This window comes from Arachis hypogaea, chromosome 5, assembly GCF_003086295.3.
Source record: "Arachis hypogaea cultivar Tifrunner chromosome 5, arahy.Tifrunner.gnm2.J5K5, whole genome shotgun sequence".
NCBI lineage: Eukaryota > Viridiplantae > Streptophyta > Magnoliopsida > Fabales > Fabaceae > Arachis > Arachis hypogaea.
In genome coordinates, this window is record NC_092040.1 from 94,253,078 (window position 1) to 94,325,166 (window position 72,089).

The following is a 72,089-nucleotide window of genomic DNA, read 5'->3' on the forward strand; positions in this document are numbered from 1 at the left end:
TCAGCAAGTTGATCTTGAGATTTTACAAATTGAATATCAATAGTACCCTTTTGTACATGTTCTCTAATAAAATGATATTTGATCTCAATGTGCTTTGTTCTTGAGTGCAAAATAGGATTTTTTAAAATATTTATAGCACTCATGTTATCACAAAATAATGGTATACTATTGATCTTTAATTTGTAATCTTCCAACTGCGTTTTTAACCAAATTAATTGTGAACAACATGCAGATGCGAATATGTATTCAGTTTCAGCTGTGGATAGAGCTACTGTGGCTTGTTTTTTGCTTGACCACATGTTGAGTGAGCTTCCAAGGAAGCAACACATGTCGGAGGTGCTCCTTCTATCCACTCTATCTCCCGCATAATCTGCATCACAAAACCTTACTGCACAAAAGTCATCAGATTTTGGATACCACAAGCCATAATCACTCGTTCCCTTAATGTATCTAATGATGCGCTTAACAGGCGAAAGATGAGATTTTTTGGGTGAGATTGAAATCTTGAACATACACCCACACTTTGAACAATGTCTGGTCTAAAGGATGTAAGATACATGAGTGATTCTATCATACCTCTATACCTTGTTTCATCCACATCTTTCCCATTATCATCTTTTTCAAGCTTAGTGTTTTGATGCATTGGAGTTCCCATTGGTTTGGAATTTTCTAGGCCAAATTTCTTGATTAATTCTTTAGCATACTTTCCTTGGTGAATAAAAGTACCACTAGGAGTTTGTTTAATTTGGAGGCCAAGAAAGAAAGTTAGCTCTCCCATTAAACTCATCTCAAACTCACTAGTCATGAGTTTTCCACACTCTTCACACAAGGACTCATTGGCCGATCCAAACACAATATCATCCACATAAACTTGAACTAGAAGTATATCATCATTAGATGCTTTAACGAATAAAGTTGTGTCCGTGGTATCCCTTTGAAATTTATTTTCCAATAAGAAGGCACTAAGCCTTTCATACCAAACTCTTGGAGCTTGGCTAAGGCCATAGAGGGCCTTTGATAATTTAAAAACATGATTTGGAAAATTTTTATGTTCGAAACCAGGGGCTTGAGCTACATACACTTCTCTATCAATAAAGCCATTAAGGAAAGCACATTTAACATCCATTTGAAACATTTTGAAACCTTTATGGGCAGCATAGGCAAGAAGCAACCTAATTGCTTCCATTCTAGCTACCGGAGCAAAAGACTCATTAAAATCTATACACTCTTCTTGATCATAACCTTGGGCCACTGGTCTAGCCTTGTTACGAACAACTTGTCCATCCTCACCAAGTTTATTTTTAAACACCCACTTAGTACCCGTAACTTTCTTACCATCCAGATGAGGTACTAGTGTCCAAACCTCATTCTTGTCGAATTGAGTAAGCTCTTCTTGCATGGCTTTGACCCATGATGGATCTTCAAGAGCTTGTTTCACATTGTTGGGCTCCATTTGTGACAAGAGTGCAAAGTTGCTTGGTTCGAATTGTCTTTTGGTTGAGGATCTTGTTGTCACTCCTTGGGAGGGATCACCAATGATGAAGTCATGAGGATAACCCCTCATTGACTTCCATTCTCTAGGCTTCCTTTGTGGTGTTGAGCTTTGATGAGTTTCTGTTGGTCTCACTGTTTCAGTTTCTCGTGCTGGCTCAGGAGACAAAATGGAAATGTCTCCTCCAATCTGACGAGACAAAACTGGACTGGCAGATTCTTCAATTTGGGCAGACTTGGGATTCTCTTTACTTGTTCCAGCTTCTTCACAATCTAAATCATTATCTATCACAGTGCTGGGAATTAAATTAGAATCACAAAAAGTAACATGTATGGATTCCTCTATAGTTCTATGTTCTTTAAGGTAAATCCTATAGGCCTTGCTAGTGGTGGAGTATCCAACAAACATTCCTTCATAAGATTTTGGATCAAACTTACCAAGATTTTCTTTGTTGTTAAGCACAAAACATTTGCATCTAAAAACATGAAAATACTTAAGATTTGGAGGGGTTCCTTTACATAGTTCATAAGGAGTTCTTTTCAACCCTTTTCTAATTATTGTCCTATTCAAAATATAGCATGCTGTATTTACAGCTTCAGCCCATAGAAATTTAGGAACCTCATTCTCACATAACATAGCCCTTGTCATTTCTTGAAGGCTTTTATTCCTTCTTTCAACAAATCCATTTTGTTGAGGTGTTCTAGGACATGAAAAATTATGAGTAATTCCAAAGTCATCACAGAATTTTTCAAAGTCTTGGTTTTCAAATTCTTTTCCGTGATCACTTCTCAAATGAGCCACTTTTAAATCTTTTTTATTTTGAATTTTCTTGCAAAGGGTTGAGAAAGCATGGAAAGCATCATTTTTATGAGCAAGAAAAAGTACCCAACAAAATCTAGAGTAATCATCTACCACTACCAAACCATAGTATTTACCTCCTAGACTTTGATTTCTTGTTGGACCAAAAAGATCAATGTGTAACATCTCTAATGGATTTTTGGTTGAAATTCCATCTTTTGGTTTAAAAGAGGATTTAATTTGTTTGCCTAATTGACAAGCATCACAAGTAAGATCCTTATCAAATTTGATTTTAGGAATTCCTCTAACCAGATTTTTCTTTACTAGCTTAGAAATTTGGTACATGCTAGCATGACCTAACTTTCTATGCCATAGCCATTTTTCAGATTCAAGAGATGTAAAACATGTTACATTTTGTTCTTTCAAGTCCTTAGGAGTTAAACCTTACACATTGTTGCATCTTTTGGCTTCAAAAAGAATATCCCTAGTTTTTTCACAAACAAAAAAACACACAAACTTTATAAAAATCACTTCAAATTCTAAATCACACAATTGGCTTACACTAAGTAAATTATGTTTCAAACCATTTACAAGAAGAACATCATTTATACAAGATGAAAAGCTTTTACCAACTTTTCCAACAGCCACTATCTTTCCTTTACCATCATCACCGAAAGTGTCAAGTCCTCCATCATATTCATCAAGCTTTATGAAGAAGGTTGTCTTTCCGGTCATATGCCTAGAGCATCCGCTATCCATGTAACACATATTTTCTTTCCTCTAGGATGCTAGGCATACCTACAAAATAAACTCAAGTGACCTTAGGTATCCAAATCTTCTTGGATCCTTTCACGTTAAACCATTTCCTATGTCCCAAATCATTATAATCAAAAACAACTTTGTAAACTTTATCACCAATCATTCTTTCACCAAAAAAACACTGAATGAAAAAATGACAGTTTCGGTTGCATAGCCTACAAAACCTTGGAGTTGCTATTTTGTTAAAGTAGGTGGGATCTTGAAACCATGTCATTAGAGGAAGAAGCTCTATTTTTAAAAGAAGGTTTCTTATCAGATTTATAAAACCCCAAACCAGCTTTATCAAAGAGTGGTTTTTGATTAGCCAATATTTGATTTAAATTTTCAGAACTTTGAGTAAACTTGGCTAAGTCATTTTCAAGACTTTTAACCCTTTTTAGCAACTCTTCATTTTCCTTGAAACAGTTTACATATGCAACTACCGAATGATCACTTTCACAACTTCTAAGTTGAGCTTTCAACTGCTTATTTTCTTCCACAAGATCACAAGCAGTTTCGGCCTCCCTTAACTTTTCTTTGAGAAAATTATTTTCAACTTTAAGAATGTCAATTTGTTGTTTAAGATCTTGATTATCAAGCAGAAAACATCTTATTTTTTTAGAAAGGTGATCTATCATAAGATGAAGGTCTTCAGTGTCAGGATTTTGAAAGAATACCAGATCTATATGATTTGCCATGAGACACGGCTGTGACTTGGTTTCAGATTCTTCATCACTGTCTGAGTCATTTTCCAAGTCTTCCCATGATGCCATCAAACCCTTCTTCTTCCCCCTTTTTTGTTTCTCCTCCTTCTTTAACTTGGGACAGTCAGATTTGAAGTGTCCCATTTCCTTGCAGTTGTAACAAGTTACTTTGCTAAGGTCTTTCTTCATTTTCTTTGAGCTGCTGCCTTTGCCTTTGAACTTCACCATTTTCCTAAATTTTTTGGCAAACAACACATTTATTTTCAGAGGAGTTATCACTGGATTCATCATCCAGGGGGTTAGTTACAGAAAAAAAAAAAGCAATTTCTTTCTTTTTTGACTCTTTTTTTAAATAAGTGTTTTCAAAAGCAAAAAGGTTTCCTCTCAAATCATCAAATGTCATGGAATCAAGGCTACTGCTCTCAGAAATAATTAAAGCTTTTGTTTTCCACTCTTTAGTGAGACATCTCAGCACTCTTCTCACAAGTACATAATCGGAATGTGTTATTCCCATAGCATCCAAGCCAACAATGATGGTGTTGAACCGTTCGAACAGTTCATCAATGGATTCTCCTTCCTTCATTGCAAACATTTCATACTCCCTATTTAACATGTCTATCCGAGTCTTCTTTACAATGGTGGTTCCTTCATGAGTGATTTGCAATTTATCCCAGATTTCTTTTATCGTTGTGCATCGTGATACCCGTCAGTATTCCTCGAAGCTGATAGCACAGTTGAGTAGATTTACAGCCTTGGCATTTAGCTCTACTTTCTTTCTATCTTCTTCGGTCCAGCTTGCTTCAGGTTTAAGAGTGACTACTCCTTCAGCACTTGTGTTGCTTGGAAATTGAGGACCCTCCAGGATAATCTTCCATAGTCTGTAGTCTACTGCTTGCACAAAGATCTTCATTCTCTCCTTCCAATAGGTATAGTTTTTTCCATTGAAAAGAGGCGGTCTGTTGCTTGACTGTCCTTCTGTAAGGTTATAGGACACCAGATTTAAGCCACTGCTTTCTGCCATGAGGATCTTTTCTCCAAGCTGCAAAGCTTGATCTCTTTGAGACCAAGCTCTAATACCAATTGATGGTTTCAATGGATAAGAGAAGGGGGATTGAATCTTAGCCCCCTTTTTGCTTGATTACACTTTCTGGTCTTTGAGGAGACTTTTCTGTTTTTGTCTCGTCCCTAGCCACGAGACTTTTATTTTTGTCTCGTCACTTGGCACGAGATATTTTTGGTTTTAGCTCCTGTGCAGTAGAAATAGAAATGGAGTAGTAGAGAAAGAAAAATACACCCAGATATATCCTGGTTCAGCTGCTAAGTGCAATGCAGCCTACATCTAGTCTCCATCACAATAATGATGGAATTTCACTATAATCAACATGATTACAAACTGTAAAATGTTAACCCAACTTACAAGGGAATTTTCACAGAATCATGAAACACAACATAGATGAACAAAGGAACTCTAAGGACATCTATGGCTTTTTCTTTTAATTTTGCACTCTCTGCCTTTTTCCGCTCTATGGCTTTTTCATACAAACCTCACTATTTGCCTTTTTCCATGAGACTCAAGACATAACAAAATTAAACAGAAAAATACTAAACAGAATACATTGAAGGAGAAGAAAATCTGTAAGCTTAGGTAGCTATGAGAATCCTATGCCTTGCTCTCTCACTGCTTACTTCTAACTCCTTGAATCAAACCGTGACTGTTCACCCTTTTTATAGAAGAGGAGAAGCCTTCACAGTTGAAACAGAAACCAAGCTTAACTTCTTTTCCTTCACACAAAACCGGTTCGGCCAAAGAAAGAGAGGAGGTAACCCATGCAAAACCCAACATGCAAATACCTCTAGTTCTTCCTTGGTCATCACTCTTCATCAATCCTAGCTCTCCATCCTTGGCTTGCTCTCCAAGATGGATTTCTGGCCCTTGATGCTTCATGATGATGATGACTTCATCTGCTCTAATCTCTGCCTCTTCCATCACTTCGCCACTCTAGCTACTTCCTGTGGTAGTTGAGTAGAATCAGAGACAAGCCATGCCTCCAAAGATCTTTTCTTTGCTGGCCGAATCTCCTTCTACCTTTTTTGGTATGAAGAAGCCAAGATCTCATCACCATATCTTACCATTCATGGTTGAAGATCTCAGCCACCACATACTTTATATTTTTTATGTTTTCTTGCCATCATCATGATGGTCTTGATACTTGCTCTTCCTTTCTTTTGGTAGCTCATTTTTGCTTCTATGATTTCCTGGGTATTGACCGAAAGAAAGAAAGAAATGAGAGAGAAGATGGAGTTTGAAAGGAAAGCAATTAAATGAAATAGAATAAATTAATTGTAATGAGTTACTTTTCCTCTATACTGAGTAGCGTGCATCTTCAATGCAATCAATCATGTCAATCACACTTTCTCTCTCATATTTCCCATGTATTTCTTAGCTCTACTTAATAAAGTTTTGAATTCCACTTCCTGATGAGTAAATGAGTTCCGTTGGAAGCAATGGAACTTTGCTTTCTATGCTTAGTGGATTCGGATCATGCATTGGGTCTTGTAGCATCAATATTAATTTGGGTTTGTAACAATAATAGCTTCAATTTGGCCCAATTAACAACACATTGTTTCAGCCACTATGATCACAATAATTTAACATCAAGGCTGAAAGTTTATAAGCATATTGGGCTTGCACCAGAATTTCATTTTCGGCCCAATTATGAAATCTGCAACACAAAATTATTAATTAATATATGTTAAATAAAAATTAAATTAATAATTTTATAATTAATTATTTTAATAATATTTAGTCATCACAAATATTAATTTAGAGTTTTTCAAACTCATCATACACTAAAAATAAATCATCAAATTAATTAGTTATTTATATACATATTAAAATACAAAATACACATTAAAAAATAAATTAAATAATATATATTTATACATAAATATATAGTGGTTAATTTAGTGTATAAATAGAAATGGTGTTTGTCAATTCTAAAAAAATCAAAATTTAAGATAAATAGAAATGCTAGGAAGTAGGAAGATATTGAATGTATTTCCATTATTTATCACACATATAACTTTTTATGACTTTTGAATTTGATCTTATTTTTCTTTTTTTTAAATAATTAAAATATGTAATTAATTAATAATAACTGCATTTTTATATACAGATAGTATAATATTTAGTGTATAAATAGTAATTTTAAATTTTATATATTTATATTTTTAATAATTAATATTTTATATATGATAAATTGATCAATTCAATCGTTAAATTATATTATATTATTTTAATAATTAGGTTTATCAAATTTTATAAAATTTGAATATCAATAAATTTGTGATTTAATACTACAAGAGAAACAGAATTTAACAACAGTTTTTATGGAATTTGTTGCGATTTTAAACCGCCACGAAATGAATTATCAATGTTTTAAGAAGCTTTGCCGTATGGAAGGTGTAATAAGTAATAAGTAATAAGTAATAACCGATCAGATTTATATCAAAATAGAAGTACGCAGTCCGATAAAGTATTAATAAATTGCTTTCAAATTATAGGAGATTTTAGACAATTAATATACATGGTATATGGTGAAATATTTCAATTAACATTTAGATTGATCAAATTTATTTGGAGAATGTTAGGTAAACAATTATCATCTTGAACAACATGAACAACTACCAATTAAATAAAAATACATTATATTTTAATTTAATGTTATTAATTAAATTTAAAATTAATTTATTCTTTTAACTTTATTAATTCACATTGTTCATATATTGTTCAAAAATGTTGTTGATTACCTATACTTTTCTAATTTGAAATACACAAAAGTTGTTTGATATAGTGTAAGCATACCAAGACATACACTTATTCATCATCAAATGCATTAAAATTAATTTCTTTGTTGAAATAGAATATATATAAATTAAAAGAAATTCAATTTCTACTCGGATAAAAAATAAAAGAAAAAAATATAAATTTCCATATTATTGTTCTCCACGGAAACCATTATTATTATAAAAAAAATAGTATTTACATACTAAAATTAATAATTAATATAATATTAGATATATATAGCATTTTAATAATGTCATTTATATTTTCAATATATATATTAGATATAACTATTTATATATTTTTTATCATTTTTAAATTAAAAAATCATAATATAATATTAAAATTTTTAATATATAACTAGACACTCACAAAAATTCAAGTAGAATGTGAGTAAAATTAATACATGAAACAAAAGCACCATCAACACTTCTACAATTTTCAAAACTAATAAATTCTAACATTCTATAACCAAATTAAAACAAAAAAAATGATACCATTAACAATTTTGTAATAAAACTACTCATTCCAAAAATTTAACTTAATAAAAAGAGATAACATGAATTATTATATTTCTAACACTTCCTTTTAAATAAGAGCTTTGTATAAGACTTTTTCTTTCTTTTTTTTATTTTTTGAGATTCACCAAAAATTAAATTCTAAACCTTTCACATATAAAACTCATCATAAAATCACTCATCTAAAAAATTTAAACTAATAAAAAAAAGCATAAATCATTATATCTCTAATAATTCTTTAATACCTCTAAAAAACCTCCATTGAGGTGGTGCAAGCACAAGGACAATGATAGCAAAGGCCTAAAAGGGGAAACGCAATATGCAATGATAATAATAAGGTGGCTACTCCAATGAAGATTTTATGATTGTCATCATATGAAGATATTTCATTTTGACCATTAGATGATAGATTGTAGGGTTTGATTTTATTTAAAGTAAAAGTGTTATCTTTATTTAAAGTGTTGCTAAACAAATAAGTTACACTTTTTAAACAAAGATCATCATAAAAAGATGTTTTTGGCATCTTCATAGGAGTAGTTGCCTAATAATAATGCATGTCGCTTTCCTCTTTACGCTGCATTATGGCCCAATCATAAGTCATAAAACCGCTCATCCTCTCACCGATTGTCATATAGCAAAATGTATAGATAATATACATTAATGTAAATAGTAAAATTAAATATTTGTATATGTTTTAGTCTATAAAAAAACGTAGTTATTACCAGGCCTGACAATGAACTCAGTTAGTTAATATAATGGATTATTGGATCAGTTACTCAATCAACATATATCATACTAGTTCGTTGAACCGTACAAAGTGATGAATTTAATTAAATAAATATATAAAATAAAATTATTTAATATTTATGGACTATAATATATAAAATTAGAAAATATTAATGAAAATATACTATGTGTATGCAATATAGGTTATTTATAATTAAATCTTAATGTGAGATTTCACAATAAAATCCATAAATAAAGTTAATCCTCTTTCAAAACCCTGCTCGGGAAAGTTAGTAAGATGTTACGTTGAGTACTAATAACGAAATACGAAAGCGATGGCCAAATGATGATTAGATTATATTATCCAAAGGATCTAATGTAAAGTTAATGACCTAATTTAATATATCGAAATAAAAAATCAGTCATTAAATTAATCAACAGTATAAAATATATATTAAAAATAAATTAAATAATATATATTTATTATATATAATAATTAATTTGATAGTTAATTTTTAATATGTATCTAATATTTTTTATTTAGCTTTTATTCTGATGATCGATTATTTCAGCTTCTTAGCTTCCACATTCCTCGCCCCTCCCCAAAATTTTATTTATGAATATAATTTATATATTTATCGGATTTCGATCCTCTACATTTTTATATTTTTATTATAGATTTTGATTTAAATTCCTCTAGCCATTATTAAATAAAAAATTTGCACACCACATCAATTCTAATCCTACATTTTTTAAATTTTGTTCTATTTGTTTCAATATATCGGTAAAAAATTGAAAATAAATATTTATTTCTAATATTAAGATAAATTTATTTTCTAATAATATTTTTAATTAATTTTAAATATTAAATCATAATTAATTACATGCATGTATATATATATATATATATATATATATATATATATATATATAAGAGTAATTACATTTATTTATATAATACATATATATGTTATATATTACTTGTTCCAATATTGGTAACATTCTGCGAGATGTATAGAGTTATCATTTCACTTCGGCTTCATGTTTTACGAAAAAAATTTCAGACAATAATGACTCACATTCTCAACGAGCTATACATCAGAAAAATGCTACCAAATTAAAACACGACTATCAAAGTATATCTAGTACTAATCTTTTAAACTTCTACAAAACTGTACATATAGTTACCCATGTTAACACCTAACTAAATTTTCTTATACCTAAAACTTGTTTTCTCTAATTACCAGGTTAAATTTGCTTTTGGACATAAACATAACTAGAAGCACCATTTTGTAAGGCACATAATGATTGACTAACTTACTTTAAGCTGTTGAATCAGCTTCCCTAGGCAAAATGCCTTATCTTAGTTTTTTTTTTTAATTTAGAATTTTCTTTAATTTGATAGACTAATTAAAAACTAATTTACTGATAATCTAAATTCTGTTTAAAGATATGTCATTAATTAATAAATTATTACATATACAAAATAAAATTTAAATTTATAATATTTGCCTAAACAAACAAATAACCCAATTATTCAACCAATACAAATTAATTAAATGTTTTATATTATTTAACTAGAATTTAGAGCCATAATCTGATCTCTTGCATCTAAACATTTTATCATTTTCACATATTATAAACACTATTCCAACTCCATATCCTCCACAATGTACACATTAAATAAAAAAAATAAGATATTATTTTGATACTCAATATTTAGATCAAGTTCTAATTTAATTTATAATATTTTAAATATTTTATTTCAGTTTTAAAATATTTCAAATATCCTATTTCAATTTTAAAATGTTTTAAATATGTTAAATATTATCTCATCATTAAATTTAATACAAAATTCGCATATTAATAAAAAACCAATAACATTTAATTTCAGTTTGTAAGTAAAATCAACCCACCAACAATCATTAACACAAATCCTTTTCTTTTGATTTGGAGTGTTGATGATTGATGGCTATGATGATTTAAAGTTTTGTACGAGAAGCAAATTAAAAAAAAAAGTGTTATAAAAAATTTTGGTTATATTTATCTAATGCACAAAAGAATATATAACTTAACTAATAATATTATAATGTCCACATTATTCTCTATTAATTATTCGTGCCAAATTTAATGGTAGAACAATATTAAATTTATTTAATTTTTTTTAGAATAAAAATAGAATATTTAAAATATTATATATCAAATTAAAATTTAATTTAAATACGAGAGATTAAAATAATATTTTATCTAAAAATTACACCTTCTTTTATTATTTTTTTCCTTCTAAAATTAGACTTCTTTTATTTAAAATAAAAGAATATATATATATATATATATATATATATATATATATGTAACTGTCTAATTAATTAATGTACTTTTCAAATCAATCATATTATATATATACAAAATATTAAATATTGTATAAAATATATTTTAAAAATAAATTAAATAATATATATTTATATTTATATATATATATATATAATAATTAATTTAATAGCTGTATATAACATTTTTATTCTCTGAATACATATGTGTAATGCACTTATATGAATTTGTGAGGAAGAAAATTGATTTCTTTTTTCCCACCACATCTAGTTACCTAAAAGGGCTGCAAGTTGGAGTGTCACCTCACTCATAAAAAAAAAACATATGTGTGTGAAAATGTGTCATGATATACTGTAATGGATATATTTTGACTGTTCATTATTTATCTAGCCATATAGGTCTCTAGAATCTAGAGACTAGGTACGTATACGTAGGAAGACAATAGAGCACTTAATATTTTATTTTAATTTGGAGTTAGGTAAATGTTAGTGTTAAACTGTTGCAAATGGGGGGAGGGGGTGTCAACGCCAATTCTCCATATTGATTGGGACTTGGGATAACAATTGGGCCCTCCTAAACCCAACCGCATTTGAGTATTTTAAATTAAATAATATTTTTTTAAATTTATTTTATATGTACAATAATTGATTGACGAAGAATAAACTCTTAAATAAAATTTAATATTATAACAGAATAATATTTGATTTGTTGAATTAAAAAATACAGTAAAAAAATATGTTAATATTTTAGTAGCTACATGCACATATCATTATAATTTATAAATATATAACTTAGTGCATGTGTGCACATTTTGTGATGAGTAAACAATGTTCCCATGAAAGATGAAATTCCACTCTCTTGAGAACGTGTATGGTCCACCTAATTAATTACCAATACACCTTCCAACCCCACCTATTTATAATTTACTACTCTGTCTGCTTCTGCCGAAATTTGATCTTCTACGTGGCCGCTATTTTTCAAATTTTTTTGTTATCATTTTAGTCAGGGATTCGTAATTTTTACCTTGATTTGTTAAACTAATTTAAAATTATAATTCGTTAAATTGTAAGACAGAATGTAAATATAATTTATAAATTATAAAAATTTAAAAAAATTTAATAACAAAAATTAATTTTATAAAAAATAAAATAAATTTTAAATAAATTAAATTATCCATAAAATTATAACTAATATATATATACTATAATAAATTAAAAATAAAAATTCAACACAAATCCACAAATCAAAACACAAATTCATAATTTATAAATTCATACGATACTAAAATAAATTCAAGTAGCAAATAAACCAACCAAATTACTAGAATGAACAACTAATTAATTAAAATCTAAACAAATTATTTAATAATCATTCTATACTTCATCAGTCATAAAATTTTCACGAGTTTCACAAACTTCTGCACTACCATCTTTATCATTATCAGAAGCAGGAGGAAGAAGTCATTGAAAAAATTCTTCAAACTCATCATAATCAAGATAAGGAATTGCCAAAGAGTTCTTAGAGGCACCAACAACTCTATTACCACTTGCTTCATCATTTAAATCAAGATTTGGAATTAGAGCATCTAAATCTTCTTCTTTTTCTCTATCTTTGTCAGCAACAATTCACTCTTTGTTAGAGTCCAACTCATCAAGACTATAGTCATAATCAAGACTTCTAAGATGATGGAAATTATTATTTTCTCTGTATTGTCATTAAACACTTATTAAAAAAAACCACTCAACAAAATTAAGATTTATTTCTGAATGAGACCGAATGAATTTTATATAATAAATTAATAAAATTTTATTTTTACTATCATAGAATCAAGAGAGTGATGATGATTCTTTCGGCATTATCTTTACTTTGAACCTGTTATTACTTATATATTTATAGTTAGATACACCTAAACCCAATGAAGATCTAATTAACTTTTGGAACCAAATAACCGGCATACACATTAATATGACCCTTTACATAAAGTTACTAATAAGCCAACAGATTTATATATATAATATATGCTAAGTTTTGTATTTAGGGTTTTCTCACAATTTATTAATGATTGTCCATTATCACTCCGACATGTGATATTAGAGTATCTCTAGCTAGTTAATTGCATCCCACAATCTCATCATAATCAATATTAGAGTCAATTTAGAAATCAATATCAGTTCTAGCATTTACTTTTTCAAAACCTCTAACGGCAACGTTATATATCACATTGTCAATGGAATATGGGTTATTACTTATCATCACACAAAACTTTAACTCAATATATAAGTTTGAATATTTATAAAAAAGATCTCACTTTCTAGAGAATATGATTATCCAACTATGCAGCAACATTCAAGAAGAAAGTATAGCAGCACCAATCCAGATCAAACTACTTCAACTTTTTCAAACTAGAAAAAATCAAATTCAAAACAATAAAAGTCAAAAGTTCTAAACAAGCAGAACATAGGCAACTTATATTGATCCAAATCTCTACACATAAATACACAACCTGAATTTAATCGGTCTCTAATTATATTATAATAATGAGATAATTTTATCATTCTAGTCTTCTGCAGCATCATCAATTTTCTCATTCTCAGGCACACTACGAAGGTAGAGAACATTGTTACATCTAAAAATAAAAATAATAAAACAAAACATACTTATTTCCATTTAAGAGGTTTAGTCAAACACAAATCAAACAGGCGACAGCAATTTCATTTTCATGACAAAGTCACAACTTATAAACCTATACTTGCTAACCTCCTTTCTATTAAAGACAACACAAAAGGTTTGTAAGGCCAAATCACGAATTTATTTATGAGAGATAATTATCGATGAAGCTATGCTGGTAATCCACAACAATATGATGATGGATGAAATTGGCCTAATTAGTCTAATTAATTAGGTACATTGCTTATACTTTTAACACAAATTAGGATAAAATTTTGTCATATATTGACATAGAATCACAGAAATAGCGTTCAATTATATTACTAGAGTGAGAAAGTGACATGTTTCTTCTTAACTTACCTAATGAACTAGCAGCAAAGGGGAGGGGAAGAGCAGCGACCAGCGATCCAGATTCCAGAGCCAGAGACAAAGAGGCAGAGCCCCTGAGCCAGAGAGTCTCAATGTGTTGCAATCGCAAAATGACGCTCATGGCCTCACGCAGTCCAACCACCACTAGTCTGAGTCGATAACACCAGCGGCAAACCTCACGGAGTCACGGCGAGTGGCAATGTTACAAATTGGAATTTTCGGTCGCGCGAAATTCAAATTTCAGAAAGAAAGAGATATAGAGTTAGAGATTGAGACTCGAGAGAGGTGAAAATTTGAAATTTTGGCCATGGAGAATTGGAGATAAACTGTAAAAGTAAGGGAGATTAAGATATTAGAGACTGTTACTCTGCTAGGGCTCTTCTTCCATGGCCATCTATTTAGATTGGGCTATTGGGTTGGGTTGGGCTGCAATCAAGAGGTTCAGGGCCAAGAAAAAGAACTTCTTCAACCTGAAACGCAACCACACAGTAAAAGCTACGATTCCAGCGATTCTGCAATTTTCAACGGCGATTTCACACGAAGTAGCCTGGTTCTGGACGAGAAGCAGAAGTGCAACAGAAAGATGAAGTAGAAGCATATAATCGTGCGTTTCTACGAGTTTACACGCGATTCTAACTACCTTGTTCTAGGAACAATAAAAAAGGTTAATTGAGCTTAGGCTTATTTTTCTCAACTTTTTATCATGTGTTTAATTTCGTCCATAAATTTAAAAATTGTACAAATTGATACACTGATACATTAAGGATAATATAAATTAGCAAAATAGTTAAAATTAATACTTTTTTATCAATATTAATTATTTTTTAATATTTTATTTTTATATTATTAAAATTTAAAATTTAAAATTTAATATAAAAATACATTTATTAATAAAATATTGATCAAAAATAATAAATTTTATTAATTGTAGTATTACTTTATAAAGTATAATATTCAAATAGACGGATCAAATCAGATAAATGCTTTGGATTTTATATCCAACAAAATTTATTTTTAAAATTTTAAAGTAAATTTTTTTGTATTATTATTTCTAAACTACTTATATTGTACAAACGGAGCACTGGGTGACAAAAAGGTGAAAACAAATATAAGGGTATTAATTAATTAATATGACATAAATGATTATAATACTTAATTAAATAGATGAATAATTATATGCGAATGAGAGAATACAAATTATAACACGAGGGTTGGAATTATGAGGAGAGGACTCACTTGCAGAACATTCGAACAAGAAATTCATTAGATAATTAATTTAAGTTGGTCGAGTGGTCAGCTCATTCGTCTACTTAAATAAGTGTTGATAGTTTAAATCTCGTCTTATGTATATAACAATTTATTGGCTAATAAATCTTTAAATGGAACTTTAATTTGCGATAAATTAGTCCTTAATCTATCATATTAAAATATATAGTAGAAAAAAAATTCATTAGATGAAAAAAATAGAATAATAGTTAAAAAAAAGTTAAGAAAGATTTAAAAATATACTATATAAAATGGTCAAGTTCGAAAAATTTGAATACAAATTATAATACATGATAAAACCCATGATGTCGGGACTCAATTAATTTTGAGAAATCAACAATCAAAAGTCAAAGGAGCACAGAGAAATTAAAAGTATATGTAAGTGATATAGTTATGAAAAATGTAACAATGCTTTTTAAACGGTGGTGGAAATTCTGTTACGAAAAATGAGTTGCTGTGGAAGGTGATAGGATCATGTGATAATCATTTATTCCAATATATATGCATAGAATATATATAGAGATGACGAGTTTCATATCAAAAAAGTAGTGGGAGAAAATGGCAATAAACAAGGATAACAAGTGGATACAATGAAGGTAATGAAGATTATTGAAGATGTTATATGTGAAATTGTGAATAGTCAAAGATATTTATTAAAATTTTATAAAAATATCTTTTTTTTGAAGAAGCAAATTTCATTTTAAAATTTCAATTTATATATAAGTGTGTATCAAAAAATTATTATCATTATTATTATCATCGTTATCATCATAGCTGAGACCTATTCTAACACTAAGGCACTCTCACATACATAAAGCAATGGGGAATGGGGACACATTTATTTCCTTTAATTAATCTATTTTCACGAGTCTTCATCCAACTTGATTTAATTTATATTATATAAGTTATATATAACGAAAAAAACATATTAGCTGTCGGTTTATAATCGGTAGGAATTAAATACAATAGTGGAAAAATTACGTAGAATCTATTTGGCTAAATACATTAGTTAAACGTCGATATCAAAAGAAAGATAAACCTATCTATAAATAAGCTATCTTTTAGGATATATATATATAGTGTAAAACTGTAAATAATGTTTTTTTATATTTTTAAAATTATCTTTAATGCTTAATTTGAGTTAATTGTATTTTTAATATTTAAAAAAATTTTAATTTTATCAACACATATAATTTTTAAGCAGTCAACAATTAATTATTTTTTAATTCTAATCTTAATTACTTTTAGTTTCGTTTTCATCTACAACCTTAACTCTAACCTCATCCCATAATTCAAACCCTAACACCCCAAATCTCTTCTAAATCTGTTCTTTATTAGAGGTCGAGTAAATCAAAATTTAGTAACTGTTATTCATGTCCCTAATTTAGAATAGGTGGCTGATATCTTAATTAATCTATTATCTTTTTTATTTTTGGATAAATAATTTAAGGTCAAACTCAAGTTGGCATTAAAATCATCTTGAATTTGTAAGGGGTAGGTGTTAGGATAATGGAATATGATAAGTTGGTTAAAATAGTTAGACCAAAATAGAAAAGCTAGAATGCAGAGTTAGTTGTAACAAATTTCTATTGCTATATATATAACACTATCAAACTCAGTGTATATACTACATCATCATTCTAAACACTCAAAAACAAAAGCTCTCTTTCTTTTCTCTTCGAATTCTCATTCTTTCTCTGAATGTGTACATACACAAACAAACTCTATTGATATATATAATTATTGTGAATGATTAATTATGTAACTAAATTATATAAAAGTATAGGAAAAGGAAATTGATGATTTCTGTACTAAGTGTACTTAATTATTCTTTGTGGTAATAAATTCCCAGCTCCCTTGGCAGACTTGGTCTTGACCCTTGCATTATTTTAAGAACAATTTTACATAATCAATAAATATTATTATTTTTGACTAATTTTAGTTAATAATAATTTATAATCATATTTGTAAAAATTTTGTGCATAAAAAATATATAATTTATATTTATTAAAATTTATATACACAAATTAATATAATTTGTATTTATATTTTTTAAATTTATACACATAAATTAAATAAATTATTTATTAAAAATAATTTAATATTTATACTAATTAAATAATAACTAAAAATATTATTAAAAGCAAGAGTTTCCCTTATTTTAAATAGTTGGAATTAGGTTTTCTTTTAAACAAAAATGATACAGACGACAATGTTAATAATTTTGGTGGTGCGTGGTGACACATGCATTTAGCTATAAAATATAATATTATAATATAAGGCTGTGGTTCAATGTAATTTATATTTGTTGTTCCAGAATGGTTTTCAGCCACAAAGTCGCGGATGTTTGAATTTGATCCATAAGATTGAGATTGCCCTCAAAATAGAAAGTCATCATGGCTGATTACCCCTTTTCTGTAAACATTTTCTTCTCTTAGACGGTTCCTATCAAATTGTAATTATAAGATAAACGCTAGAGTAATCATTAGTCTCCCTGAAATGATTTCTTCGTATAAGTAGGGGTGGCAAAACGGGTCGAGCCCGCCGGGCCGATTCGCAAAACTCGCTAAAAAAGGTGGATTGGGTTAGGATTTTGAATCTGCTAAATTAAAAAAATTCGCCAAACCCACACCGTCAAATTGGCAGGTTTTGGCGGGGCAGGGCGGGTCGGTCTGCCGGGCCGAAGCTTTATATTTTTTTATTAAATAAAATAGTGGTTACTATTATAAAATTAATAATTATAGAATTTTTAAACACTTTTTTTTATTTTTTGTTTTTATTCTTCTTTTAGTTATTAACTTTATTTATTTTATTTTATAATTTCGTATATATGCTCAAATTATGTGACTTATTTTTTAAAATAAAGATGATTTTATTGACAAATATTATTTTGAACAATTTTATTAAAGTTAAAAATTAAAAAAAATAGTAAACAAATTATATTAAAATTTGACTATTTTTTATTTGTATTTTATTTTTTAATTATTATTTTTTGGTTAATTTTAATGAATTTTATTTTTCAAAAAAAAAAAGAAAAAAAAGTCAAGCGGGCTAGCCCGCCAACCCGCCAATCCGCCATAAAGCGAGACGAGCTAGCATTTTGAACCCATTTTAGTTGGCGGGACGGGCCGGTCCGCCCCGTTTATGAGGCGGGCCTAGGCGGGACGGGACGGGTTGGGGCGGACCAGCTCGCTTTGCCACCCCTGCGTATAAGTAACAAAACTAAGGAAACAGATATTTTGATTATTATAATATATATAGATAAAATATATTAAACTATATGATAGCCGCCTGATATATAGGTAGCTTTCACTAAATTATATATACATATGTCTATTTTATATTAACTCTCTACCATCACAATTCGTTGGTTATTTTTCATTTTTCTTGTTAATAAAATAACAGTAGTCCTATAACAATCCTTTAAAAGAAGGTTCATTCAGTACTGAACTTGCCACGCGTCAACTACTAGGCTCATTCAAATTTTAGCTGTGTGCCTTATTACACGAACATCCTTGCTGCATCTCATTCTCTTATCATATTATTTTTAACTTGCTGTATATTATACACACCAGTATATATTGTCTGACTTGCTATCACATATATACATCGAGACAAACAATGTTCTGACATACCCATTATAATTTACGTGTGGTCATTTCAAGTTCAAAAATCTGAGTCTTTATCATATATTACGTGAGTCTTTATCATATTATAATATATGATATATATGATATATGATATGATATGATATGATATATGATATGATAATATATGATGTTATATGATGATAAAATCTATATATTTATTTTTTCCTTTTTTAAATATCCGGTATACTTTATATAATGGATATAATAAAGTGGAATTAGAATTAGATTAGATACTATATTATATAATATTATAGGTAATAGGAAATTTATTACATATATTATATGATTACGATTATATGGTATGATATGATAGTCATAATAATAATAATAATATAATAATAATAAAAACATTAGGCTTCTGAAGAGTTAGTAGGTAATTAGGCTTTTCAAGCTTCTAATTAAAAGTTCCATTTATGCCGGTGTGTGCAATGAGAATTAAGTAAAAAGAATAATAAAAATAACAAGTTATCAGTGCTTTAAGATACAGCGTCATTAATTAATAATATTAGTTACTATTCATTTACATAAAGCATGGCCATGTAACTTTTCATTGTAGCATCAGCATCGGTACAATTCATCATGATATATATAGCATCGAACCATATCTCAAAAGAAGCAATAAGTAGCTACATATACAACATAATAGAGATCAGAGATCACTTCTAAAATATGACTCGAGAGGGCTTTGTTTCTGGATTAAGGGCCTTTCAATAAGGTTTTCTTCTTCGGTCTTCCTTCTTCAGGTAATTATTAACATTGATGACAACATAACTTTTTTTTTCGGGCATTTCTTATATTCTTTTGAGTAAATTTATATTCATTGGTTTTTTTTAATTCATAAACTCGTCTTTTATTGTGGTGACAACCAATCAATTATGCAAATTTAATTTGTTGACCATGCCATATGTTGAGTTTCAGGCAAGATGGATAGCCTTAACTCTTACTATCAAGGAAGATACTTTTATATGGAGGTCAACCCCGATTTAGTATGTAGCTAACTCACTGAATATACAAAATATTCATTTTATGTATCAACCTTAATTTGATTAGCGTTATATTATATCATACATTTAATGCTTGATACCTTCTATTTTGAAGGAGATGGGTGAAATTCCTTCGACATTCTATAGGAGATTTAAAGATGCACTACCAAAGTTGATGACATTTTATGATTCTGTTGGCAACGAAGTTGATGTGGTCATTGAGAAGTGCCATCGAACTGCTATAATTATTATCGGCTACAATAACCTTGCTGCGATTTATGGCCTCAAAGATGGAGGTTGGTTGAGTGTCTGTTACGTTGGCCGAGACAGATTTCTCATTGTTGAAGTCAAGGACCACAACATGCGGACCAAAGAGCTGTGCTACCCACCGTTAAAGCTGGGTGTGGACATCAAACCATCAATACCTCTTCCAGGAATCATAGAACTATCTGAAGATGAGTCTAATGCAACCCCACCGCTTGAAACTACTGAACCTGTCCAAGTTTCACAAATAGTGTATCAACAACCTGATGAAGCTGTGAATAATTCCAACTGGGATGATGCCACTGACGAACTCCAACATCTCCCAGAATCTGTGTTCAATCTGTTGACCTGCATTGACCCTCCCACATTTTATGGTCTTGAACCTTACTTTAATCAGCTGGAACCCAGTGTCAATAATGAGGATCAACACGACCAACTGGATCCAATAATTTCACTTTCTCCATTCCGGGCGTCTCTTTTTTTAGATGTCCCACAGACAAAAAAAAAAAAAAAACTCTGTTGTGGCCGAGGAAACAGGTGATAATTGTAACATTAGTACTGAGGTTGTTTCAACTGAGAATGCAGGGTTTCCAAATGGTCAGAGCCCTCCACCCCCGAGTCCTAACATTGGGCTTTCCCCACCGCATTCTCCAATCATGCAAGACTTTTATTCGGTTGTGAGGGTGATATCTGAGTACCAGTCAAAACACTATTCTATGGTATGTCTCTGCAATTCATAAATATTATCATTCTTCATATTGAATGAAGTTAATTTCCTTGCATCTAAGTATCTAATAGCCCACCATTTTATGCCACTTTCATTTGGTAGCTACTTCCGTCTGCTTTCTCTTCGCTTGCGTTTCCTTCGAGGCCTGATTTCGTTCGCGTTAGAGAGTTACACAAGCCACCCATCATCATGAAGCTTCGATGGAGGAGCCTCAGGTCATCAGAAGCCTTTCTTACCAGGGGTTGGAGAAAATTTTTAGTCGACCATGGCCTAAAATGTGGAAGTGTAGTTCGTTTCTGCGTCCCTATTAATGATGAAACTACTATAATTGTTTCTATATTACGTATCTAAGATGTTTATTTGGTAATGGTTTTTATTTTAGCAATGCCTCTAGAGTATGATGCAGTATTGGAGTGTCTCAACCATGTGTAATATGGTATTAATGTCATTAGTTGTACTAAGTTCCATCTATCTGTAACTTAAATGAATTAGAATGTTTCTGGTTCGACTTATCATTAGTTTATGTTTGAAGCCAATTGAGACACGGGCCGATCTACAACAATTATTATATTAATATATTATAATCGAGAACTGGACTGGGCCGCTTTGAAAGCAACGCCATCGTTTTATGTTTGTATAAGAAAAAACCAAAAAGCAATCACATTCGTTAGTCCCATGTTCCCCTAGCCCCTTTCTCTTTTTCCCTTCCGAATGGAATCAAAGCCCTAGATAGCCTTCATGACCACCACCGCCGTTTTGGTGCCCATCGTATGTGCGTTTAACCCCATTCAGTTTTATGCTTTCCCCGTATTTCTCCGTTACACAGGTGCTCAATTTTCCTTGGTTTTTTTATACTCTGTTCACAAATTCTTCAATGAGTATCGCATGTTTTGTGTTCTTATTGAATTTTCTTTTGGTTATTATTTATTAATTGATGGTAGGCAAATTTGGATTGTGAATGCTCTGCTATATTTTCTGTACTATTTTTGTCATTGTTGATTTATTATTATTATTATTATTATTATTATTATTATTATTATTATTATTATTATTATGGAAGTAGTGATGCGGTTCGATCACCGCCAACACTGCTATTATGTTATGTAGATTAAATTATTAAATTATTAATTTATTATATTCATGTACATGTAAATGTACATAGATGTAGAGGTATGTAGCTACTATTACTATATTATTAACGGATAACTACTAAAGATAATAATAATTAATATTTCAATTATTATATTATATATTATATATTATAGATTTAATTATTTTGTTGGTCTATATAATTTTGTAAAATTTTTTATTAGGTCTTTATACTTTTTTCTTTTTAATTATATTTTTATACCAATTTTTTTTCCATCTAAGTCTGTCTTGGTAGTCATTGGCTTAAATTTATAGTGATTCAACTTAAAATAAATTGGTGAGGGACATAAATAAAAAAAATTGTTGACACCCAATTAAAAAAAATTGGTACAAAGACTCAATTAAAAGAAAACAAAAGTACAGAAAGCTAACATAAAAATTTTCCGAAATTGTAAAGACCAATAGAATAATTAAACCTATATTATATTATACGATATTACTATGTGTATAATTACAATATAAATACTTGACTGTAACTACTGATATTGTATAGATTTAGATTAGCTTAGCGCAATTATATATAATGTACAATATTACAAAAAAAAATACAGTTATAATAATAATTAAAATTCTAATAATTATGTCTATAATTACAAATGAGTTAATTTACTGCAACAACAGAGATTATGTAGCTTTAGATATTAGATATAGATATAGATTTAGATTTACATTAGATTAGTTATATATACTGTATATACAATATATACAATATACATGCTATGTATTTAGTATATTTGTTTATTTGTTTATTTGTTTATAGAAATGATGATCAGCTATATATCTTACTGCAACTATTGATTTTATGTTCATAATTTTTTAAATTAATAGTTACTAACACTTTTTATAATTACCTCAACTCTGAACCATGTCATGTCTCCAATATGTTTTGGGCTATCAGATTGGTGTTCTGAAAATGTAATTGAGGAGATTGTACTGTTGTTCATGGCCTCATGTACTGTGGTGAATGTAGTTACTTTCTACAAGATTGCTACTTTGCGTGTACATGGCCAATGACCATGTCACTAGCATGTATAACATCAGGCACCTCCCACCACCACCATGGGCTACGTGTTACTATAAATTCATCACCCATATGAATACTCCAGCATCGCTCCAGTGAGACTTCAAGTAAAAACTCTTTACAGCTCCACATATATTGGTTACAAATGGCAAGCACGTACAACAACCTCAAGGATATTGAGGCATCTTCAGACCACTTAGTATTGAGGATTAAAGTGAGAGTCGTGAAAATATGGTCATTGTCTCCTGCTGAGCAAAAATACGTGAAGCCAACTTTAGAGTTGGTGGTCATGGATCACGTGGTGAGCTAACAACTACAACCTAGCACTTGATTTAACAAACTTTACTGATCACTTTGTTAGGCATATCATTTTTTTTCATGTACGAGTTTGATACCAATTTAATACCAAGCTTTGTTTTCAGGGCGATCGAATCCAGTGCACTATTAGGAATGCTCAGAGGAGGCTCTTTGAAGATGAGTTATCGGAGGGAAAAATCTATATCGTTTGTAACTTCTCAACTTCCTTGAATGACCAGAAATACAAGGCCACTAACCATGCATGTAGGATATACTTCAAGAGGGATACTCAACTTCAGATGGTCCATGATCCATCCTTTCCGGAGAATGTGTTTCGTTTTGTTCCTAACGATCTAATACTGAACCACACAAATGCTCAGTCGCATCTTATAGGTATGACGAAAATCATTCCCAGCCTTCCAATTAGCTTAATCAAACATAAAACATATATTCATTAATGTCTATTAATTAGTGATTAGCCGTTATATATTATTCTGTTTCAGATGTTATTGGTCTACTTACTGGCAAGGGTGACATAATTGAATTTACTAAGAATGGCAAGAAGTGCAGCTACATTGTTCTCGAGCTTGATGACATGCAGTTAGTGTTATATATTTTCTTAGTAAAATTGTTACTCACATCATTACCCACGCACTAAGTGCATCTCACGTGAGAGTTGTTTTATTCATGTGTGTTTTACGTTTCTTCCCGTCGGACTTTTATAACAGGGGAAAAGGCAAGATTAGGTGTACACTTTGGGAGGATTTTGCAACTATGTTGGTCAAGCACATTGAAGAGCAGCCAACATCAGAGTACATCATCATTGTACAGTTCGCTAAGTTCAACCTCTTTAAAGGTTTGCAATTATATGGCTCTTATTAATGTACCACATTTGCACTTCATGTAATTGCTTTCGAAACTAGACAATGAGCATGCTTTGATTCCGTCATTGTGTAGTTATTTCTATATACCTTAATTGACACAGGTGCAATGGGCATATCAAATACCAATCATAATTCAATTCTCTACATCAATGCGGACTTCCAAGAGGTTAAGGATTTTCGCAAGAGGTAATAAATCTAACCGTGTCGTCTGTATCAAATTGACACTCATACACTAGAACAGATTAATAAAATTCATGTACAATGTCAAAAATTTAAGCGTCGTCCTGGCGGGGGTTCCACGTGCAAACCAACTATCCCAAATTGCTGTGGAGCCAGCGTACTCTATGGAGGATGATCTCATCAATGTCTCCATTTACAAACCCATTTCTGAACTCAAGGCATCCATTGAGGTCTGTGATCAAGTTTTATTGACTAAGCAACGTAATCTCTTTGCTTCAAATTATAATCTACTATTTGCTTCTTCAATTTGTTAAAACTAAAATTTATTATAACGAGAAGTATATCTAAAATGGATGAGGTCTCCACTTATTTAAAATAAAATATTAATTCACAAACTTTCATAATAAAGACTTCATTAATTAATTATTTTGTCATTACTGTTTCGACTCAAAATAATATCTACCTGCATCGTATAATTTCATGATTTAAGTTTATGTGATAAGAGTAAAAGTTTCACTGAAAAACTCGCCTGAGAAAGAAGAACTAAACCACAATGCCGTAACAAATTTCTCCTGATAAACTACTACGCTATTTATTTTGCGAATCCAACTATGCGATGAGTTTGAATGTTGTTTATTCTTAAGAATGGTAGCTTCGTGACAATTGGAACTGTAATTGCAATTGACCCCAAGAACGGTTGGTGGTATAAAAGTTGTAAACATTGCTTTCATTCACTAAAGGAGGCTGAGGATTCCTACTATTGTGCCAAGTGTGCCACCTATCCAACGACTCACACACCCAGGTATACAAGTCAACCCTATGTTCAAGCTCTTATTCAGCAACTTCATGCAGTATCCATGTATCTTTGGTAACGCCTTATCCTTTGTAGGTATAGCATTAATATAAAGGTTGCTGATGATACCGATACGGCTTCATTCCTTCTTTATGACAAGGAAGCGGCCAAATATCTTGGAATCTCTGCCTCTGACCTCAGGCTTGCACAACTAACTAGGGTAATGTTTAAAATATGCATACAGAGTTATGTATATGTAAAGACATGCTATTCCTTTTACAAATATTGTTACACAATTATTTAATTAACCTATAAACCAAAATCAGGGTGGAGTAAATGAGGAATACCCAATAGAGCTGAATTCCTTTAGGGGTAAGAAATTCCTATTCAAGGTTTCTGTCAAGATGGAAGATCTAAATTCTTTTCAGCCTTGCAAGGTCATTGTGATGAAGATGACTGATGAGATATCGCTTATAACAAAATTTTTAGGAAAGCATGATATATACCAGGTGACTTATTTGATGACTTATTTGATTATGGTAAACCTTTGTGATATTCCTATTTATACGTCTGACTTGGTGCAGCAAAACCTTGCACTGGAACACTCAGAACTGTTGAACATGCAAACTGCTTCCACCGACACGCCAAAGGTAACTATCAAACGGTGAAAATCGTTAAGTTGAGCATTAAGTAGTGATATTTAGTTAAAAATGCAGGGCACGGGTTCTCCTTCTGTTGAGGCGTTGGTGGAAAACTCTAAGGATGCTTTCTCAACCCCCAAGAGAAACATTATTAGTGGTGGATGCTCTAAGCAACTCATTGATCTTTATCCAGACTCTGCTAATGGATCATCATCGAAGTGTAGAAAGCTCGAAGATGGCATTCTCGGAGTTGATAGAGTCTACCAAGATTAGTCTGGATAGATTCTCAAGCAAAATATATGTTGGACGAATGATCAAGCTCAAGTACCATACTATATTTCTCAGTATCAATGTTGCGTATAATCATGGTTTCGTGTTGTGTCCTTTAGTGAAGTGATGATGTTATTTTTTTTTTCCTATAGCTATGTCATCCAATAACGCATGGTCTAATGCTAGCAAACCATGCGAGTCATTGTGTGCATGTAATGCTTATTATGTATGTCGAGCAAAAGCAATATCTATGATATGCGCTTGCTTCTTATGTTTGGTTCCTTTAATCCAATCGTAGTGTGTTTGTTTAATAATTGCATCCTACTATCTAAATTGAAATTAGTATCTAACTTAATACTTATGATAGATAATTTGGATAATGATTCACTGCCTGGAAGATGTGCCCAAGCATTTTCTAATCATTTTCAGATCCATTAATAAAGGTTACCTTTTTTATCATTTTATAATATACATTCCTTATGCGGTTGTCTTTAGAATTGTATAGTTTATCCCTTTATACCAATTAGTGTAACAGTGATTATAGCATCTATATGAGACAAACTTTATGCGTGTCAACAAATGAACTAGCACTCTAGACGGGAGACCTAAGGACAGGATATGAGCTCTTATATACCCATATATACATTTTTTCATTTTCAAATTTTTAATTTCTAAATCAATATAAAAGCTATCATTTATTGTTTACTAAGATTACACATATTTACTTTTCTTACTACTGGCTTCAGGGCATGATGTGTGGCACCTCCTTTATTTGATTTATTTGATTATTTGATTTTTTTGAAATCATTACTTCCCTATATCCCTATTGAATATTTCTTCCCCATCAGAGCACAGCTGTCCTTTGTGCATGATCTCTCCTTCCTATGAGCGGTACTTTATGTACATCTGTTCACACTATTCCAATATAAAATATGTAAACTGGCTTCATGTACCTGTCTTCTTCTTTGGAAAGTTAATATATATTTACAACTATCCTATTCAAACATCAAACCTGCATTTTTTTTAGCCTGGACAGACATTGCTGGTTACTTTGTAAGGGCTAATAGAATAGTCATAAGCTATCACAACACTTCCATACATATTTCTACCTCCACTATTACAAACCATGGAGGAGAGTAGGCTCATTCCTGTGGACTTTGATGAGGATCGTATATTTTATCTTCATGTTGATCCCCAAGCTGTAAGTCTTATTTATTCACCCCTTGAGCCATAAATGGTTTCCAAAATATTCATATATATTTTCTCTTCGTTTTTTGAAAAACAAGATACTTATGATTATGTTAATCTATATTTTCAGGTTACACATGAGTTACCCTCCCTATTTTATAGGAAGTATAGGAACTTCTTCGAGATAGGATGATTGTAATAGACATGAATGACAATCAAATTGAGCTATCATTGAGCAGAGGGTTTTCTACTGGCTACATACTCCATGGATTTCATAATTTGGTCACATGTTATGGACTCAGCCATGGTGGCTGGATGAAGTTACTGTACGTTGGGGAGGACATATTTGTTGTTATGAAGGTGAAGGACAGCTTCATGATGCAGAGAGATTTCTCATATCCAACTTCTAATGTTTTGCACAAAAATAAACCACCAGCCAATCCCCTTTCTGCCCAACAAATGCCACGAGTTTCGACTCCTTCAGATTTGGTTCGTTCGAACTATGCAGATATGCCAGTTCTAGAAGTTAATTTGCAAAATAGCTTTGTACAACAAACTCTACATAATCCCATTGCCACAATACCTTCCCCTACTTCTAACGGGAACACCTCCGAGGTGAGAACTGCCTATAAGAAAGATCTTCAGCTCACAGGCTTCCAGGGACAGGATGGTTTCCTTAGTGCTTCTCCGCTGTCTAAGACTTTTCTTCACAAAGACCTGGACCGCTCCGCTGCGAGCGCGTCACATACCATGCCTAACAAATGCAACAAATTTGGCCAGGATCCAGCCCAAGTTTCCCCACAGGCATCCCCATACTGCAACGGTACCATCAATCATGTTTGTTCCATTACTAAAGTCCAAACTCACGTCCCCAAAAAAGCCGAACCGAACCAGTCCACTACACCGTTAACCACTGCTGGCCCCGACTCAAACATTCAAGGACCTCATGTCTATCGTTTCCTCAAGCTTCTCACTTCCAACCAAGTTAACAACAGTTCCGTGGTAATCATCCTAAACTTTTTTACTTTCGTGCATTGCTATACCTCATCCAACAATTTCTAACAAGTTGTTTAATTTTTTTTAATTTCCGTGGTCCTCAATTGCAAGATCATTCCCCTTAGATTTGCTGAGAGTGCATTTCCTAGCAGACACAACCATGTCAAGGTGATTATGGACAATGGCTCTTGCTACCGCATGGGGTTGAGGTGGAGCAAAAAAAAGAAAGCTGGGTTGTATCTTACGCGTGGTTGGAAGCTATTTGCTAAATACAATGGATTGAAATCCGGTACTGTTTTGCAGTTTTCCATTTTTACAAATGACGAGACGACGATGCATGTAAAGATCCTTAAGATGTGAAAAATGGTAAGATGTGAAAAATGGTAACATTAGTTTGGGTTTCAGCCAGTGAGTAGTCATCTATTTCAGTTAGCTTTAATTTTGTCATTTATATTTAATTCCAAGGCCAGTGTTATAGCCAACCTGTGATTTCAGTACTTTGTTTCATTAGAATGCAAGTTTTTTTTGGTTCATGTTCTTGGTTGTGCACACGTGTTTAATTCCATCTAATCTAATATCTAAGTCATGTTGAACTTTATTTACTTCATTGTTCCAACATAAATGTCGGCTTTTCCTTAAAGGCTAACTAATTCAATGTTGCTGATCTATGGAATGAATGTTTTGCTGCATAAATAACAACTTTGTATACCAAAAATATCAATCTGGCTCAATCTGTGACAATTCACACCTACTATGGAACAAATATGCAAATGAGTCCACAGTGTTTCGCCCTATAAACAGTCTAAATTTTATATCTGCTTCCATATTCGAAGACTGCAACTTAACGTTGTTATGCTTATCATGTGGATGAGAAATAAAAACAGGATCCTTTGTTTGATTCTCCTTATAATAATAACAGTGAATCATTACAACGAATCAACGGCTTAAGTTCTTTTAATTAAATGCTGTGGTCACAATTGCATAAGGAATTATCACATGCCCTTGCAAGGAGTGTTACTTTTCAATATATAATTCCAAAAGTTAATAACTTATAGCCCAAGAGGAAATCCATTCATATGCAGGGTAGTTAACCAATGATTCATATATATTAAAATACACTTCTCTACATACACCGTGTGGGTCCTCCCAATTACTATATGAGATCAAACCCATTGAAAAAATTTGAACCCAAAAGTATAGTACATAATAGATAATCTGCTTAAAATAATTGTGTGGCAAAATGTTAATTAATAATGGCATTGTAGTCTATGAACCTAATCGTAACACAAGATTGATTAAGTGGCTTCGTGGGGCTCTACTCAATCCCATCATAGTTATTCTGATACAATGTATTTACTCAAACCATGAAACCAATGAGAGTATGCAAGCCTTTACTCTATCATAATCCATTATTTTTATTATAATTCAGAACCCGCCGCTTGATACCTCTTAGCAGGTTGTCAACCAGTTGTCACGATTTGTCTTCGACTACACCCATCACCTGCTCTAACATCAGTTTCGTAACCACAGTAACACACTTCATTTACAAAATCAATCCTTTATAAGATCATGTTCAGACGCAGCTTGAACACTCAACCGCAAAATTAGGATTGAGTCATTACCAAGGCCTTAGGGATGGTCATTCTGGCACAAATTCCAAGTTGACTTTTATAGAGTTGCCCATACTTCACAGTTTGAGTAGTGACAACTTATCAACAGAGTAGACTAATGATGATATCTAAAACTATCTATCCCTATTTTGGCCACATGTCCCTATAATGAGTTTTTAAACAACCTAAATTCCCTTATTACTTATTACTTAATTACTTAATTAGCATATAAAATAAGTAGATAGAACTTATCCAGATTACCTAAGTTGAAATATCTCTCATCATCTGTAAATCACTTATAAAAAGTATAATAACTACATACATGGCTAAGGATAACTAAATATATATTGCACTCAATACACCTTTTTCTCATTCCTGTTGCATTCTATATTACGGTGGGGTCTCTCTATTAATTCATAGAGATGCTATTCAGTATGAAGCAAAGTATTTTTTACTCCTTCTATATACTACTTTAACTCTCCCAAAACACATGTATGAAAGTACCTCATTTACTTCTCTAGGTTCGATTCATTACTGAAGAAAGTTCTTTTTAGTTCTTACAATGAGCAACGATCACAAAGCCTCTAACATTGATGAAGAATGTCGTGTCTTTTACCTCACAGTTGATCCTTTTGCGGTATGAAATGCATCTATTATTGTTGAAATTTTTTTATGTCTCCAATGCATCTATTATTTTTTAAAACTTGCCTGAGACTTAGCTGCTGACACTAATGCCATACATCGTGCCATTCTTTTCCATTTTTTATTAATCAATCTGCATCTATGTTCATTTGCTATAGAAAATGCATTCTATCCCTAGCCTATTCTATAGAAAATACAACCATTTCTTGGAAGACAAGATGCGAGTTGTAGACACCAATCGGAACCAAATTATCCTCAGGATAGCTAAGGGATACAACACTGCCTATATTATGGAAGGCTTACACTTCTTGGTCCAACTTTATGGCCTCAAACAAGGGGGAACCATCAAGCTCCGCTACCTTTTCAGGGACATCTTTTATGTCATTAAGGTTAGGGATGATAAGATGGCAAGCCTCCCAATTCTGTACCACTATATGAAGGGTCGTTTAGATGACAATTTCTCACATAAGGGCAAACAGGTTATTCAAACTGACCCTTTATTTGATGAGGTTGAGCGATTCCACTATGGATCGTACAAAGTAAACAAGAAGAAGAAGAAGAACTCTGCTAAAGTCACCAGCAGGCAGACGAACAAGAAGGACCGTTACCGTGAGCATGCAGTGCCTGTTAAAGGAAAAACTTTCTTTAAAAGGACAAGCAATACTAAAGCTCGTGATGTTGCTTTAGAGATTCCAAAACACAAGCTCATTGCAAAGCATTTAGATATTGATCTGAATGTTGTCCCACCCGTTGATGAAGAGGACGTCAATATGCAGGAACCAAGTATGGGAAATAACAACCATCTCGATCACCACATTGACAAACCCACTGATCTGAGCAGAGCTCTCACTACCGTGCCCGCTCAATTTCATGAATTCATGCCATCTGATCCAGTTGGACAGTTAGTGGATTGCCATGGATGTCCTTTTGATTTTCCTGGCTTCAATGCTGGACCATTCAGCTTATACTTTCCAAACAACTTCAGCATCAACGCACCTTATTATTCTTTTGTACGCGAGTTAACCAAACACGACATACAGTGCTCCTACTTGGTAATTACATTCTACGCAGATTAAATATATAAATTCACTCAAGTTCTAGATGATTATATTATTTGACATAGCTATGCTAACATTTGGCTTTTTGTTTGTTCAGAATGTTCCTACTAATTTTGCAATGCATGCCTTTCCATCTAGATTTTATCATGTTTGTTTACTCCAGCACGGCGGGTTTCAATACCACATGGGACTCCGCTGGAAGATGACACCTGTGTTCATCCAAGTGGATCTTAATACAGGGTGGAGAGGTTTCGTAAGGAATAACTTATTAAGGATTGGCAGTGTTCTGAGATTCATTGCATGTCCCTTGAATGAATCTTTCATGTATGTTGAAATCTGGAAATGTTGATGCAGTAGGTACCACATTAGTTTTGGTTAGTTATTACCCCTTTTGGTCTTATACCTATATCACCTATGATTTCCTTTTGGGTTGAGTCACTCTTTGAACCATTATTGATAGATGTTCTCATATAGTTGGACCGGCACAATATCAACAGTCAACAATTAGGTGAAATGAGAACTATGAAGTGGTTCATGTAGTTACTTTTCATGATCATGTTCTGACTCCATGTGATGTAGTTATTATGTATGAAGTTTATGTGCCTTTCAATGTAAAGGAACAAGCAATATTTTTAGATTGAAAACGCTAATTGCATCAATCGTTTCTATTTCTAATATTTGTTCTTTGTATTTACTTCTCTTGATGATGCATTACATCATTTATCATGATACAATAAAGACAAGCACATGCATTGCATATGATGCATATAATATAAATTCAATAGATGACACTACATGTGCTAAGTGCACATTAACTCATAACAAGATCATAGCATTTATCATTTATGATTCAAGCGAGCATTGGTTTTTACATTATTTTTAAATTTATAAATAATAATAATAATAATAATAATAATAATAATAATAATAATAATAATAATAATAAGTAAATCTAAAGATTCTAATTTTAATAGGCTATAACATTCATTAAACCCTTTTAAATGTTATTTTAATAATCTGATTATCAATTTATGATTTGTTAGAATTCAGATGTTACCATTTTTTCCCATAGAATTCAATCCAAAAATGTAATTTTGTATTTAACAAAATTTTGTACTTTTATTGTAGCATTAAGAATTCTAATAAATTCAATAAATGACATTACATGTGTTAAGTGCACATTAACTCATAACAAGTTCCTACCATTTGTCATTTATAATTCACGCGATTATTGCTTTTTAAATTTTTCTTAAATTATTATGAATAATAATAATAATTAGAATAATAAGAATAATAACAATAATTATAATAAATAAAAATAAAAAATGCTCTAGCTTTAAGTGATAATAAGTATATGAAATAGAAAATTTAAACTATAGACATATTAAACTGGAAAGATTGTAATTTAAATAACCTATAAAATTAATTAAAAACATTTAAATGTCATTTCAATTTTTTTAATAAAGTACTTATCAATTTAAGGTTTATTATAATCCAAATACTACAATTTTTTTTCTTTCTTTGCTAGAATTCAACCCAAGAATGTAATTTTGTGTTCATCAAATTTTCGTTCCTTTTTTTTTTAAGCAATAAGAATTGTAATCATATTATAGAATTACATGATAGGTCAACATACTCATTTTTAATATGAGCCTGCTACGGGCATAAGCCCAATAACAAAGACCGTGACCCATAAAAAGGGATTAAAAACCATGCTACAATTATAGATTTTTTGATAAATATAAGGAAATTGATAACATAGATATCTCAACATATGTCTGCATATATGAATATAAATATAAAGAAAAGCATATATGAGTCACGCTATACATAATCATGTACACACACACACATATATATATATATATATATATATATATATATATATATATATATATATATATATATATATATATATATACTCAACATGTAGCATTGTACATGGATTTTCAAAATAGCATAGAAATAGAAAAATAGAAGATGATAAGATGATCAACCCATGCAAATTGACCTTCTGTTAAGTAACAGTATCAATTTTACATGATGCACTCTAGATTTCCACCTAGATTTCATACTCATTTATCTCCTTATTAATCTGTGCCATTCTTTTTTTATTCCAAGCATGTTGCTTCACATCGACCTTGCTATTCTTCCACACATTTAATTTTGGTTTGTTTGAAGCTATATGTACTAAACATTGTCGTCGTTCAAACCTTGAGTCTTTTATTCAAAGATTTACATATATTTCGTGCTGTAGTGTACGATGGATTATAATGAAAATATGTTTAATCCCAAATTAGCCAGGTTAAGGAGGAGCTTAATATTGCACAGCCAGAGAAGACAAAGACAACAACATTCACTTGAACAAGATACAACGACGGGTTTGTATCTTGCTTCTCTATAGTTAGGCTAAATTGATTCCTGAACTATGTTCATTAAGGTTCTCATTTTTATTGTTTCCAACGTGTGATTTAAATGTTTTAGGTTCAAGCAGGACACCAATACTTCCCCTTAAGAGAAACTCAGCCGTGCTTATGCGCGAATCGTCTTCATCACGGCAATCGGACACGTCAATCGATCTATCCTCATTAACAAATTTGGTTGATCATCCTCAACTGCATGGGACTAGAAATGACGTTACTGCATCCATAGAAAAAAACTGCCCCACCTTTTCCCACCCGAGGCGTACTCCTCTTGCAGACATGTCTAACGGTATTACGCACTTTCGTAGCCTGTTTAATTGGTTCAACGAGCAAATTTGGTCCATCAGGTGTTCTGTGAGAATAAAATTCTGACCATTTACTTTGCAGTTCACCAAAGTAGCCACCAAGCTTATGATTCCAGCGTTGGAACGATTCAGGAAATATATCCCGACTGCTCAAATGGTTGTATGGAAAATCTTCCCAAGAGCTATAATACCAACAATAGACCACCCATTGAAGTTGACATTGGGACTAATAACTGGATCCAATGGTGGGCACAATGACTCAATTTTCTTTATTATCTGAGGTATATGCATTACTTATAGGTTATTTGAAATTCGTTATGGCACTAATGAAACATTTCTATTGCATTCCCGTTTCTATATTTGCATCAGCTCAAGTCAAAATGCAACCAACCATGTAAGGAGGCATGTATGTGAAAAATCTAATGCAAAGCATACCTACAAGCGCTCCACCAAACTCCATCATCATATTCACGGTTAGCCTTTTCGCAACGTGCTCTTTCCTTTAGAATTTTCTACTATAGGGATCATGTACCAAACAGCGGATGGATCATAATAATTAAGTATTAAACTTGCAGGGAATGTGCAAACTGTATCACTATCACAGAAGACACACCTTCCTTATGGAGTCCCTGAGGCCTCAGCTATAATAGATTGTACCCAAAATACTAATTATTTAATGACGGAGGATCAAGGTAGGACCTCTAACTGATAAGTCCTTTAAATTGTATTTTACCTTTATATTTCGTCGACAAAAGGTTAGCATGGTGGCCACAAGATACCCTTACTAAGCTAAATGAATAAATAATTACAGATATTTTAGTTTCAAATTATAAATATTTTTTGTGGTTCCTATAATATAAATATATCAATGTTCAACAAAATGTATTTTCATATATTTTTGTCCCATTGAAATTTTTTTTCAACAGATCAAGACCATCAACACTTGGTGCACAATGTGGCAGCTTTTCACGAAGAAGGTTTGACGATATAGTTACTATTCATGCAGATATTATTAGCGTATAATTCACTTATATTGAAACATGAAACTCAGATGTGGAATTCATCATCATGTGACATGCCATTTCAAATTTCAGATGCTTGGGATGCAGGTGATCCAGTGCACCGTTGTTTGTACTGCAATGCATCAATGTGGGAAGACGAGAAACTATCAAAAAGTAGGAGAAATGCTATACCGAAATTTGGACTATGTTGCATGGATGGTAAAGTAGAACTTCCAATACTAAAAATGGTACCACAAACACTGCAGGACCTACATAGTATGAATAATGACAGAGCAAGGTACTTCCAAAAAAATATAAGAAAATTTAACTCGATGTTTTCATTTACATCAATGGCTGGAAAAGTCAATCATGCTATCAATAACGGGTCAGCACCACCAACTTTTTCTTTGAGTGGTCAAAACTACCATTCCATTGGAAGCTTAATTCCTTCTGACAATAATAGGCCAAGGTTTGCTCAACTGTATATATATGACACTGAGAATGAAGTGCAAAATCGGGTAACTGCCGTGAGGTAATTCCTGTTTATTGTTATAAATCTAGATCTGAAATAATTTATTATCCACACAACTTAAAATGCACTATAATCGTTCATCTTTGAGTCTAACACATTGTACAACATCTTTGTTCTAATTTCAGCTCTATGGAAGCATCAAATATTGTTGACTATCAGATTGTGACTGATCTTAAAGAGATGTTAGATGTGCACAATCCTCTTGCAAAGACCTTTCGGTTTGCCAGAGATAGATTTGCAGAGGGTTCAAACCCAAAAATCAAATTGAAGCTAATCAGAAAGCGGGATAAGGATGGAAGAGTATATAACTTACCAACTGTGTCTGAGGTTGCAATTTTAGTTGTAGGGGACATTGACGACTCAATTCTTGAGAGGGATATTATAGTACAATTCATGTCAAACAAGTTGCAAAGGATTGATGTTCTACATCCGTTGTACTTGGCTCTTCAATATCCTTTATTATTCCCTTACGGAGAAGATGGTTTTAGGGTTGGCATCCAAACATCCGTTCGTTATGGACATGATGCTCATAAGAAAAGGAAGACTATCAGCATGAGGGAGTTTTTTTCATACCGAATACAAATGCGATGCAATGAATCACCAATACTTTTACAATCAAGGAGATTATTTCAGCAATTTTCAGTTGATGCATATACTATGATCGAGGCAGAACGACTTAGCTTTATTAGGCACAATCAACCAAAACTAAGGGTTGACAAGTATAACGCACTATATGAGTCTTTGGTTCGGGGAGAGGCGAATGCTGTGTCAACTGGGCAGAGGATAATCCTTCCTAGCAGCTTCACTGGAGGACCTAGATACATGTTTAATAACTGTAAAGATGCCTTTGCAATTTGCAAGTATGCGGGTTACCCAAGTTACTTTATCACCATAACATGCAACCCTGAGTGGGATGAGATTAAGCGTCTTTTGAAAGATACCGGATTCAAAGCAGAAGATCGGCCTGACATAGTTTCAAGGATTTTTAATATCAAGCTGAGTCAATTGATTGCAGACTTCAAGCAAGGAAAGTTCTTTGGCAAAATATCTGGCTGTAAGTATAGATAATGTTATGCTTGATTACATGTCGCCTCATTTTTTTTAATTAGTCACCTTATTTGCAGACGTGTGCACAGTAGAATTCCAGAAGCGTGGTTTACCGCACGCTCATATACTGTTGTTCATGAATCCTCTATTTAAGCCAAAAACACCTGACGATATAGACAAGCATATATCAGCAGAGATCCCTGACAAGCATAGCAGGCCTAAGCTATATGCAGCAGTTGAGAAGTTCATGGTCCATGGTCCATGTGGCAGGCATAACAATGCCAGCCCATGCATGTCCAACGGTCGTTGCTCTAAGTTTTTTCCAAAACAATTTAGATCAAGGACTGTAATTGATGAGGCAGGATTTCCCAAGTATAGAAGAAGAGACAATGGCAGAACAATCATGAAGAAAAACATAGTTCTCGATAACTCATACATTGTCCCGTACAACCGATCGTTGTTGCTAAAGTACTGTTGCCACATCAACGTTGAGCATACATGTCAAACATCGGCAATAAAATATCTTTTTAAGTATGTTCACAAAGGAAATGATCGTGTCACTGCTTCTTTCTATCAGAGCAACGAAGAAGGGCAACTTGAAAAGGTTATTGATGAGATCAGGAATTATTACGATTGTAGGTACATATCAGCCTGCGAAGCTGTTTGGAGAATATTTGGATATGACATACAACAAAAAGAACCTTCAGTCATTAGATTACCTTTTCACTTGCCGGACGAACATCCGGTGGTTTTTAGAGACTATGAAAACATAGTTGACGTCATTGACAGAGTTGATGGCAGGCCTACAAAGATGCTAGCATGGATGCTTGCAAATAGGTTGTTTCCATTTGGTCGTACTCTTACATATAGCCAGTTTCCAAATAAGTTCGTCTGGAAGGAAGACATTTCTTTGTGGATGCCAAGGAAACAAGGATTCTCAATCGGCAGACTTACTCATGTTCCACGAGGAAGTGGTGAAGACTATTACTTAAGACTTTTGCTCAACATTCAAAAGGGGTGTGTAAGTTTTGTTGACATACGTACAGTTGCAGGCGTTGTGTACAGCACATTCAAGGAAGCATGTTACGCATTGGGCCTTCTGCAAGATGACAAAGAATTTGTTGATGCCATCTTAGAAGCAGGTAATTGGGCTTCTGCAAACTACATCCGTGACCTTTTCGTCGTGCTCTTATTGTCAAACAATATGGGCAGACCTGAAAATGTGTGGCAACAATGTTACAATGTTTTGTCTGAAGACATTCTTTATTTTCAGAGAAAATCCATACAGTCTGTAGGTAAGTTGAATTGTTACATCTTTGTTCGTGGTGCTAATTTATATTAAATTCAAGTAATTTATGTCTAATTAATATGTGCATCGTTGTGTATCCTTGATAGACCTGCAACTATCCGAAGATCAGATAATAAATCTGACACTTTCAAAGATAGAGGAAAAACTACAGGCTAATGGCAGATCACTCAGAGAGTTTGATGGGATGCCTTTTCCAAGCTTTGGCACTATTGAAGGGTTAGATGATCGGTTAATCATGGATGAATTAAACTTTGACGTCGATGGTCTGCGCAATCAGTTGGATAGGAACTTAACAAACATGAATGTAGATCAAAGGAAAGCATTCGATGTGATTATCAATGCAGTAAATGAAAATCAAGGTGGCTTTTTTTTCGTCTATGGGTATGGTGGAACCGGTAAGACATTTCTCTACAACACTCTCTCAGCAGCTATAAGGAGCAAAGGGGAAATTGTTCTGAATGTGGCATCTAGCGGTATTGCTTCTTTGTTGCTTCCAAATGGACGCACTGCACATTCAAGGTTTAAGATACCCTTGGACTTGAACGAGGACTCGATTTGTTGCATTAAGCAAGGCACCTCATTGTCTAAGCTGGTTTGCAGAGCAAAACTTATTATATGGGATGAGGCACCAATGTTGAATAAACTGTGCTATGAAGCTCTCGACAGATGCCTAAGGGACATTCTTAGGTTTGAGCCTTACTATAATTCAGAACTACCATTTGGAGGAAAGGTTGTGGTTTTAGGTGGTGACTTCAGGCAAATTCTACCTGTAATTCCAATGGGATCTCGCCAAGATATTGTCCAAGCTACCATAAACTCATCTTACCTATGGGAACACTGTAATGTATTAAGGCTAACAATTAACATGCGTTTAACTGTTAGGACAACTTATACGTCACTCAGTGATGTTTCTCAGTTTGCTTCATGGTTGCTAGACATAGGTGATGGTATTGCTGGAGATTCCACTGATGGTGAGTCTATTGTGGTAATTCCCGATGAAATTATAATTCAAGATTTTGACCAATTGGTTGACTTTGTTTATCCCGACCTGTTGCTTAACATCAACAACACATCATTCTTCAAAGATCGTTCAATTTTGGCCCCAACGCTAGAAGTTGTCAACGATGTAAACTCATTTATAATGCAACGTGTGGATGCTGATGCGAAAACTTATTTAAGCTCAGATACTTTGTGTCTCGAAGAAGGAAACATGGAATCTGAATTGGATACGCTTACACCAGATGTCCTCAATGCAATTAATTGCTCTGGTTTGCCGCCCCATGAGTTGACTCTAAAAGTGGGTCTTCCGGTCATGCTACTACGTAACATTGACCAGTCAAACGGATTATGTAATGGAACAAGATTACAGGTAAGGAGATTAGGTAACCATGTAATTGAATGCATTACGCTAACAGGAGGCAAAATAGGCCAAGTTGTCCTGATACCGCGCATGAATATGATTCCCAATAACCAGTCTTTGCCATTTAGATTCCAACGGAGACAGTTCCCGATCATTGTTTCATTCGCTATGACCATTAACAAATCTCAAGGACAGACCTTAAGCACAGTTGGATTGTATTTACCAAGACCGGTATTTACGCACGGTCAACTATACGTTGCATTATCAAGAGTAACGTCAAAGAGTGGCTTGCGAGTGCTAATTCAGAATACTAGATCATCGTCGACAAACTCGACAATAAATGTTGTGTATAGAGAAGTATTCCAAAATATTACATGATGATGTCAATGCAATATATACTCTCTTTAGCATTTTTCAAATTTATCAACCAGTGATGTATTCTAAGTATTTTGAGCTCAAATTAACAACGTCGTGTTTGTATTTCTATATCATATGCAACATAATTTCATTTTTTGGTGGCATACCCGTGCATGGCACGGGGGAATTCACTAGTATTTTACTATTTTATGGCTTCAACATATATACAGTATATGATTATATATTTCTAATCTATATACAGAGGGACGAGCATAGTGTTCGTTCCCAAAAATTTTGTTATAATTTAATTTTGATATATAGTATAAATAATTTTATATAATCATTTATTAAATGATTTTAAATACAATTTAAAAATGAACTATTTTTATTAATATATCAAATTAAAGGTGATCTTAAAATTTGAAAGACTAAGAGATGAATTTTCTCATGAAGCTAACTTAGAATCTCATTCATAACAAGGTGGAAACTCAGGTACAATCGTAAAGTTGATACTTGAGAGTAGTTAGATGATTTGACTAATTTGACTAAATTTTCATTTAACGGCTCTCACATATAACTTCAGGTGAAGTCGAATTTACTTGAGTTTTCACCTCATAACAATCAATTATTCCTTACTAATGACTTAAAATTTTTTTTTGTTTCAATATATTGTTTTTTTAATATATAAAAAAATTAAAACGATAATTATTAAGAAATAAAAGTTAACAATACAATAATGTTGCTATCAATAATGAAGAAATTGATGATGAGGTTTCAATCTTCTCTGTTCAATTACTCGATCTTAATTACCTTGCTAATCAATAATCACTTCAATATAAAAATTAAGTAAGAAACCTAATACAACTCAACAATTATTTATTTATTTATTTAAAAATAAAAATTCAGGTACAATTAATTTCATGTGAAGTTAATAAAAAAAAGAGTTAGAGCTTTGAAAATATAAAAGGGAATGTATGTGAATATTAATAGGCCATGTGAATATTAATAGGCCATGAAAAAAGAAAACAAAAAAAAAACACGTTTCTCTAATTTTCTTTTATATGCTAACTGAATCATCTTTCATCATCAGATTCAAACTGGTATCATGAGCCAAGCAATCTTCTATGGTTTCAAGCATGTAATTGTCTACCTCTCGTGAAAGATCTACTCTCTTTGTGTCTGAAATTATTGGAAAGCCTCCAATCGCGAAAGATCTACTCTTTTTGGTCATCGAACGCCAACCCTTATCAGTACCCTCACTTCACTTGCTGTCGTCGCCCTTGTTCACCTCCGCCGCATCTCTTCGCTGGTCGCCAATCATTTCTATCCTGCCATTCTGAAATTTCAGAAAGCCCTTCCCCACAACATCGAATCATCTCCCGAAACGCCAGCGTTTGTTTGGATTCATGGCTAAAATCATTCCATTACCCACCGGTTCCACCAACAAATTCTTTCACTCCATACCTGTTCTTGATAAACTCGATAAGAACTCTTACAAAACATGGTTGCAGTTGGCTCTTCATGCAATTACCGTAAATTTCCTCAAAGATCATCTGATTCCAGAATAAATTCCTCCAAAACTTTCAACAGAGGCTGAGAGACAAGCAAACACTGAATCTACAGCATACAAAGACTGAAAAGCCAAAGATCATTACTTGATGACTTGGTTACTCTCGTCCATGGAAACGTCAATCAAGAACAAGATGCTTAATTGTGCTTTTGCTTATCAAGTATGGCAGCACATTCAAGATTATTTCTCTCACACTTCCAAGATTCAGGTAAAATAATTAAAACTCAAACTTAAAACCATCAAGAAAGCAGGATTATCCGCCACAGAATACCTCAAACAGATTCAGACAGTAGTAAATTCTTTAACTATTATTAGCTATGAATTTACTGTCAATGAGCACAATGATGCCATTTCTGATGGGCTAACCGAAGACTACTCTCTGTTTCTTTTATTTTGTCAAAATCTGATAATATCACTATTTTAGAAGTAAAATCCTTGCTTCTTGGGCATGAAGATATGCTTGAGAGATTTTGAAAAACTGAACTCGGGCATATACAATCCAATTTCACTCAAACATCATTTGGTAGAGGTTTTGGTAGAGGGTTTCAAACAAGAAGAAGAAGAGGAAGAGGAACTACTAGGAGTTATGGTAGAGGATTACAATTTCAGAATTCTTTCTCATCAAGACCACAATGTCAACTTTGTGGTAGGTTTGGTTACACTGCAATTTCATGCTTTCAACGGTATGATCAACAATTTTCTCCTCAATCTAGTTTTGGTCAAAACTCATCCCCTGTTCCTACTTCCACCCCGTCCAATTTTCAGAATCCACGATCTTTTATGGCTACTACGTCAAATTTCTCTGAACATATCTCCCACATTGGTCATAGTTATTTGGTGTCTCTTGATACAAATCAAAAGTTTTTATTGAGAAATTTAATTCATGCTCTCGATATGTTTGAACATTTGATAAGCGTACAAAAATTTGCTCAAGATAACAATTGTTTTTTTGAATTTCATGCTAATCATTGTGTGTGATGAGTTTGGAAAACTCCAAATTAATTTGACGATGATCAAACATTATTAAAATAATTAATCACAAAATTATTAATCTGAAGTTTTATTCACATTTGTTAATTAATAATTTTGTTATTTGCAGATTTTGTTTTGGGCCAAAAATGACAAGCCCAATGTGAAGTTAACATTCAGCCTTTGGTATAAAATATTGAAAAATATATATGGCTGAATTAGTGATATGATAATTGGGCCAGATTTTGTTGAACAAGCCCAAATTAATATTTGCTACAAGACCATCAAGGCTTGGTCCGAAAAATTGAAAAAAGAAAGAAAGCAATATTGTATGCCTTCCTCGGTTACCCACTTTCATCATAGAATGGATTTCAAAATTCAATTAACTTGTATTAATAGCATTGGAAATATGAAAGAAAAAGTGAAAATTGATTTGATGGCCTTTAATGTTTTACACGTTACTAGGCATGGGGTTTTGGTAACTTAATTCATTTTAATTCTATTTCTTAGTTCCATTGAAAGCTTTTTCTGCATTCTCTCTCTTCTCTTTCTTTGCTTTTAGTCATGTCACAGGAAATAAGAAGAATTAAGTTATCAGAGATGAGGCACTGTAGCAGTGAAGCTAGAAGCAAGGAAAGGGCCATTGTGATGATGGCGTTATCAAAAAGAAGATCCATAGTAGGGTGCGGCTGAGATCTTTGCCAGTAATGGTAAGATGTGGTGAAAAGATCTCAAGCTCTTCATACCCAAAAATGAAAGAGATCCAACTCAATCAGAAAAAAGATCCCTTGGGTATGGCTCGTCTTTACTCTCTGATCAACCACCACAGAAGGTAGCTACTGTAGCTACGTGGAGGAAGAGGCAGAAGATAGAACAGATGGAGCTGTCAAGCATCAAGGACTCATCATGGGTCAGGAATTCTTCTTGGGGAGCAAGTCAAGATGGAAGGCCCGGATTGATGAAGGTTGGTGAGAAGGAATGAGAAAGAGGTAATTGCATGTTGGATTTTGCATTCGGTTCTCTCTCTTCTCTCTTTGGTCGAACCAGTTTTGTTGCTTGAAGAAGAAGAAGATTAGCTCGGTTCAACCATTTCAACCTCGGAGGCTTTTCCTTCTATAATAAGGGTGAACAGCCAAGACTTGAAGTAAGGAGAAAAGAGTGAAAGCACAAAGTTCTCATAGCTACCCAAGCTTGCAGAAGTTCTTCTCCTTCAATGTGTTTCATGTTGTATTTTTCTGTTTAGTTTTATCTGTCTTGAGTCTCACGGAAAAAGGCAAACAATGAGGTTTGTATGAAAAAGCCATAGAGCGGAAAAAGACAGAGTATACAACATTAAAAGAAAAAGCCATAGGTGTCCTTAGAGGTCCTTTGTACATCTGTGTTATGTTTCATGATTCTGTGGGAATTCCCTTGCAAGTTGGGCTAGCACTTAGCAGTTGAAAGCTTGGTGGGTGACCAAGTCAAGTTCAGGATTGGGGATAGATTCTGGACTTGTCCCGGATAGGAAGGGTAGTTCCTAGGAAAAATTGGTGTCTGTAATCTGCATGATTATAGTGAAATTCCATCATTGTTGTAATAGAGACTGGATGTAAGCTGCATTGCACTTAGCAGCTGAACCATGATACTTCTTGGTGTGATTCTCTCTCTTCTACTCTATTTCGATTTCTGCTGTAGAGGAGATAAAACTGAAAAACATCTCTTGACTGGTTACAAGACAAAAAGAAAAAGTATCTTGGCTGGGTAGGAGACAAAAATAAAAAATATCTCCTTAAGGCATTCTAAAAGACAGCAAGCATTACAAGACAAAAGGGGGCTAAGATTCAACCCCCTTCTCTTAGCCACTGATTACCATCAATTGGTATTAGAGCTTGGTCTCAAAGAGATCAAGCTTTGCAACTTGGAGAAAAGATCCAGATGGCAGAGAACAGTGGCCCAAACCTGGTGTCCTACAATCTAACAGAAGGACAGTCAAGCAACAGACCTCCTCTCTTTAATTAATGGAAAAAACTACACTTATTGGAAGGAAAGAATGAAGATTTTTGTACAAGCAGTAGATTATAGACTCTGGAAGATAATCCTGGAAGGTCCTCAATTTTCAACCACCACAAGTGCTGAAGGAATAGTCTCTCTCAAGCCCGAAGCCAGTTGGACTGAAGAAGACATAAAAAAGATGGAGCTCAACACCAAAGCTATCAACTTGCTCAACTGTGCAATCACCTTTGAGGAATACCGACGGAAATCATGATGCACAACAACAAAGAAAATTTGGGACAAACTTCAAGTCACTCATGAAGGAATAACCCTAGTCAAGAAGACCAGAATAGACATGTTAAATAGAGAATATGAAATGTTCTCAATGAGGGAAGGAGAATCAATAGATGAACTGTTCGAACGGTTCAACATCATCATCAATGGCTTGGATGCTATGGGAATTACGTATCCTGAATCTGTGCTTGTGAGAAAAATTTTAAGAAGTCTCACAAAAGAGTGAAAAACTAAGGCTATAGTGATATCTGAGAGTAGTGGTCTTGATTCTATGACATATGATTACTTGAGAGAAAATCTACTTGCATTTGAAAACACATATTTGAAAAATGATTCAAAAAGAAAAGGAATAACTCTCACATCTATTTCTAAACCTCTGGATGATAAATCCAGTGATCACTCTTTTGAAAATGAATTTGTTTTATTTGCAAAAAAATTCAGGAAAATGGTGAAACTGAAGAAAATAAGAAAAGGAAGCAGCTCAAGGAAACAAAAGAAGGACTTCAGTAAAGTGATCTGTTACAACTGCAATGAAACTGGGCATTTCAAATCCGATTGTCCTAAGTTGAAAAAGGAGAAAAAGCTGAAGAAGGGAAAGAAGAAAGGATTGATGGCTTCTTGGGAAGACTTGGAAAATGACTCAGAAGATGATGAAGAATCAGAAACCAAGTCTCAACCGTGCCTTATGGCAGATCACGTTGAACAGGTAGTATTTCATAACAATGACACTGAAGATCTTCATCTCATGATTGATCATCTTTCTAAAAAAATTAGATGCTTCCTAAGTGAAAACCAAGATCTTGAATAACAAATTACTATTCTTAAATCTGAAAATGGTTTTCTCAAAGATAAGTTAAGGGAGGCTGAAACTGCTGTTGAACTTGTTGAAGAAAACAAGCAGTTAAGAGCTCAACTTAAAAGCTGTGAATTCCATCATTCTGTGACTGTAAATCTGAATTACTTAGAAGAAAATGATTGGTTGCATAAAGAGATAAGAAGGCTTAAAGAAGACTTAGCCAAGTTTACTCAAAGTTTTGAAAATCTAAATCAAATCTTGACTAGTCAAAAACCTCTTTATGATAAAGCTGGTTTGGATTTTCATAAAACTCTAAAATCTGTTGAGAAAACCTTCTTTTGTAAACATGGCTTCATCTTCTAATAATACAAGGTTTCAAAACCCAACAAGCTTTAGCAAAACAGCATCTCCAAGGTTTTGTAGATTTTGTAATCGGAGTGGTCATTTTTCCATTCAATATTTTTTATTGAAAGAATGATTGGAAATAAAGTTTGTAAAGTTGTTTGTGATACAATGGCTTGGGACAAAGAAGATGGTTTAACGTCAAAGGATCCAAAAAGATTTGAATACCTAAGGTCACTGGAGCTTATTTTGTAGGTGTGCCTAGCATTTAAGCGAAAGGACAATATGTGGTACATGGATAGTGGGTGCTCTAGGCATATGACCGGAAAGGCAACCTTTTTCATAAAGTTTGATGAATATGATGGAAGGTTTGTCACATTTGGTGATAATGGAAAAGGAAAGATAGTGGCCATTGAAAAAGTTGGTAAAAGTTTTTCTTCTTTTATAAATGATGTTCTTCTTATTGATGGTTTGAAACACAATTTATTAAGCATTAGCCAATTACGTGATCTTGGATATGAAGTTATTTTTAGAAAATTGGTTTACTTAGTTATTTGTGAAAAATCTGGAAAAATTTTGTTTGAAGCGAAAAGGTGCAACAATGTGTATGGATTGACTCTTGAGGATTTGAAAGATTAAAAGGTGACATGTTTTACCTCTCTTGAATCTGAAAAATGGCTTTGGCATAAGAAATTAGGTCATGCTAGCATGTACCAAATTTCTAAGCTAGTTAAGAAAAACTTGGTTAGAGAAATTCCAAACATTAAATTTGATAAGGATATTACTTGTGATGCTTGTCAATTAGGAAAACAAGTAAAATCCTCTTTTAAACGAAAAGATGGAATTTCAACCAAGAGGCTATTGGAAATGTTACATATTGATCTTTTTGGTCTAACAAGAACTCAAAGTTTAGGAGATAAACAATATGGCTTAGTGGTGGTGGATGATTACTCTAGATTCGGTTGGGTATTTTTTCTTGCTCATAAGGATGATGCTTTCCATGCTTTCTTAACCCTTTGCAAAAGAATTCAAAATGAAAAAGATTTGAAAATTGCTCACTTAAGAAGTGATCACAGAAAAGAATTTGAAAATCAAGAGTTTGAAAAATTTTGTGATGATTTTGGAATTGCTCATAACTTTTCATATCCTAGAACCCTCAACAAAATGGGGTGGTTGAAAGAAGGAATAGAAGCTTTCAAGAAATGACTAGGGCTATGCTATGTGAAAATGAGGTTCTAAAATTTCTATGGCCTGAAGCTGTAAATATAGCTTGTTATATTTTGAATAGGACTATCATTAGAAAAGGGTTAAAGAAAACTCCTTATGAGCTATGGAAAGGAATCCCTCCTAATCTTAAGTATTTCCACATATTTGGATGCAAATGTTTTGTGCTTAATAATAAAGAAAATCTTGAAAAATTTGATCCAAAAGCCTATGAGGGAATGTTTGTTGGATACTCCACCACTAGCAAAGCGTATAGAATTTATCTCAAAGATCATAGGACCATAGAGGAATCCATACACATTTTTTTTTGTGATACTAATTCAATTTCCAGTATTGTAGATGATGATACAGGTGGTGAAGATTTTATCAATCAGGAAGTGAGTAAAGAAAATTCCAAGGCTGTCCCAAATGAAGATCCTGCCTGCCTAGAAATGTCTCATCAGGAAGGAGGAGACATTTCAGTTTTGTCTCTTGAGCCAGTAAGAGAATCAGGAACAGAACAACCTGCTGAAGCTCATCAAAGCACAACCTTACTCCGAAAATTAAGAGAATAAAAGTTTATGAGGGGTTATCCTCATGATTTTATCATAGGTGACCCTTCCCAAGGAGTAACCACAAGATCCTCATCCAAAAAAAGTAAGCCGAGCCAAGCAATGTTGCTTTCTTGTCCCAAATGGAGCCTCACAATGTGAAGCAAGCTCTTGAAGACCCCTCTTGGGTCAAAGCCATGGAAGAAAAGCTAGCATAAGTTGACAAGAATGAGGTTTGGACACTAGTACCTAATCCAAATGGTAAGAAGGTAACGGATACTAAATGGGTTTTAAAAATAAATTAGGTGAGGATGGTAGTGTTGTTCGTAACAAGGCTAGATTAGTAGCCTAAGGTTACGATCAAGAAGAATGTATTGATTTTGATGAGTCTTTTGCTCCGGTAGCAAGAATGGAAGCAATTAGATTGCTTCTTGCCTATGCTGCCCATAAGGGTTTTAGAATGTTCCAAATGGATGTAAAATGTGCTTTTCTTAATGGCTTTATAGATAAAGAAGTATTTGTAGCACAACCTCCCGGTTTTGAAAATAAAGAATTTCCAAATCATGTTTCAAACTTTCAAATGCCCTTTATGGTCTTAGGCAAGCTCCAAGAGCTTGGTATGAAAGGCTTAGTGCCTTCTTATTGGAAAATCAATTTCAAAGGGATACCACCGATACTACTTTATTTATTAAGGTATCTAATGATGATATTCTTCTTGTTCAAGTTTATGTGGATGATATAGTGTTTGGATCGGCCAATGAATCCTTGTGTGAAGAGTTTGGAAAACTCATGACTAGTGAGTTTGAAATAAGTTTAATGGGAGAACTAACATTCTTTCTTGGTCTCCAAATTAAACAAACTCCTAGTGGCACTTTTATTCACCAAGAAAAATATGCTAAAGAATTTTAGTCAAAAAATTTGCCCTAGAAAATTCCAAACCTATGGGAACACCAATGCATCCAAACACTAAGCTTGAAAAGGATGATGATGACAAAGATGTGGATGAAACACGGTATAGAGGAATGATAGGTTTACTCATGTATCTTACCTCCTCTAGACCGGACATAGTTCAAAGTGTGACTGTATGTTCAAGGTTTCAATCTCACCCAAAAGAATCCCACCTTTCAGCTGCCAAAAGAATCATTAGGTATATTAAGGGAATATGTGATTATGGCTTATGGTATCCTATATATGATGACTTTTGTGCAGTGGATTTTTGTGATGCAGATTATGCGGGAGATCGAGTAGATAAAAGGAGCACATCCAGAATGTGTTGCTTCCTTGAAAGCTCACTAAATATGTGGTCAAGCAAGAAACAAGCCACAATTGCTCTATTCACAACCAAAGCTGAATATATATCTGCCTCTGCATGTTGTTTATAATTAATTTGGTTGAAAACTCAGTTGGATGATTACAAATTGAAAATCAATAGCATACCCTTATTTTGTGATAATATGAGTGCAATAAACATTTTCAAAAATTTTGTTCTGCACTCTAGAACCAAGCACATTGAAGTGAGATATCATTTTATTAGAGAACATGTGCAAAAGGGAACAATTGATATTCAATTTGTAAAATCCGAAGAACAGCTTGCTGACATTTTTACTAAACTCTTGTGTGAAGACAGATTCTGCTCTCTGAGAAGCAATTTAGGAATGTTAGAATTGAATTCTATTGATAAATTGTGATTTTTCTGATTCTGTTTAGTTTTGTCTCATAGGTAGGGAGGAGAGTTGAAGACGTGATGAACAAGCCTTGATTCAGGGGGAGACTGGTATTGAACTGATGATAATGAACTTGGGCCCAACCAAATCTTCTTTGACCTTATCCATGACTCTGGCCCATTTTGAGTTCCTCATTTTTAATAATATTTTTTTGAAAGTTGTCACATCATATCTTGTTGAAAAGAGATCTTGTCAAATCATAATCTCTTTTCTTATTCCCTCCATTAATTCTAGGAAAAGATTTTCAGTTACTTTCCCTTGTTGATAACTGCAGCATTAAATGCCCATTACCCCCATTAACTCCTCTCCACTCAGCATTTAATGTGGCCACTCCCTCTCTCCAATCCAACTCATTCGGCCATCCCTTCATCTCCTCACCTTCCTATTCACTTCTCTTCCATTATGAAAAAGAAGGTTGCGCCTAGGAAGAGTAGTCGAACCCCACATTTCAAAATTCCTCCATCTTCTTCTACTCCTCACAATCACACTCATATCCATATTCACTCTACTTCATCTTTTTCACCCTCTTCTCAGTCAACTGAAGCCATGAGGAGGAAAGTCATTGCTTAGAGAACCTCATCTCGAAAGAAGATTGGAAAGGAAAAGGATCCGGTGATAGAAGAAGAAGAAGAGGAGTCACAATCCTCTCCACCTCTGTCACCTCCAAGGAAAACAACTCCACATGCTTCTGGCCGCAGCTCACAGCGCACAAAAGGACATGTTCTTCGAAACACAAGAGAGCCACCAAACTTGGATTCTCTTGATTTCAAAAACAAGTACAACAAAAATCATTCACATTTTGATCCTGCTAGGTTCAACTCATGTGCTGCTTATGAGTTTCACTCCAAAGTTCTAGTCAACCGCAAACTGTGTTTCTCTTATGCAGTTTCTCTGGAAAATCTATTTGAAAAGGGTATTGATCTATCTAATCTCTTTGATAAAATCAAATTGTCTCCTCTGCTCAATATCCGCAAACCGGTCTACCCTAATCTAGTTCGCGAATTCTATGCGAACATGAGGTACATTGATGGAGCAATCCACTCATATGTCAAGAAGGTACATCTGTCTCTAAATAGAGAGACCATCAGTGCTGCACTAGGATATGAAGATAATGGACCTAGGGCTGCACACGGATTGGATCGGATCGGATATAGCATAAAATTCTATCCGATCCGCACTGCACTCATCGGATTGGATCGGATACGATATGCAATTTTTCAGGCCAGATCCGATCCGATTCTATCTGCAAATATGTGGATCGGATCGGATCTGATATCGGGTATATCCGCATAATTAAAAAAATGTTTTCAAATTCCATTTGGCTATTTTTACAAAAAAAAATTTATTTTTCACCTGTTTAAGCATATTTAATTCTAAAATATTATCAATAAAAGATCTCTTGAATAAAAAAAAAATAATAACACAAGATTTAAGTTTAATTATTCTAAGTCAGTACAACATAAAAAATAAAAACGAGATATCATAAAATTCATAAAACAACACACTAAAATTCATATCACATTAGGGTTTATTTTCTTAAACTATGCTATTTATATGTGATGTACGGATATGCGAGTTTGCAGATTGGATCCGCGGATATCACTGCCAAATTTGCAATCTGATCCTACCATAGTGCGGATCAGATAATATCCGCAAAATTCAGATCGGATGCGGATAATTACCGTGGATATGCGGATATTATCCGATCTATGTGCAGCCCTAAATGGACCGATGGCATATATGACAGGAAAGTGGGATTCTCAAGTTGGAGTCTTTTATCAGATTGCTCTCACTCAAGTTTGTGAAAAATTCTCTGCATTGGATGGGACGGTTTTGACTCATAAAGCTCTTGGACCTGTAAGAGCATTACTTCACCACATCATTAACCATATTCTGATGTCTCAGAGCAGATCATATCAGAGGGTAATAGTTTGTGATACTCTGATTTTATTTTCTATTATCACTTCATCTCCTATCTCTTTTGCTTACTTAATGATTTGTCATATGTGGGAATGTGTACAAAGTGACAAAAAGGCAAACTTGCCTTATGGTATCTTTCTTACCTGCATTTTCGAGCATTTTAATGTTGATGTGCTCAATGAACCTATAGAGAACAGGGTTTCAACTTTGAAAGGAGGAGGAATTTCTAAAGCCATGAAATGTAAAAAGGGAAAAAGCGCTGTTGCCTCATATGATGAAACTGAATATTATCACTCAAACTCTTCCAAACTTTCTGACTCAGTCAGTCAAAGATGTGCTGCAAGAATTCTCTCAGATGACCCATTTGATGATCAAATCTTTCAAGGAAGCCAGAAAACACGCTTATGAAAATGAGAAGGCTTGAAAAAAGTGTCATGAGAGAATTAATCTACTGATCAACAGCTTTGAAAAGGACATGGGTGATGCGGATGAAGACAATGAATCCTTTGGCTCTGATGTTAATCTTTCTTATGCTTGATATATTCCTAGCTGATAGTACCTTTTAAACTCTGTTATCTTTTATTGCTTTCTTATTCTGGTATTTTGTAACTGTTAGATAACTGTACTTGGATACTCTGGACCTTTGTGTTTTGGTGAAAATAAATATTCTGCATTTTGGCATATTGTTTTCATTTGTTTTGCAGGACCCCATTGATGACAAAAGTGGGAGAAAAGTTGGAAAAAAATTGAAAAACAGGAGCTGAAATCAATTTGATTAATGATTACCCTTGTGCATGTGTTCTAATCTTATTTTTATATTTTATGATATATGCTCTGGTTTATGCACTATCATGCTCTGAATTTGGCTGTGATATTTTGATTAAGCTTTGTTTTCCTAAATCTGCCAATTTCATGAAGTTTGAATGTTGACTGTATATCTCAGAAAATGCTTCATAGATCATGAATTACTGTTTTATTTGGCAAATTTTCTCTTGGTAGGAATCTGTTTTAACAAGAACTATTTTGTTAATTTGAAGTACGTTGAGTCTTAGTTATATGTTGAAATGTACTCTGAAAATACTCAAGCATGCTTTAATTTGGTTGTGAAATTGAGAAGAAAATCATTTATATAACAAATTAGGTTTTGACTATCATTTCACCTTTGCTCATAAATCAAGTTGTTCAACATAATTTAATATTCAATATGTTGAACAAATTGTGGCTTTAAGCTTGGTTTAAGAATGTTACATGTAATGCTTCCTTCAATAAAAAGGCACATATTAAGGGGGAGCTATGTAACAAATGGAAAGAGGGAGGATTCCAAATCTTCAAAGGGAGTACTCTTAATCCTTACTCTTTTCATTTCAATTTTTAATAATGCTTGTCATCAAAGGGGAAATTGATGAGTTTGAAAAAATCCAAATTAATTTGATGATGATCAAACATTATTAAAATAATTAATCACAAAATTATTAATTTGAAGTTTTATTCACATTTGTTAATTAATAATTTTGTTGTTTGCAGATTTTGTTTTGGACCAAAAATGACAAGCCCAATGTCAAGTTAAAATTTAGCCTTTGGTATAAAATGTTGAAAAATATATATGGCTGAATTAGTGATATGATAATTGGGCCAGATTTTGTTGAACAAGCCCAAATTAATATTTGCTACAAGACCATCAAGGCTTGGTCTGAAAATTTGAAAAAAGGAAGAAAGCAATATTGTATGCCTTCCTCGGTTACCCACTTTCATCATAGAATGGATTTCAAAATTCAATTAACTTGCATTAATAGCATTGGAAACATGAAAGAGAAAGTAGAAATTGATTTGATGGCTTTTAATGTTTTACACATTACTAGGCATGGGATTTTGGAAACTTAATTCATTTTAATTCTCTTTCTTAGTTCCATTGAAAGCTTTTTCTACATTCTCTCTCTTCTTTTTCTTTGCTTTCGGTCATGTCACAGGAAAGAAGAAGAAGTAAGTTATCAGAGATGAGGCACTGTAGCAGTGAAGCTAGAAGCAAGGAAAGGGCCATTGTGATGATGGCGTTATTAGAAAGAAGATCCACAGTAGGGTGTGGCTGAGATCTTTGCCACTATTGGTAAGATGTGGTGAACAGGTCTCAAGCTTTCCATACTCGAAAATGCAAGAGATCCAACTCGATCAGAAAAGAAGATTCCTTGGGTATGGCTCGTCTCTACTCTTTGATAAACCTCTACAGAAGGTAGCTACTGTAACTACGTGGAGGAAGAGGCAAAAGATAGAACAGATGGAGCTGTCAAGCATCAAGGACTCATCAAGGGTCAGGAATCCTTCTTGGGGAGCAAGTCAAGATGGAAGGTCCGAATTGATGAAGATTGGTGAGAAGGGATGAGGAAGAGGTAATTACATGTTGGATTTTGTATTCGGTTCTCTCTCTTCTCTCTCTGGCTGAACCAGTTTTGTTGCTTGAAGAAGAAGAAGATTAGCTTGGTTCAACCGTTTTAACCTTGTTTTCAACCATTTTAACCTTGAAGTAAGGAGAAAAGAGTGAAAGCACAGAGTTCTCATAACTACCCAAACTAACAGAAGTTCTTCTCCTTCAATGTATTTCATGTTGTATTTTTCTATTTAGTTTTGTCTGTCTTGAGTCTCACGGAAAAAGGCAAACAGTGAGGTTTGTATGAAAAAGCCATAGAGTGAAAAAAGACAGAGTATACAAAATTAAAAGAAAAAGCCATAGATGTCCTTAGAGGCCTTTGTACATCTGTGTTGTGTTTCATGATTCTGTGAAAATTCCCTTGCAAATTGGGTTAGCACTTAGCAGTTGAAAGCTTGGTGGGTGACCAAGTCAAGTTCAGGATTGGGGATAGATTCTGGACTTGTCCCAGATAGGAAGGGTAGTTCCTAGGGAGAATTGGTGTTTGTAATCTGCATGATTATAGTGAAATTCCATCATTGTTGTGATGGAAACTGGATGTAGGCTGCATTGCACTTAGCAGCTAAACCAGGATACTTCTTAGTGTGATTCTCTCTCTCTTCTACTCCATTTCTGTTTTTGCTGCAGAGGAGACAAAACTGAAAAATATTTCTTGCCTGGTTACGAGACAAAAAGAAAAAGTCTCTTGGCTGGGTACGAGACAAAAAGCAAAAATATCTCCTTAAGGCATTCTAAAAGACAGCAAGCATTACAAAGCAAAAAAGGGGCTAAGATTCAACCCCCCTTCTCTTAGTCACTGATTACCATCAATGTGGTTAAATCTCAGGGCACTCATCAGATCCTACTTGAAGGAGTGCCTAATAATAGTGTATATCAATTTTATCGTGTTGCAATTGCTACTTCTCTTCCAACTGATTCTGATTCTGTGACTTGTGCTACTTTTTCTTCTCCCTCCAGCAATGCAGCTCGTGTTTTTCCTTCTGTTTTACCTATTTTTGATTGTACTTCTTCTTTTTCACCATCTATTTCTGATGATCCTTGTGTGTTTGGTGTGAAATACTCTTCCTTCTCTGTTTGGCATGATAGATTAGGTCATGCTTCTTCTATAGTTGTTAAGAAAATCTTGAACTCATGTAACATACCTATATCAAATTCAATAAAAACATATATTTTGTGTAGATTTTGTTGTATGGAAAAAATACATTCCTTACCATTTGTTAAAGATGATTTTCAATTCAATAAGCCTCTTGACATGATTTATACATATGTATGGGGTCCTTCTCCAAATTTGTCTTACCATGGGTTTTGCTACTATGTTTCATTTATTGATACTTTTACTAGGTATACCTCTATTTTTTTTTACTATATACTAAAACTCAGGTTTTTCAAGCATTTGTTCAATTTAAGACTCAAATTGAAAATCACACTGGTCTTAAGATTAAGGCTTTGCAATCTGATCATGGTAGAGAATATGTATCCCACTCTTTTACAGAATTTCTCACTAAAAGTGAAATAGAACATCAATTTTCATGCTCTTACACCCATCAACAAAATGAAAAGACTGAAAGAAAACATAGACACATTGTTGAGATTGGATTGTCTATGCTAGCTAGAACTTCTATTCCCCTTGTTCATTGGGATGACGCTTTTTTGTCTGCAACCTATCTCGTAAACAGATTGCCATCTTCTACCACTCATGCTATATCTCCATATGAACTTTTACATAAAAAATATCCATATTATTCTTTTCTCAAGGTTTTTAGTTGTGGATATTTTTTTTATTTACGACCATACAATGATAAAAAAAATTTCTTTCAAATCTGATCTTGCTGTGTTCATTGGTTATTCTCCAAATCATAAAGGATACAAATGCTTAACTAATTCAGGTAAGATTATCATCTTTAGAAATGTGCTATTTGATTAGACAATTTTTTCTTATTCTAAATCATTTTATACACACTGCTAAACAAGCTCCTACACAATTTTCTCATACAACTTTAACTATGCATGTTCTGTATTCTTCTTCTAACATTCCTACTACTGAAAACCATTTTGGATCTTCTTTATCCCATTCCCAAGTACCTTCCTCTCACATTCACTATCTTGCAGACGCACCAACAAATCCTTGTATTTCAAACCCAATAGCCTCTTCTCCATCTCTTCCACCTGATCCAGATTCATCTCACCCTCCATCCTCTTCATCTTCAATCCCTATCTTCGGCATTGAAATTCATTTGCCCCTTCAACAACTAAATTTTTTTATTACAAATAATCATCCTATGATAATTAGATCCAAATTACCTCCTCTAGACCAAAGGTTTTTAAATTTGCACTTCCTATATCTGATTCTGATTCTCAGCATCTTTAAACTATATCCTCTTTTGTTAAGAAAGTTCTCACTTTATCACATTAGAAAGATGCTATGTTTGCTGAATTAAATGCTTTACAACGTACTCAGACTTAGAAATTGGTTGATCCTCCATCTAATAGTAAGGTTATTGGGACAAAATGGGTGTATGCTATTAAAAGATATGCTTCTGGTGAAGTGAAGAGATACAAAGCTATGTTAGTAGCCCTTGAAAATTATCACGTTGAAGGTATAGATTTTACTGAAGTATTCATTCCCATTATCAAACCTTCTACTATTCGTATTATTTTAACTATTACAATCTCCAAAAATTGGACAATTCACCAATATGACTTTAATAATGCCTTCTTAAACGGTACTCTAAATGAAACTGTCTATATTACACAACCTCTTGGTTTTATTTTACATCCTTCTTCTTAGGTTTGCATACGCAATAAGGCCATCTATGACCTAAAACAGGCTCCTAGAGCCTGGTATCTTACATTATCTTTAACTCTTGCTCAGTTTGATTTCAAGAGCACCAGGTCTGATCATTTCCTCTTTTGCTTACAAACTAGTGCTTATAGTGTGTATATATTGGTGTATGTAGATGACATACTAGTCACAGGTAATAATTCTTCAGTTATAACATCTATAATGACTAAACTAAATCACATTTTTACTCTCAAATATCTTAGTACCTTCAATTACTTTCTTGGCATAGAGGCTCTTCAATTAAAATCTAGCTCCTACCTTCTATGCCAAACTAAATATATCAAATATTTGTTGTTAAAATCTGTCAAGCATGATTTGAAACCTGTTCAACTCCTATGTTATCTTTCGAAAAGCTATCTCAATTTGGTGCTGAATCATTTGATGACCTTACACATTACAAGTCTATTGTTGGTGCCTTACAATATTGATATTCTCACTAGATCTGATATTTATTTTGTTGTCAACAAAGTCAGCCAGTTCATACACAAACCCTTGATCTCTCATTGGAAAGCTGTTAAGCGTATTCTTAGATATTTTTCCGACACAATAGATCAGGGTCTTATTTTTTATCCCTCTTCTCATTTTTCAATTTTTGCTTTTGCTGATGCAGACTGGGGCTCTGATGTGGATGACCGGCACTCAACTTCTGGGTACTGTGTTTACTTTAGTGGAAATTTGGTGGCCTGATCCAGTAGGAAGCAACACTCAGTCTAGTACAGAAGCCAAATTTCACAGTGTTGCTGATGCTTCTACGGAAATTATTTAGCTTGAAAATCTCCTGCATGAGTTACATATTCCTATCTATGGCACCCCTACGATTTACTGTGACAATACTAATGCTGTCTAAATATCTGCAAATTCGATTATGCATAGTCGTACCAAACATTTTGAGCTCAATCTTCATTTTATCTGAAACAGAGTTAATCAACAAAAATTACATATTATACATGTTCTAAGACTTTATCAAGTTACTGATATTTGTACCAAATCCTTGTCTCTAAATATTTTTGAAAAAATTAAGAGCAAATTTAAGATATTTTAAGAAATCCCGTGAGGGATGCTGAAAAGAGGAATAAACTTAAAACTAAAAAAGGATAGTTATAGATTGAGAATTAGTAAGAAGGAGTTAGAACACTAAAAATATAAAAAAGAATATATGTGAATATTAATAGGCCATAAAAAAAGAAAAACAAAAAAAACACGCTTCTCTAATTTTCTTTTATATATTAATTGAATCATCTTTCATTATTAGATTTCAACAATAATTAAAAATTATTAACATATTTAGTTAAATTATTATTTGACGATTGTTATTTTATATGTGAAATTATATGTTATCTGCACATGAGATTTTACTTTATTTAAATTCAACTATCAGCTTTTGTATGTGTCAACGTGCATACAATAATTATGCTCAAATCAGATTCGACAAGAACTTGCCATTAGAAAGAAAATTCAAAGCACTACTCATAACGCACTTGGAATCGCAATTAGTTAATGTGCCTCATCACTTCAATGGTAAGTTTTCAAATTTCAACACATTTTACATTGAGTGGATCCTCTACTATTTTAAGTTCGTGCACAAAATTACAACCCAGAGCTTAAGAATACAGAATATTCTATGCACTAGGCGCGCTTAATTTTATCAGTCTTGTCATCATATTTTCGTGGTCCATGATTATTATTATACATAGTCTATATATGGTGTGGTACACGAATTATATATCGATAATATATTAAAGAGATCATATTTAAAATTATTTTACATAACAACATTTATAATTTTATATATATCATCTGTAGTTATATATTTATTATATTTAAAATTATATAATTAATTTAATAATAATTAATGAATATTATTTGAATTAATTTTTTTATTCTCTTTTAAATATTATTGATTATATATACACACTCTATAGAATGTTAACTTAGGAATATTCTCCCTCTATATTACTTCGAAATTTCGAATTTATCTCTTACGTTGTTAACAAGCTCCACGTCCATTGACAACAAGGGTTCGAATATATATGTATATATATTAAAAGTGTTGATTTGAGAGTATGTTTTTAAATTTGGACAGAATATAAAGGAAGATAGAATAATTTAATCTATTAAAGTTATTGCATTGCGGAATATTGTTTTTTTTTTATATATTTATGCTAAGCAGCATATTCTAGATAAATTATATATAACGTTAACAAAAATATTTTATATATATTAAAAATTAATCACTAAATTAGTTATTATATATTTAAATATATTTATACATAATAATTTTTATTTTTAATTAAATAATTAATTATCAAAATAATTAAACATGTCATAGTATAATAATCAAACATATAATAAATAAAGGTGTTTGCTACGGTACGATGATAAATTCATACGTACCGATACGTTTAAAATATGGACAAATAACAATAAGATATGTGGAATTTATTTTCCACGTCAGCATTTAATTTTTTCTTTTTTAAATATATAATATATCACCACTTTTACTAAAACACCCTTTTAATTAAATAAAAATAAAAAATATTTATTTATTTAATTTTATAAAAAAAAACTTAAACATCCTTCCTTTATTTGATTAGACAAAAATACCCTTTTAATACCCCAATCTTCAACAGCTTCTCCCCAACTCAAAAAAGAAAGTTGAAATAGGAAACCTAGCTTCTCCACCACCGCCGCAAGGACTGCCGCCGTCCGTTGCTCTCAGGCACTACCATCGTCGTCTGGTCGTCTGTGCTTCTTCCTCCTTCAAGAATCGTAGCTTCTTCTTCGTCGAGCTCGGCGCGTCAGTTCCTGGTATTCATCTGCTCCATCGCGCTCCTGTCGCCGTCCGTCGGGCGCTCAGTCACCATCGTCTTTGACTGGTCGTCGCAGATTCTTCCAACCCACCACCGTCTTCTGAGTTGTGTTCGTCGCCTGGCCTCTGTTTCCATCATGATTCTGCCCCGCTCTTCTCAGACTGCTCAGAAGAAAAACCCATCTCCATTCCAGTTTCCTTCCTTCGAGTTCAGAGAGCAGAAGCTCAACCAAGAAAAAAACTTTAGACTTCGACGTGTTGGTGGGTCCCCAACCTCAAATGGGACCCACAACCTTTTAAAACAAAAAAAATAGAAAAACAAATAAATAAAAGAAAGTGGCCTAATAGCCACGAGAGAGGGAGAGAGAGTTTGAAGCCTCTCTTTTCAAAAGAAAAGAAAGAAGGAAACAGAAAGCACGGCGTCGAGAGAAGAAGGAAATTTGGGGGAAAAGGGCATGTCAATCTTGATCACATTGACTTGGTAAACTTGCTCTATTTCTTATGAAATTTTAGTATGTTATTTCTGGTATAGAGATGAACATTATGATATAACTTGCTTGTTGTATTGCCTTCTCTTTTGCCTGATTTGAGATACCCACTTTTGTGGAGGGTTTATGTTGATTCCATCAGTTTTGATGATGTATTTTATTGATTGTTGAGATGTCCTAGTGTTACTAGGAAGACTGTTTGTGTACCCATTATTCTGATAGTGGAAGATTTCTCTGGACTAGGTCCCGTTGGTTTTTTGTCCCTCTTTTGGGGGTTTTCCCACGTTAAAATTCTGGTGTCTGATTATTTAATTTCTGCCATTATATTTGCTGCTTGGAGTATCTTTGGTGTTGTCCATTTAATTGCACAGGTTGTGAAAAAATTATTTTTGGTACTTTCGCTGCTAGACAGGTTCTTGATTTAAACCTGTGTTGAGTTTTCCCAACAAAGTGGTATCAGAGCCTGGTTGGTTATCTCTATGCTGATTAAATGGAGGAAAATACTCATGGACCGAATATGGTCAAACTGAATTCCCAAAATTATTTAATTTGGAAGACCCTCATGGAAGATATGTTGTATAGCAAGGACTTGTATGATCCTGTGGAGGGAGATAAATCCAAAGGTACTAAATCCGATGCTGAATGGAAGAAACGGAATCGGAAGGCAGTTGCTTTGATGAGGCAATGGCTTGATCTTAGCGTGTATCCACATGTTGATACCGAAATGAATGTCGAGAAGATGTGAAAGAAATTGAAAGAGTTATATGAGAGGAAGAATGTGCAAAACAAAGCATTCTTGATTAGGAAGCTTGTCAATATGAAGTATGTTGAAGGTAAATCAATGCCGGAGCAGTTGAGCATTTTTCAAGAGACAGTGAACCAACTGACAAATAACGAAATCACTTTGAATGATGAGTTGCAAGCCTTGTTGTTGTTGAGCTCTTTGCCTGATAGTTGGAAAGTTCTGGTTGTGACACTGACTAACTCAGCTCCAAAAGGAAAGTTGACGTTAGCAATGGTTAAAGAGAGCATGTTGAATGAAGAAGCCAGAAGAAGAGAGCGAGGTTTGACTAATGCCTCCTCCCAATTAGAAGCACTTGTTTCAGAGTCACGGGAGAGAAGTCAAAGTAGAAAACCTCACAGTTCTGACAAGTCAGAGAGTCGAAGCAAGTCAAGAGGAAAGTACAAGCCAAGAAAAGAGTTCATTTGTCACCATTGTGGCAAGCCGGGGCATATCAAGAGGTATTGTAGGTTCTTGAAAAGAGAACAATCAAGGGGAAGAAACGAAGACAAAGGTAAAGATAGTGATAAAGAAACTACTGCTATTGTTTATGAAGATGTTCTTATCACATATGATGAAAATTATGTAAATCTTGTCTGTGATGATTCCACTTGGATTACGGACTCTAGTGCCTCATGTCATGTCACTCCGAGACGTGAATTTTTCACTTCCTATACAGCTGAAAATTTTGGCAAGATCAAATTGGGAGATAAAGGAGTGTGTGATATCATTGGTATGGGTGATATGTGGCTTGGAACCACCATGGGATGCAAGTTGTAGTTGAAGAATGTTAGGCATGCGCCAGATATGTGATTCAGTCTCATTTCAGTGAAGGCATTGGATCAAGAGGGGTATTGTACTTCCTTTGGTAGTGGAAAATGCAAGGTTACCAAAGGAGCTCTCATTGTTGCTAGAGAAGACAATAGTCTCACTACTCTCTACTGGTTGCAAGCAAAGTTGTGAAAAGAAGATGTGAATGTAGCTGATTATTCCTCTTCTGATTTGTGGCATATACGTCTTGGTCACTTGAGCGAGAAAGGACTAAGCGTCTTGGCCAAGAAGCACTCACTTCCAGTGAAAGGTACAACTTTAAATACTTGCACTCATTGTTTTGTTGGAAAGCATGCTAGAGTATCATTTCATAATTCTGGACCTCATAGGAGATCACATGTTCTAGATTTAGTTCACACTGATGTTTGCACTATGGATGCTAAGACACTAGGTGGTGCATCATATTTTGTTACTTTTATTGATGATTATTCTCGAAAAGTGTGGGCTTTTATTTTGAAATCTAAAGACCAGGTGCTCAGAATCTTCAAACACTTTCATGCAAGTGTTGAAAGAGAAACATGAAGGAAACTGAAATGTGTTCGAGCAGATAATGGTGGTGAATACAGGGGTCCATTTGAAGAGTATTGTAAAGGACATGGGATCAAGCTTGAGAAGACGGTTCCTAAGACTCCTCAACATAATGGAGTTGCTAAGAGAATGAATCGCACTATTAATGACAGAGTCAGGTATATGCTCTCTCATGCAAAGTTGCCTAAATTCTTTTGGGGTGAAGCGATGAGTACTGCAGTAGATCTGATCAACCTTTCTCCTTCAGTTCCACTTAATGGTGATGTTTCAGAGAAAGTTTGGAGAGGGAAAGATGTCTCCTATAGTCACTTGCGAGTGTTCGGCTGCAGAGCTTTTGTTCACATTCCAAGAGATGAAAGGTCTAAACTTGATGGGAAGTCAAAGTAGTGTATCTTCATGAGTTATGGTCACGAAGACTTTGGTTATAGATTATGGGATCTGGTGAGCAAGAAGATAATTAGAAGGCGAGATGTGATTTTTCTTGAAGACCAAACTATTGAAGATCTTGAGAAGACAGATAAGCCAACAGTAACTGTTAGACGTTCTGTTGATGATGAACCTGGTCCTTCCACTAGACCTCCTGTTGATGGGGGAGATGTACAAGTTGATAACGATGGTGATGATTTGCATGATGAACCTACACCTCAATCTGAGGTGCCAGATGTTGAAGTTTCACCTGAACAACCAGTTGAGCCTGAATTGAGAAGATCTATTAAAGAGCGTCATCCTTCTCAAAAATACTCTCCTCATGAGTATGTGATGAACACTGAGACTGGGGAGCCAGAAAGCTACCAGGAAGCTATGTCTGATGAGCATAAGGAAGATTGGTTGAAGGCCATGCAAGAAGAAATGAAATCCTTGCATGAGAATCATACTTTTGAATTGGTGAAGTTGCTGAAGGGTAAGAGAGCATTCAAGAATAAATGGGTGTTCAAATTGAAAGCAGATGAAAATGTCTCACGGCCAAGGTACAAAGCTCGATTGGTTGTGAAAGGCTTTGAGCAAAAGAAAGGTATTGATTTTGAGGAGATTTTCTCTCCAGTTGTGAAGATGTCCTCTATTCGAGTTGTGCTTGGGTTGGTGGCTAGCTTGAATTTAGAGGTTGAGCAGCTTGATGTGAAGACTGCATTCCTTCACGGTGACATAGATAAAGAACTCTATATGGAGCAACCAGAGGGTTTCGAGGTTAAAGGAAAGGAGCACCTTGTATGCAAGTTGAAGAAGAGCTTATATGGGTTGAAGCAAGCGCCAAGGCAGTGGTACACGAAGTTTGATTCCTTCATGGAAGGTCATGGGTACAGTAAGACTTCTTCTGATCATTGTGTATATGTTAAGAAATTCTCTGATGGTGATTTTATAATTCTCTTGCTTTATGTTGATGACATGTTGATTGTTGGTCATGACACTAAGAAGATTGAAAGTCTTAAGAAATACTTGAACAGATCTTTTGCTATGAAGGATTTGGGTCCTGCAAAGAAAATCCTTGGCATGAGTATCACTCGTGACAGGAAGAATGGGAAACTGTGGTTGTCGCAACAGAAGTACATTGAGAAGGTTTTAGAGAGGTTTAGCATGAGTAATTCCAAACCTGTTAGTACTCCACTTGCTAGTCATTTCAAGCTGAGTTCGCAGCAATGTCCTACAAGTGAGAAAGAAAAAGCAGAAAAGAAGAAGATTCCATATGCATCTGCAGTTGGCAGTTTGATGTATGCTATGGTTTGCACCAGGCCGGATATTGCTCATGCCGTTGGAGTTGTTAGTCGGTTTCTCTCTAATCCTGGCAAGGAACACTGGCAAGCAGTGAGGTGGATTCTCAGATACCTTAATGGTACTTCCAGAGTTTGTTTATGCTTTGGGAGTGGCCAACCTGCGTTGGATGGTTACACAGATGCAGATATGGCTGGGGATCTTGATTCAAGGAAGTCTACTTCTGATTATATGATGACTTTTGCAGGGGGAGCTGTGTCGTGGCAATCTCAACTTCAGAAATGTGTTGCTTTGTCTACTACAGAGGCAGAATACATTGCTGTTGTTGAAGCTTCTAAGGAACTCTTGTGGATGAAGAAATTCCTACAAGAGTTAGGCATCAATCAAGAGAAGTTTGTGTTATTTTGTGACAGTCAGAGTGCTATCCATCTTAGCAAGAATCTGACGTTTCATTCCCGATCGAAGCACATAGAGGTGAGGTATCATTGGATACGTCAAGTGCTTGAGATGAAGTCATATGCACTTGAGAAGATCCATACTGATGATAATGGTTCAGATATGATAACTAAGAGTTTACCTACAGTGAAGTTTGATTCATGCAAAGAGAAGGCGGGTTTGGTAGAGCAGCCTATCCCCACTTGAGTTGGTGAGGGAGAGATTTGTTGGTGGGTCCCCAACCTCAAGTGGGACCCACAACCTTTTAAAACAAAAAAAATAGAAAAACAAATAAATAAAAGAAAGTGGCCTAATAGCCACGAGAGAGGGAGAGAGAGTTTGAAGCCTCTCTTTTCAAAAGAAAAGAAAGAAGGAAACAGAAAGCACGGCGTCGAGAGAAGAAGGAAATTTGGGGAAAAAGGGCATGTCAATCTTGATCACATTGACTTGGTAAACTTGCTCTATTTCTTATGAAATTTTAGTATGTTATTTCTGGTGTAGAGATGAACATTAAGATATAACTTGCTTGTTGTATTGCCTTCTTTTTTGCCTGATTTGAGATACCCACTTTTGTGGAGGGTTTATATTGATTCCATCAGTTTTGATGATGTATTTTATTGATTGTTGAGATGCCCTGTTATTACTAGGAAGACTGTTTGTGTACCCATTATTCTGATAGTGGAAGATTTTTCTGGACTAGGTCCCGTGGGTTTTTTGTCCCTCTTTTGGGGGTTTTCCCATGTTAAAATTCTGGTGTCTGATTATTTAATTTCTGCCATTATATTTGCTGCTTGGAGTATCTTTGGTGTTATCCATTTAATTGCACAGGTTGTGGGAAAATTATTTTTGGTACTTCCGCTGCTAGACAGGTTCTTGATTTAAACCTGTGTTGAGTTTTCCCAACACGACGGTCAGTTCACTGCAAACTTCTTCTGCGTTTTTTATTTATTTATGCCATGTTCAATGATTATTTGATTACTGAATATTTGAATGTTTTGTGTTTTAATTTTTTATTGAATGATTATTTGATTACTAATGAAGAGTGAAACAAATTGTGTTGTTCCTTATTCAGAGCTTGGATAGGCTTGTGCTTTGCTTGGTTGTTTTTGGATCTGGTATAAGAAGATCAAGAATGTTGCTGCTAAAGATTATGGTGATTTGGATCTTGAATCTGGGGATAAGAAAGGGTTCTTTCCTATGGTGTTAGTCCAGATCCCCGTGTGCAATGAGAGAGAGGTAAGATAAAGATACAATGATGATTTGATTGATTTCTCTGTTTGGATTAGTCCATTTGTGGGTTCAACTTGCTTTGAGAAATTAGCCAATTTGTGTTCCTAGGATGGAATTTCAAGTTTTAGTTGTAAGTGTGGATTAATTGAATGGTATATATTTGTAAAGCCTTAAAGCTTTGGATCAAGAAGTGATGCTTGACTTGTTTTGTCATTTATTGCTTAACTTGTTAATTTGGATTTCTTCCAATTTGGACTCCACCTAGCTACTTGAAACCAACATAATCTACCTCCAAACCTGATAATGTGGTTTGTTTATCCAATCATGTTGATTGTGTTCTTCAGGTTTATCAGCAATCGATTGGTGCTGTTTGCAATTTGGATTGGCCTAAGTCCAAGTTGCTAATTCAAGTTCTAGACAATTCAGATGATCCAATAACTCAGTCTTTGATCAGTGATGAGGTGAAGAAATGGCAACAAGAGGGTGCCAACATTGTGTATCGGCATAAGGTGATCAGAGAGGGTTACAAGGCAGGTAACTTGAAATCTGCCATGAGTTGTAGCTATGTGAAAGACTACGAGTTTGTCGTAATTTTCGATGCTGATTTCCAGCCTACTGCTGATTTCCTTAAAAGAACAGTTCCTCATTTTAAGGTGATTCATTAATTCATTAAATTCAATGCCCTTATTAGAAATTTAGCATCTATTGTTGGATGGATGTTTTTGCTATAGTCAATTGAATTTATTTGGTTTGATACTATGCAGGATAACGACGAATTGGGATTAGTTCAAACGAGATGGTCTTTTGTGAACAAGGATGAGAACCTTTTAACACGGTTGCAGAACATTAATTTGGCTTTCCATTTTGAGGTTGAGCAGCAAGTAAATTGGATCTTCCTTAATTTCTTTGGGTTCAATGGCACCGCCGGAGTGTGGAGAATTAAGGCCTTGGAGGATGCCGGTGGTTGGTTGGAGAGGACCACTGTTGAGGACATGGACATTGCCGTTCGAGCTCATCTTCATGGCTGGAAATTCATCTTCCTCAATGATGTTGAGGTTTGCCCCACTAGTTTAATTTTCTACCAAACTATTAAATTATTAGATTAAACTAGGTATTTAATCCCTCTAAGACATGCTTAGTCCTCCTTAAATAGTTAAATATATACATCAACATTGCTTTAGTCTCTAAAAGTTACATGTGACATCAATAAACCGATGTCATGAATCTTTCAGGGATCAAATTGATCTTGCATGTATCGTTGAGGGACGACGGCTAGCTTAGCCTAAATTTTGTTATTCAAAGTCATCTTCTATCATACTAATTGTAACTTGTTACTATTTCCAGTGTCAATGTGAGCTACCAGAATCTTATGAAGCTTATAGGAAACAACAACATAGATGGCATTTCGGACCAATGCAATTGTTTCGCCTTTGTTTATAGGAAACATCGCACTATGCATATCTCAATTCAGTACCTTGTTTATATGGCAATAATCAAGACCTTAACATCTATTGCTAGTGCTTATACAATGTCATTACCAATTATGTTCTGCCAGATAAGCTTATCAAAGAAATTCAACAGCATATTTATGTTATTTCTTCTTAGAAAATTGATACTACCCTTCTATTCATTCACACTATTCTGCATAATTCTGCAAGAGAAGAAGAAAATTGCATCATCATCATCATCATCATCAAAGAAGAATAAGAAGCATAATAGAATATATATGAAGGAACTTGCTTTGGTCGTTTTGCTTCTAACAGCCTCAGCAAGGTCTCTTCTTTCAGCACAAGGAATCCATTTCTACTTCTTTCCACCAGCGGGTCATGTCCAACCACCCCTCCGCCAGCTCCAATTCTCGAGGTGGTCAGCGAAAAGGTTAGAAGTCTACCCAACAGGAGAGGGCCGGGAAGGCGTGGAAGAGATAGGAAAACTGGTAATAGACGCCACCGCAAAGTTGTTGCTGGAAGTAAAGACATGGACACAGCAAGTTAAAAAGAGTTTTTTTTTGGGTGATTATACTATTTTTTTATTTTGTTTCTGATATTCCATATACGAAAATCATTCATTGGAGAGCAGCAGGAGAAGATGCAAGATGTATGTTGTAATTTGATTCTCTCATTCTTTTTTTTTTTTGTTATTTTGTGCAATTGTCTATCTAAATTAATTTTTTGTACATATAGCAACATCTTCAATAATTATTTATAAACATGGGTTACCACTGAATTCCTCACTTGGCAACCCATTCTGCTATAGTACTTTCCTCATATGACCTTGTTCTTTCTTTTAAGTTATCTTTACAACTAATTTTAAATTGTAAGGTTTTCAAAAACATGCAAAAACAACGAAGAAAACCTCATATATGTTCATGGCCGTTTCACAAAAATAATATATCCATCCATGCAACAGTTATTGGAAATTCACTTTCAAAAAGAAAACATTTCTGTTCACCAAAACATTAATGATAACAAAAGATAAAAGTAAACCGAGATAACAGATTAACAGATAACTTGGGAGTAAGCAACAAACTCAGCTGCTATACTTAATATATGGCACATCAATTGTCAAATCAGTAAAATAAAAACTACTTTTATTTTCCTTACACCAAACAGAAATCAAAGGTAGAGAAAAATCTAGAAAGTTTGCTGATTCTATGCCTTGGAGTCAAAATCACTAGCCGATTTTTGCTTGCTTCTTAAGTTGGCCAACATCCTTGCAGCAGCCGAGTCTCTTGCTTCGCAAGGATTGGAACAAGTGTCACCCCCCAATGAACACTCGAAGTCGGGTCCTTTAAAGGTCACCAAAGCTCGGAATCCACCTTCATTAAGCAATGTATATATAGCATATATAGTGCATGTCAAATACATAATAATTCTTCAACATAGATATACAAGCAACATAACTATGTATCACAAGAATCTTGGCTTCTACACCTAAATTGGACAACTTACCGTCTGATGGAGATACTCGATACATTGGTATGGTCCAAATATTTTCATTACATATACTATCTAGTTCCTGCAAGATTAAACAGAGATCTGAGTACCTGTATGGAGATCAAAGGAACAGTTGCCATTGACTGCTAACTAACAGGTCATGAACATAAGCATAGATTCGTTGAAACAGATTTAACAAGGCATCATAGATTCGTTAAACCGGTTCCTCTTGTTTTACTCAAACACATAACTTAAGCATGTGAATGCACCACAAACACCAATCACAGCATGCCTAATTTAGTATTAGGTTGGAAATTGTCTTGCCTGGCAAGCACTTTGTGCAATGAGTACAGACTCTCTCCAACTTTTCGTCTCATTAAATGGAGCTAAGCATGGATCCTCAAGATTTTTTCTTATCCCTCCATGATTTCCTTCCCATGAATAATTACAACCCTCTATAATGGCGTCTATCGTTGTTTCCAGACTATCTTCCACATCTGTCAAGCAAGCAAAACCAATCAACATCTTTTCAACCCACACATTGACGAAGTTTAAATGATAGGTGAAAATATCAGTTTGCTTAAGTCAATTATGCTCTCAAATACTATGCCTTCAATGCAAACAAAATTTGATGTGGTCATGAAATAGGGAAAATGCCAATAAGGAAATAACAGGCATCTTTTTTGAGATTTTGCTTGATATTTGAGAAAATTAATTATAAAAGGGAAGTAACTGAAAGAATGTTTTTCCTTTAAAATAAATACTAAGAGAAGCAGACACAAAAAAAAGGGACAAGCAACATTATAGGAACATACCAGCTAAAATTCTCTGAATTTTTTTTATCACATAGAGCAATATCCTCTTCTATCATTCGACGCTGAAGAGTCTGCAAACAAAAACCAAGTATAAGATGAGTGCAAATGCAGGAACATACCAGCTAAAATTCTTTGAACTTTTTTAGCAGCCAAATTATTCCCAAATTCACAAAGGGCCATACAATCAAATTAGTTCCAAAATCCAAACATAGTCTACCATAAACCTTAATCACAAGCTAAGATCACCATCATAGTAGCCATAAACGCATAACATTAAATACCAGTATAGATAAACAAATAACAGATATTAGAAATAGAGAATATTCAGCAGATCATGCATTGCAAAAACCAGGTTAAGACTACAGCCTACAATCTACATAGTCAACTTATGGTCAATCAACAAAAATTGCACAATCAAAATTCTTTCACTTCACCCCAATAAAATTTTTAAAAAATAATAAAAAAAAACTACAATTACTCTCAAATTATGCCCCCACCACCACTAAGCCCCAAAGTATAGTAACACAGTTTGTCATCATCAGAGTAAGCTTATGCACCAAAGCTAACCGATCAAACACAAAAACAACTTCAAAAAGAGAAAAAAAGGAACAAAATTCGAGTCAACTATATACTTAAAAATTATAAAAACAGAGAAATTTTGTCTTTTTACTATTCCTTAAAAAAAGAAAAAAGGTGAAATGAGAACTAAGGAAAAATTTAAAAAATTTTAATAAAAGAAGAAAGAAAGTGACGAAGCTAAGTGAATACGACTTAGGGTTTGGCTCATATGAGACAAGAAAGCTGATGATGGAATATTAAATCACCACTCTCACCAAACATTACAATAAGGACATACATACATACTAAAACATATATCAAGTGGATAAATAAGTATATTACCCCCAACAAAATTGCATTAGACCTTGATATATATATAAGGACATTACTTAAAAAGTGCCTAGTCTTGAGAAATATATTCATTATTAACAAATTATACAAGACTATTCAAAATAAATTTATAATACAAGAAACAAAAAAAATAGTACGTATTTATTTAAAATTTCAGTTGGTTTTTGACAGATCTTCATGTTAGGAATACAACTTGACTCAATAGAAATAGTTCGAATATTTCTTCGCGTTTTTATCATTGTAACTAGCTTGTAGTGTTATGTATTTGAGAATAAAAATACATAACAATAATAAAAGGGAGTTATTATTATATATCAATTTATGCTAAATTTATATTAAATGCAAATTCATTCTAATTATTGATAATTAACATAAATCACATCAATTATATTATTTAGAAATAAATCATATATTCCGTCAAAATCAATATTATATCTAAATCAATATTACAAATTTAAATGCTAGTATTACGTAGAGTTATAAGTGATAAGCTAAAATAATAATATCTATTTTAAATCATGTTTTAATAAACAAAATAAATTTTTAATAACTTAAAAATATTACATATTTATTGTCACGTTGAATAATAAATTTAAATAATAATATCTATTATGAATAATTTCGACATAAAAATAATAAATTTATAATAATATATAATTTTAAAAATATTATATAATTATTATTAAATATTACGTATTTATTTTCACATAGAATAATAAAGTTAAAATTAGCATGTTTTGGTAATGTTATGATCTTTAAAAAAAGTTAAATATTTATTAATAAATATTATGTATTAATAGGCAAAGCTTTCCACATTATATTATTATGTACATTATAATATCAATTTAAAATAATAAATTTGAATAACAATATCTATTTTAATTAATTTATAAAAAAATAATATCAACTTTAAATAGTAAATCTTTTTAAATTACAATCATAGATACACATTCTTTATAATTATATTATATGATATATATATATATATAAAATAATAAAATCTTTTGAAAAATATTTTTCAATAATAAAAATAAACAAACAAAATTTTATTCTATATATAAAACCACTCCTCTGCATATCATTAGCAAATTATATCATATTATAATTCTAATTGTGTTACATATATATTTGAGTGTTTGATATGGGTAAGCGAAAATCATCCGGATCACCTCAACGTAGAGATTATAAGAGAGACATAAGAGATATTAGCATTAATGTTATTAATAACCAACTCTTACATTATTCGTACTTGAACCATATACAGCACATGCCCCAATTTTTTGTATTCTATCTATCCTGGTTTTTATACTGTTATAGTATATTCTAACCAATATCCGACAACCATGCATCCATCACTATACAACATATTCTCACCATCATTTATTGTAGGTCCAACTGTCACAAATTTTCAGCCTCCTACTTTCTTATATCCTTTTCAGTCTACTAAACTAAGAGATTCAGATGAAATCCTTAAACTACTAAAATCTCCACAACATCATCAGTCTGACTCTGGTACAAATAAAAAGGCATCAAAACAGACAAGTGTACGCGATAAAAAGATATCTATGGCCAAGAGAAGAATTGTCTGAAATTCATATTAAGGCTGCCTCCATTAAAGACAATTTTTCAGAAAATAAAAAAACTCCACCAGGGACCTCACACAAATCTCTAACTGAGGAGCAAAAGGCACTCTTAAAAAAGAGTACACCAAGTGGATATTCTATTAGCATGCCTACCCTAAATCAGAAAAAGATCGATCACAATAAACGAAGAATTGAATGGCCATCTGTAAGTTCTCATATCACAGGCATTCGCA

The 72,089-nt window shown here is 33.3% G+C and overlaps 3 protein-coding genes and 1 pseudogene across 7 annotated transcripts; all 4 read left to right on the forward strand.

Annotated features, from left to right (window-relative positions):
* Positions 1–19,778: 19,778 nt before the first annotated feature.
* LOC112803777 (uncharacterized) lies at positions 19,779–21,673 on the forward strand. The gene is made up of 4 exons (XM_029298430.2): positions 19,779–19,906; positions 20,082–20,149; positions 20,262–21,129; positions 21,240–21,673. Exons 2-3 carry the CDS (start codon positions 20,087–20,089, stop codon positions 20,949–20,951), a joined length of 753 nt encoding a protein of 250 aa, XP_029154263.1. The 5' UTR covers positions 19,779–19,906; positions 20,082–20,086; the 3' UTR covers positions 20,952–21,129; positions 21,240–21,673.
* A 62-nt stretch (positions 21,674–21,735) lies between these two features.
* LOC112802010 (replication protein A 70 kDa DNA-binding subunit B) lies at positions 21,736–26,686 on the forward strand. Of its 5 annotated transcripts, none has more exons than XM_025844989.3 (12): positions 21,736–21,963; positions 23,185–23,608; positions 23,730–23,997; positions 24,108–24,204; positions 24,333–24,460; positions 24,590–24,674; positions 24,766–24,898; positions 25,313–25,470; positions 25,558–25,681; positions 25,788–25,970; positions 26,046–26,111; positions 26,166–26,686. In XM_025844989.3, the coding sequence occupies exons 2-12, from the start codon at positions 23,453–23,455 to the stop codon at positions 26,373–26,375; spliced, it is 1,608 nt and encodes a 535-aa protein (XP_025700774.1). In that variant the 5' UTR covers positions 21,736–21,963; positions 23,185–23,452; the 3' UTR covers positions 26,376–26,686. The 5 variants fall into 5 exon arrangements, with proteins under 5 accessions (XP_025700774.1, XP_025700776.1, XP_025700777.1 ...); XM_025844991.3 differs by having other exon boundaries at positions 26,178–26,686; XM_025844992.3 differs by having other exon boundaries at positions 21,780–21,963; positions 25,409–25,470.
* A 751-nt stretch (positions 26,687–27,437) lies between these two features.
* On the forward strand, positions 27,438–29,089 carry LOC112802011 (uncharacterized). Its single transcript, XM_025844993.3, has 3 exons — positions 27,438–27,573; positions 27,691–28,562; positions 28,668–29,089. Exons 2-3 carry the CDS (start codon positions 27,750–27,752, stop codon positions 28,914–28,916), a joined length of 1,062 nt encoding a protein of 353 aa, XP_025700778.1. The 5' UTR covers positions 27,438–27,573; positions 27,691–27,749; the 3' UTR covers positions 28,917–29,089.
* A 33,281-nt stretch (positions 29,090–62,370) lies between these two features.
* On the forward strand, positions 62,371–67,811 carry LOC112803778 (probable xyloglucan glycosyltransferase 12; annotated as a pseudogene).
* Positions 67,812–72,089: the final 4,278 nt, after the last annotated feature.

Coding starts and splice junctions, on each gene's coding strand:
- LOC112802010 (XM_025844989.3), top strand. CDS start 23,453: ATGGCAAGCACGTACAACAACCTCAAGGATATTGAGGCATCTTCAGAC. Junction 24,899..25,312: donor AACTCAAGGCATCCATTGAG/GTCTGTGATCAA, acceptor TTTATTCTTAAG/AATGGTAGCTTCGTGACAAT. Junction 26,112..26,165: donor CTTCCACCGACACGCCAAAG/GTAACTATCAAA, acceptor AGTGATATTTAG/TTAAAAATGCAGGGCACGGG.
- LOC112803777 (XM_029298430.2), top strand. CDS start 20,087: ATGGATAGCCTTAACTCTTACTATCAAGGAAGATACTTTTATATGGAG. Junction 20,150..20,261: donor TGGAGGTCAACCCCGATTTA/GTATGTAGCTAA, acceptor TCTATTTTGAAG/GAGATGGGTGAAATTCCTTC.
- LOC112802011 (XM_025844993.3), top strand. CDS start 27,750: ATGATTGTAATAGACATGAATGACAATCAAATTGAGCTATCATTGAGC. Junction 28,563..28,667: donor AAGTTAACAACAGTTCCGTG/GTAATCATCCTA, acceptor CTCAATTGCAAG/ATCATTCCCCTTAGATTTGC.